The sequence below is a fragment of the Anguilla rostrata genome, chromosome 9 (assembly GCF_018555375.3).
Source record: "Anguilla rostrata isolate EN2019 chromosome 9, ASM1855537v3, whole genome shotgun sequence".
NCBI classification, from domain to species: domain Eukaryota; kingdom Metazoa; phylum Chordata; class Actinopteri; order Anguilliformes; family Anguillidae; genus Anguilla; species Anguilla rostrata.
In genome coordinates, this window is record NC_057941.1 from 19,043,403 (window position 1) to 19,114,623 (window position 71,221).

Here is a 71,221-nt window from a genome sequence, read left to right on the forward strand (position 1 = left end):
AGTACTCTATATACAGTACTGTGCAAAAGTCTAAGGCACCCTAGATTTTTAAATATAATATATAGTATATATTTGGTCTTCGATGTTTATTTTTTGTTTTCTGCATTAGTGTGTCAGTAGAAAAGAGCTAATTTGAGATTTCCAAACATGAATTCTCTAAAAAAGGAAATTTTACAGATACATTTTTGTATTTTGTTAAATAAAGTAATATTTTAAGTAATAGACTACTTTTCAGATCAAAAACCTGATCAAGGGTCTATGGGATTACCTGGAGAGCCAGAAGCAAGCGACGCAGCCAAAATATGCAGAAGAATTGTGGCAAGTTCTCCAAAATGTTTGGAACAACCTATCAGTTGATTTTCTTATAAAACTGCCGGACAGTGTACCTAAGAGAATTGATGTAGTTTTAAAGGCAAAGGGTGGTCACACCAAACATTGATTTCATTTAATTTTTAACTATTTACTGCTATTTATATTATTTTTTCGATATTTATAACCTTTCATTTTATTATTCTTGAAAGCATCTTAGCTGTACAGCATTTTTTTTTACAGGTGCCTAAGACTTTTGCACAGTACTGTATATATATATATATATATGTGCGTATGTGTGTGTGTATTTGTGCATGCATGTGTGTGTGTGCCATACCTGGGTCAAATAATAATTTCAAATGTTACATGACCATTCAAATACATTTATTTCCTTTTGTAAATGTAGGAAATACATGTGCAATTTGAATTTTAAATATTTGGTGGTGCAGTGGGTGCTGTTACCTCGACATGGGTTTGAATCTTGGCTTGGGGCCTTTCTGTGTGGAGTTTGCATGCAGGTAGGCTAATTGAAGACTCTAAATTGCCCATAGGTATGGGTATGTGAGTGAATGGTGTGTGTGCCCTGCGATAGATTGGTGGCCTGTCCAGGGTGTATTCCTGCCTCTTGCCCATTGCACGCTGGGATAGGCTCCAGCACCCCCCGTGACCCTGCTCAGGATAAGCGGGTATAGATAATGGATGGATATTTTGTCTAGTTCAGTAATTTGAAAATAAATGCAAGAAGACCAATTCCTTTTATTTTATTTATTTGTAAATACTTAGTGAAGAGAACAAATACGTACATTTCAAATAACAGAATTAATTCAAATGATTGAATCAAATACTATTTTAAAGAAATTATTACAAAAATGAAATATCAATTTGTTCTGTATAATTTAAATACTGTTTTTAAATAATATTTCAAATGAAATTCCAGTTAACTCCCCACTTTTGTTTGTGTATTGACCATCTGACTCCAAGTCCATTCCTAATAATCTGCCACTTTGTGGGCTCCACACTCTGTCAGTGGAGGGAATAGCATGCCTGGTAATTGAGCACAATATTCTACATAAAGGGCCTGCTTGAGTGCACCAGTGTGAATGTTTGGAACTGTGTTCTTGGAAAGTCCTATTTTATAATATGTATTAGCCTGCCTTAATTTTATGATATTTCATTAATTATGATACAACAATAAGATTCTAAAAACAAACAGACTAATGACTGTTCAATGACTCTGTGGATATATCTACGATGGTTATAATTAATAAAAGAGCATACAGTAACAGCATAACGTAGGTATTGATGTAACAGATACACAAGGAATTCAGAAAAATATACCACCATTAAGCATGAAACAAGTCAAGTTTGTTGTGTGTTTTCTATCAAATGATCTGCAACACAGTATTTCAAAATAAACAAAATTAATTAAATTAGTTTATTTACATTACATTTATTTGGCAGATGCTTATATTCAAAGTGACGTACAATAAGTGCATACCAAAGGTCATTGGAACAACTACAAAACACAGGTCACATGAGGTACAATACTCATTTTGTACAGTTATTCATAGCCATAAGCACATTAAGTCCAGCACACACAGTGAACATTACTCTAACCAAACCTATGCTAAGTCAAACTAGGAGTCATTTCAAGCTACAACATCAAGACAATGATACAAGGCACAATAAGTGCCGGTTGGAGGTACATGTAAGATAAGTGGCACAGGAGGTACATGTGTAGCATGAAAAAGGGGAATTTTAAATGCTATAAATAATCAGCAAAGTGGTGATAGTAAGTTAATCGTGGTATAGTCTGAAAAGATCCGTCTTCAGACCATGGCGGAAGATGGGCAATGAGGGAGTGGTTCGTGGAGGGACATGGAGTTTGTTCCACCAATGGGGAGCTAGGGGTGGTAGGGACGAGTGAGAACCCTTTACCCGGATGGCAGGGGGTGCAAGGCACCCTGCTGCCGCAGAGCAAATTGGTTGAGCAGGCATATAAGATTGAATCATGTCCTGTAGGCCCAAATGTATTCAGTGTATTGCAAAAACAAAGGAATTGGCCTTACTGTTCCAATACGTATTTCTGAGATCTGTTGATGCATCTAGTAGGGGTGGAGGGAGATGCCACTGTTTGTATATGTAAGTGTATTTGTTCAACCAACAAAATTATTTGTATTTGTATTTGGATAAAAATTCCTGATTTTACCATTATAATCACTGGCACTGCCACTGTTGCGATATTAAAGCATTAAAGTAATGGTTTTGCAATTACATCAAAAATAGCAAACAGGTCATTTGCTTTTTAAAGAAGTTTTTAACAAACAATTATCAATATGTTGAATAGTTGTAACAGGCTATTTATAACACTAAGGAAAACAAGCAGTCAAATCAAGCTTGAAACATAAGCAAAATGCTTTTATAAAGCTTGATACATAAGCAAAATGTTTTACTGAACTGCATAGTATGAACTGCATGAACCTCACCACCACCCCTACCCAAGGAACACTGAAGTCAGTTATAAACTGAAAAAAAAGCTTTTATAATTAAAAAAAAATTGTTCCTCATCTTCATTATGAACTAAGCCATGAATTCCTAATGAAATAAAAAAAAACTACAGATTGCAAGGCTAGTATGTTTTGTTGTTTTTTGTTTATTACTTTTTCTTTCCTCTTTGTTGAAGCCTCACTTCACCTGTATGTTTGATTTGCATAAGCTTGGATATATTAAAGAAAAAAATCTAAAATCTTCCCTGGGTGGAATACATCTCCAGCTATTATGAGCTTATTCAAACTCCCCTAAGATGTATTTTGTGGAGACAAGCTCCTGCCCATGAGCTGGGAGCAGTCTAGACTGATATACGGAAAAGTTGCATGGAGTAAACGAAAACCATATATTGCAAAACTATTTTCTTGAAATAAAGGAGACCTACTTCAATGTTCGTATTTCTAAATTATGTTGGTTTTGTTATATAGGTGAAGGGAAAATGTATAAGGGAATATTACAGGAACGCTGAGAAAAGCGTTAAAATGTGTATGACAAAACACAAAATGGAAAAAAAAGTTAAAGAAATACAAAGTGCTATATTCAAATTCAGCACATTAACATGGACTACGCACCATCACTCTCCTCTTACCAATTTCACAGAGAACACGCAGCTTTTATGGTTCTCTGGAACCACACGCACACAAATCAGTTTGTGTCATGTAGCTGCTCTATTCAGTTTATTCAAAGTTTATACAAAAATCCTGTTGGCGGCGTTATCTCCATGGAGTTCTAAGCATATCATTTCCTTAACTACTGCATCCAGAACTATTTATCCCCAACCTAAATGCTTTATCAACTTCAACAACATCATGCAATTGCAGTGAATGCATTTCATGTGATTATATGTGTGAAATTCATTTCAATAGAGTGCAATTGGGAAATATGTATGAAAGCACCAGTCACTCAGTTGAATAGCATGCCGAAGTAGACAGAAACACGTTCACGTCTTAGTAAAACCATCTGTTGTTGTCTGTTGTTTGGGGAGGGGGGTTTGTGAGGAAACAAATGCCTGTATTTCTTTACTGAGTGAATTATTTATAATTTAGAAAAATCTGTTATTTTAAGCCCAAAATTTAGGAAAGTCATGGAACGAGGAGGACATCGCATTTACGGCATTGGAGCAATTCAAATTTCACAGTAAAGTTCCCAAAGCCGGATGATGTTGCTCTAGCCTATAAAGGGTTGAGGGCAACTCTAACTTGCTGTCCTTCCACAGGCTTGTATGTGCGTGTCCAATTGACAAACTTGGTGCTGATGATTGAGCAAATTTCATTAACGAGATGGGAAAAATCTGAATCTGAATCTGAATAATATTGGCCAAATTCTGGGGGAGAAAACATTCGGAGAGAATGAATTCTTCTAGTGTTGCCGAATATAGTATTTGTGTTCAGCGCCATCTCTAGTATCTAGGCAGTATAACCACTAGCTTCCGTTGGCAGTCATTTTGTTGTTACCAATGTATTTTCTGATCAGAAAGCTCCTCAATCTTTTTTATGTAACAAATTATGATGTCATTTCTATCCATGGCAGTTATCAAGATGGACTTCTTCTTTTATAGACAGTTTTCAATGGGTTGAACATCATGCTTGGGCATGTAGTTATGACATTCAAGGCCAGGTTATACTCTCTGGTGGTAGGCAAATGGCATGCCAAATGTGTTGAATGGTCTCATTGGTACACATTCTTTTGTTCTTACTTTTTTAAATGAGAGAAATCTGTTTTTCAGGTTTGGTTTATTTAGAAAGACTTCTGTGAAATTTAAAACATTTATCATACATTTAACATTCATTTTATCCTTCCCCCATTATTTACACAAATATCTGGTAATATTTTACCTGTTATTCCAGTAAATGTCTGAGGGAATGGGTTTACAGAATGTAGGAATATAACGTGACATTTTTCTGGATGGTGGCTTAAAAATTGGTTATAAAATCACATAATTAAAACTATTGACCCTCCTAGTGTGTTATTAAAACAGGTTTGACTGTGCTGTGGTTGCACTGGAAGTACCTGAGAAACAGTGGCCGGATAGCATTGTCCCTCAGGCCATAAATGAGGGGACTCAGACATCGAGGAAGAATAACAAATGTTAAAAAGATGAACAATTGCAGATGCACATACACGGAAGCGTCGGTCCCTGAAATCAGCGCCTCAACCGATGCATGGACAAAAGAGGTGAGACACAGTCCCAGCTGAATCAGGTGGAGCAGCACGGTGTTGCGTGCTCTCTTGGCAGAATCCTTGTTTGTGCGGGCAGATTTAGCCGCTAGCGTAATACCAATGTAAGTGTAGATGATTGTCACAGCCACAACCACAAGGAAAAAAATACTTAACCACTGTTCCAAGGCGATCTGCCATTTGTCAATGAATATCTGCTGCCGTGTACAAATTATAGGTGTAGTGAAAGACAGGGGATCAGTCACAATCATGTAAAACATGTCAATCGTGAAGTTAATTGAGCTAATGAGCCACGTTACTCCGATGGCAATCTTTGTCCTCCTTTTGGTGGCAATCTCTGCGTGATGCAAAGGGAAGCAAATGGCCACATAGCGCTCCAGTGAAATCACTGCCAGGTTCAGTGAGCTGTTGTTGGTGCTGATGACGGTAATCAGTATCAAAATAGCACAGACAGCCCTAGCCAAGTGGATATATGCCAGGGCCAATAAGTATAGCACTAGAATGCTAATAAGAGTAACAGAATCATTGAAGAGCATGTGGGCAAAGAGGATGTAGCGGGAGTTCTCCCTGAAATTTGGTTTGCTCCACAGAATGAAGAACATGATGCCATTCAAGAAGCTAAAGAATAGTGCTGTAGATGTTACCACAATTGCATCTGTCACAGTTATGGCATTCATCTGTGCTTGGTAGATTTGGTGGTACATGAATGTGAGCTGTCCAGATGAAACGTTGCCCTGCTCCATTGATCACTTCCTTCTTATCTACAGCAAAAATCTGTATCACCTTGAATGTTAGCAACAGAGACAATTGATCTCTTTTACTTAAATCAAACTGTACAATTCAGTAAAATATAAAGAAAATCCTCTGCACTCCTGACATAATGTTCTGTCACAGGTGCAAAAGAGAAACATAAACTGCAGTACATTGAAGAGACCCTTGCGATCCTTGCAAAAGACTGAATGCTTCTTCTATTTGACGTTCATATTGCCATTTCAAATTTAAATAATAACCAAAATATAAAGAAACCAATAAACTAAATAACTGAGATCTTTTTAAGAAGTAAAACCGGGAATACCGTTCGGCTCCTTTTGTTGCTGTGCAGCATCTGACAATCTGTGTGCAGGTGACATTTATTTATGTACAAGAATGAAACAGTGATGTCATGCAGTCATCACTAGAGTATATGCAATGACACAACTCCCCTTGAAGGTTTGTGACCTCATATGGTTTGTGTTTGTTACCCTGCGTTCACACAGCGACCAACTCCGTTGATTAGTTGCTCAAGTTTACTAGGCTGAGGGAGGGGCAGGAGCTTCCTGTTGTATACTCTTAGTGGTCTCGTGCAACTACATATTATTGAAGAGAAATGGGTCATTTTATGAAAATGGTGGCTTTCCTGTCCCGGCCTTATTCACCAGGAAAAACACTCAAAAGTATCAGACAATGACACAAAATATACATTTTTTGTTTTACTTTAAGTGTTTTATTGTTAATAAAACATATGTAAGACAGTTATATTGCAAACCATTTTTAAAAATATATTGTAGAGCATGGTCAGTGCCATTGGCTTGTCCCTCGGGTAAGGAGTCATGGTTTAGTGACATGTTTTGAGTTAAAATACATGTTTTTCTCCCCCTTTAAATGTCATAATACAAAGGAAAGTATTATAGTTATTTAGTAGACTACTTGAAAAACTATAATATATCAACTAAATAAAATAATTTACAGGAAATAGCTGTCCCTTGATTTAATGTCACCGGTGTCCACATTTCTAAAAACCACCACTGAAAAAATCCTTGCCAACTTCTTCCTGGGTCAAAGGTTCATTGGAGGCAGGGCTGTTTTGAAAAGCACAAAGTGAGTGTGCACTTTCTTTTCATATGTTAACAATTTTATGCATAAATCACTGGTGTTATACAGTTTATAGTAAGGGGAAAGGTAATTTGATTAAAATAACTGATCAAATTGTATGATTAAGTGATTTATTTACAATTTAGGAAGTGTGGTTTGACCTACAGTGGCCACCATCTTGGATATGCCATCTTGCCTGCAGATTTATCACGGGTGTTATCGTCACTAGTGTTACTGTTCCAGTTAGTAACACCAGTGACATGAGGATAACACCAGTGGCAATCAATAACACCACTAACTTTTTTCCCAAAGTAAGGTTTCATAAAACCCTCAACAATTAAAACAGACTTATTAGCATTTTATTACTGTTTCAATATTGTAACCACATAATATGTCTTTCCTTTTGATAGATATGGCGAAATTAAGTGCTGCTGAAAAGCAAAGACTGTACAGACAGCGCAGGGATGCTGACCCAGACCGCAGAGCAGCCTACCTTAAAAAAACAAAACACCAAACTTACTTAAATGATTTAGAGTCAAAAAAGAAAGAGAGTGAAGGATCTCACAGAAAGGTAAAAAAAAAAAAAACAGGAGCAAAGGAAATGGTGGGTCAGACAGGCAAACACAGAGAGAGATTGAGAGCAGGAACGACAGTGTTGACCCCCCTATCCTCTCCAGACAGTGAACCCACAACTACAAGGTCAGAATTAAGACAATGTGTCTGAAGGAAGACATAAGTACTTATCTACAGAGTTACTTAAAGCAGAGTTTCCCAACCGGTGTGCCGTCAGGCGAGGTCAGGTGTGCCGTGTGAAAAATCCTTTAAAAAATTTTTAATGTTCAAATGAATTTAAAAAACTTAAATGAACAAATCCCATTCACAAACGCCAAAATAAATGTCATTAAAATGCATATTGCTTAATTAAAACCCCAAAAGAACATTTAGGCCTACTGCTGGCACGTCACATCAATGTCAATACGTCGCTCTCGGTTTTTTCTGTTGGCGTGGTGTGCCATGAGATTCTGTAAATTTGGAAAGTGTGCCGTGGAAGGAAAAAGGTTGGGACACGCTGACTTGAAGGGATAGTTTACCCACAGCAAGCCAGGCTTTTGTTTACCTAGCCAATGTTTCAAATGCAATTTTTTTAGCATTTGTGGCACAAAACCAAAACATGGATCACTTTCATACCGTGTCCATAGACTGCTTACACTGTAAGGAAACCAATATGTAATTTTGTAATTTGGATGAACTATCCCTTTAAGAAGGCCTACACAATATTTGTCACATGGCACGAGAATTGATGTATACTGTTTATGTTTATATACTGTATATGTTTTAACAAGCTATGTAGTTTTGTGGATAGGCATGACAGAATAAGATTTCATGTTCATAATATGTTGCAAGTGTCATTTTCAGATGCTTATCCCTGTACTCTTGTTGTATAACACCGGGTGCAATTGTACAATAATAATAAGTTGTTCGTTCATTTTTCCTCACTGAGCGAAGCAATAATATGGAGGTCAAACCTGTTTTGGGGATCTTTCATAAAACATATTTTGACAGTTTATTCTTCATGCATAATGTCATAAATGCTACAGTATAGTCAAATAACAACATATAAATCACTAATTTGCCAGAATATAACTGTTGTTTCCTATAATATGATTTTAAAAATTAACCCCTTTGCTCCGCATGTAATCACTGTAGTTGGAGGGAAACGCATCATCACCTGTGCGACATTGAGGGTGGGGTTATCTGTTTTCCTTTAACAACATGAACCAATATTGTGTGGTATTCGTACAGTAAAACTAATATATTGTACGCTTTTACTGGTATGTATTGTTATGGGGTGCGTTATTTAATGAAAAGTGTACTCTCCAAACGTAATACGCGCCAAAACTCTCACTTTCAAACATGGGCCCCGTGGCTTCAAAATTCCATTCCAGTTGGGGACTGGGATTGACCAGGGTCATGTCCCCATTTTCACCCTAATAAAAAAAAATACCCATTCGTAAAACTAAAATCCTTTATACCATACTGTAGACACGTACTTGTAAAAAACAATATATGTAAAAATATTGTTGTTGAAACAAGTTTTCCTGATGACATAGCCCCCAGAAAACATGTACCCTGGCAACAAAATACTTTGTTGCCAGGGTACATGTTTGTCGGATTCCTGAGGGTTGCGCATGTCACCAGAAAACATGTACACTGGCAACAGGTTATAGCTGGCTATGGAATACTATTCTAACTGCAGGGGATTCAGATTCCAGAGGGTTGTGCATGCCTCCTTTTCACCGTAATTCCAAAAAACACCTATTTGTAAAACTCAAATGCTTCATACCACAATGTAGATAAGACCTTGATGAAGCCGCACATGTAAGGATCGTGCTGTTCAAACAAGTTTTCCCGATGACCTAGCCACCAGAAATCATATACACTGGCAAGCAGGTCATAGCTAGCTGTGGCTATTCGACCTCGTGGGGATTCAAAAGCCAAAGACGGCGCATGTCTCCTTTTCACCGTAATTATAAAAAAAACACATTCGTAAAACTAAAATACTTTATACCACACTGTAGATAAGACCTTGGCAAATATATATGTGTAAGAATCTTGTAGTTCAAACAAGTTTCCCTTGTGACTTGGCCACCAGAAAGAATATACTAGCAGTGTCGCATATTTTGCGGTCTCCCGCAGGGAAAGGAAGGGTAGTTCCCTGTGTGGGAAAACGGGATGCTTAGGGGCCATAGGAGGACGATTAATTGATTGATTGGATGATGAGATGACTGATTAGGTACTTGATTGGGGAATTGACTAATGATTATGGACTGCACGAGGAATGCGTTGGGGCTGAGCTCCCGAGGAGTATAAATGAGCGCACCTGGGGTGAAACAGAAGCCGCTTTTCCACCGCGTGGTACCGGCTCGGCTCGACTCGACTCGACTCGACTCGTTTTGGTACCAGGTACTTCGTTTTCCACTGCAGGTAGTACCCACGTCAATGTAGCTGGTCGTCATAGCGACGCCGCATGAAACTGCCGTTTCTGACCAATCAGTGGTCTGTAGTGTTTTTACGTCACCTTTTGGCATCGCCTCAGCTTGCTGGGAACCTCGACAGAGGTGATACCAAAAAAGTACCAGGTACTATCCACAACTTTTGCCTGATGGAAAACCAAAAAAGGTGGTGAGTGAGTAGAGAGAAGTCAAGTTGAGCCATTACCATGCGGTGGAAAAGCAACTTGAGTGTTTCTTTTTTAATTTTGGACGAGAGGCGAGCTGGGAGAGTGGCTGTCTCCGGGCTCATGAGTGTTTGGACGGTGTGATTTTAGTGTTATTTTCAGTTGGTTTGGTTATTTTCGTTTATTGTGTGAGTGCGATGTTCAGTGTTTTGAGTGCGGCAGAACAAGCGCCTAATTTGTGAGCGGGCGGCTGCGGAGATCGGAACCTGGCAGTGGCTGCGAGCAAGGCGGGAGAGTCGGTATCCCCTTCGGGGCTGACAAACGGAGAGCGGCGGTGACTGCAGAGTGGGTCGGCACGGCTGAGTTGGTGGAGCCGGAGAGTGGTGCAAGGCTTTTGCTTGAGGAGATCACTCCCCCAGACCATAAGGAACGTGTTTCCGGCAATCCTAACAATGTGTGGGTTCAAAGCCAGTGTGAGCCGGGAACTGAGCGGCAGTGGGTGTGTCCATCCCCCCCCCCCCCTGTCCTACAGTCGGTGAGGCCACAGGACACCGACTTGAGAGGAGAGAGTGGTAACTGCAGACTGGTGAGATCCTCTGTCCGATTTGTGTCCCTGTTTTTATGAATTGTAAAGCTCAATAAAACGTGACCTTTGTTCTTTACTTTGTGCCATTGTGCTGTGTGAGTGGTGGGTCCAGCAGAAACCTGGTTAGTGGTAGGGGGCAGGAGTGCGGTTTAACCACCTGCGCATTTCCCCCGTTACAGCAGCACGTTATAGCGGTCTATGGAACACTATTCTATCTGCAGCGGATTCGGATTCCAGAGGGTTGCGCGCGTCTCCTTTTCACTGTAATTACAAAAAAACACCCATTCGTAAAAATCAAATGCTTTGTACCATAATGTAGATAAGACCTTGACAAAGAAATGCATATTAAAAAAAAAAAAAAATCATTGTTCAATAGAGGTTTAGCTGTGTAGACACGCCAGAAAACATTTTATAGGGCTTCTTCATTGGCAAAAATTGGACGAATCGGAATTGAACAGTCAGGATGTCAAGACAGGAATTGGCTACAATTTGAAAAACATTTCATTTCAGCAAAACGCAAGCCTTCTGGGGTTATTTTGAATAAGATAGCGACTGCCGTTTTTTTTTTTTTTTTTTTTTGCCACATCGCTTCTAAAATGGCTGTCCCTCAGGATGCTGGCAGCTGTAACGTTTTTAGGACACCTGAACATATCGGACGTATCAATAACTAATAACCAATTAATATTTTAAACATTTCAGTTTTTCTTGTGGTGAAATGAGTAATAATGCCTTCAATGTGATTAGTTTTTTTATAATGACCCCAAGTTTGCATAAAAATTCCTAATTTATATATAAAGTAAAAAAAATAACATTGCTGAACTATCAGTGCACTTCTGAAACTTTAATTGCTCTATGTACTCCTGTTAAAGTGAGCTCAGATGCCAATTTTGTTTTGTTTCTGCATGGAACTCCCATTGTGATTACATCGCAGGCAGAACATTCAACCTCCCTAGAAATAATTCGCGAAATGGTATCATATCGGTTGGAGAAATAGGAAGCTCGAAACTCTGATTGGTGGTTGACGGGCGATGCTCGCGAAAAGTTAAACTGTGGGCAACATTTTTCATTCAACTTTGGTTGCTCAGTTTCTTGTGTTGCAGGGTGTCGCTCAGCTACATAGAGAATGAACTTTTGGCAACTCGGTTGATGAGTTGCTCGCTGTATGAACGCACTTTTATGTGACAGGTAATTAATTGGTCAGGATGACCCAGAAGATACTAGGAATGAATCTGGATCATTCTGTGTTTCAAAACGACACGTGGCAAAAGATAAATGGTAGTCATTTTACATGAAAGGCGGTTGAATGTTGCAAGCTTTAACATGTCTAAAACTGCAGGGAATATTAGACTTGCAGGGGGTCCATATACTCCCTGTAAAAGTGGTCAGGGAATCATGGAAGGACATTATGTTTTTAGTCAAGCAACACTTAAAATGGAACATTTCAGTTAATGACTGAATTTTAAGAGATTGAAGACATAATTAACACCATGGACAGGAGCCTGGAGCTGGAGGTTATCATTTTTTCTGAATATATATTACTACTGAAATGTAAAAGTATTTAATTTAATTGACTTTTTCCATTTCCTTATAAGTAATGTAAGATTTTTACCTTGAAAATATTAGAAAATAGCCATGATAAGGCATATCTGAGAGGCACTGGTAATCTCTGTCTTTATGCACTGTGCACTTTTGCTGAATTTATGCGTATTTACCTGTATTTGTTGTTCTAAAATGTGTTTGAGTTGTTTCTGGGTGTGGTGCTCTTCTCTGGATTTTCAGGACTTTTATAGACACTAGGGCAGCACAGTGGTGCAGTGGGTAGCACTGTTGCCTCAGCAAGAAGGTTGTGGATTTGAATCTCGGCTTGGGCCTTTCTGTGTGGAGTTTGTATGTTCTCCTTGTGTCCGTGTGAGTTTCCTCTGGGTACTCCGATTTTCTCCCACAGTCCAAAGACATGCAGTAAGACTAATCAGAGACTCTAAATTGCCCATAGGTAAGAGAGTGTGAGTGAATGGTGTGTGTGCCCTGCAATAGATTGGTGGCCTGTCCAGGGTGTAATCCTGCCTCTCACTCAATACAAGCTGGGATAGGCTCCAGCACCCCCGCAACCCTGCCTAGGAATACACGGGTGTAGATAATGGATGGTTAGCTGAACACACAGAAGGTTTAAATGTCAGATTTAATGGGTGAACCAAAACAAGTTGATTGACAGATTGGGCTCATCAAGAAAAGCAAAAATAAATAGGAAAATATCTATCGAAATAAATGAATAAATAAATGTGAAAGTAAATCAATGTCAAGTAATATTTTACTCAATAAATTGCACATACATATATATCTCTATATTGTTTTCCAGATTTATTTATATATTTTTGATTATTGCATTTATTAATGTTTATATTTGCACATTTATTTATTTATCATTGTGGCATTCTCTGTTGTATAATTATTGTGCTAGAAGGCCTATAGACACAGGCCCATCAGTTCTGTGTTGTGTGTTTGAGCAGGAGATGTAACAGGAGCAGGAACTTTGCAGAGTAAACTGCTCCCTGCTTTGTGGATGGCCTCATGTCATGTGTGGAGTGAGGTACCGTGACAGAGAAAGCTCGAGAGTGCCATTAAAATGTTTTGGCTCTGCATTGCTCCCCTGCCCCATCATTAATGCTCTCATTCATTATTAACGTCCACTCGTAGCTGTGGGAGCAGTTGGGTACATGTTTTGTCCTGTGTTTCTCTGTGGATGTGTTATGCAGGGTGTTTGGCGAGATGTCGCAAGCTTCAGCCAAGATTCAGTGAGTGTGAGAGCCATATTATACACACACAGAAGAAATGAATGCAGTTACTGGCAGAAGTATAGTACGATGGTTAGGAAACTGTCCATATAACCTAATGGCTGTCAGTTGGATTCACAGATAGGGCATTGCTGTTGTACCCTTAAGCAAGGTTCTTCAGTTTATATGTACCTGTTAGCAATGGATTCTACATTAAAATGAGAGCATTTTCACTGTTTTGCTTAAAGTCACGTATGAACCTTAAATTAATATGTTGTCCAGCAGTAGCGGCGGCATGAACATTTGAATTAGACTGCACTGCAAAATTACCACAATTTTAGTTAAAATTCAGAACATACACTTTATTTGTGTAGTGTGTTTGGGCCACTGAGCATTCACACTGAGGGTTCATGGGCTTTGCGAGTAATGAGGCATTAAACAGTAGTTTTTCCTACATTTTCACTGAACAACTTCTGAAGCACTGACGGGCAATACACAGCCAGTGAAAGATACCATTATATAATGTGTCATAAAAATTACTGTTTGTGTTTGTGATGTGTCGAAGGCAGTGAAGAATCCATGAGAAAATAATGGCACAAGATAAGAAAGGAACTGTCAAGCTGATACAAGAGATGGAAGTGAGACAGAAGCATGGCTTCATGTTTTCATGTTTTTTCAGTCTGTCTCTGTATTAATCCTAATTTATAAACCCAGATGCCTCATCCAGTTAAAAGGTTTTAGTGTAATGACATGCTACATATTGGTATTGAATGCTGATTGTAGGGTAGCACTTATCCTTCTTGTTGTTTTCATTTTATGCATGCACCCCATATCCACATGGCCAAGAATGACCCAACCTTCGCCAGACCCAACATGTTAAAGCGTCTTCATTGAATTTTAAATCCTAAATTAAGATTTTTAATTTAGAAACATCACTAATCAATAAATCGGTGAATAACTCTTTTCCTACATCACAGTCCAGAGAGCCTGTATGTCTTCAGGCTATATCATTCAGTTTTAATTCAAAACACACATCGCAATTTATTTTTTGCTGTAATAAATGTGTGGTGCTTAACTTTGATCATAACTTCTGGGTCTCTATTTTCTGATATGGCCTGTTGCAGAGCTTCATGTAACCACATACCACACTAAAACAGGAACAGTGAAACAACAAAGGATTATGCCCCTTTTTTGTTACCATAGCAAAAAAGACTAGAAATACCGCCTTGCGGTTGTATGCCTCCGCCTTTGACCACCAAAATCTAATCAATTCATCCTTGAGTCCAAGTGGATGTTTATGCCAAATTTGAAGAAATTGCCTCAAGGCGTTCCTGAAATATCATGTTCATGAGAGAATGGGACAGACGTGAGGTCACAGTGACCTTGACCTTTCACCACCAAAATCTAATCAGTTCATCCTTGAGTCTAAGTGGATGTTTGTGCTAAATTTGAAGAAATTCCCTCAAGGCGTTCCTGAGATATTGCATTCACGAGAGAATGGGACGGATGTGAGGTCACAGTGACATTGACCTTTGACCACCAAAATCGAATCAGTTCATCCTTGAGTCCAAGTGGACGTGTGTGCCAAATGTGAAGAAATTCCCTCAAGGCAAAAATGTGTTTTGTATTCCCTCAAGGCAAAAACGTGATTTGTGAGGTCACAGTGACCTTGACCTTTGACCGTTGACCACCAAAATCTAATCGGTTCATCCTTGAGTCCAAGTGGACGTTTGTGCCAAATTTGAAGAAATTCCCTCAAGACGTTCTTGAGATATCACATTCACGAGAATCGGGACTGACGGACAGATGGACAACCCGAAAACATAATGCCTCTGGCCACGGCTATGCCGTTGCAGAGGCATAAAAATTGGCAAAAAAAAGTTGTTGCCTGTAATTGGAAAAATGTATTAAAAGTAGGTGGTTGCCGGTTCATATTATGGTGAGATGTAAAACAGCAAGCTATTAGATATATAGACTTAACTTATGTTCATTGACATGGATATGAGCATCTGTTATACTGCTTGGAACTTTACTTCTTCATTACATGAGAACAGAACTTGTAGGAACCATTCCTCAACCTTTTCCCTGGATATGGGTATCTGTGTTTCAAATCAGCCATACAAACATTTAAAGGATAATTATTTTTATTGAAACCATAAAGCATATCTTGAAGTGAACATTTACTGTATCATGAAAACAGGTTTAACTGTGTTGAGCTTGCACCTCAAGTATTTATGGTAGTAATTTCTGGAATCTATTGTCCCTCAGCTTTCAATGAGGGGACTCAAACATCTGAGAAGAATGATGAGTGTAAGAAGGTTCCAGATTCGGGTACAAGAACAGAGTAGTGCCAGCCATGGCCGTCAGAAATTGAAAGATTCTGTACAGAAAAGAGGTGAGACAGTTCCAGATGGAGCAGCACAGTTCTCTTTGTATCTACATTAACAAATACAGCAAGCATTACAAATGTACCAAAGTTAATTTCCTACAGTACATGCACTCAACAGTGGTCCGGTAGTCTGAGAAAAACGAGCCCTTAATCTTTGGCCAAAAAACCCTTTGGTGTAAAGTTCGGAACAAATCCTACAGATTCACAAAATGTGTCAGATGTAAAAAATATTTGTTTTGAGGGTCATCTTGGATGTAAAAATTTAAATGATATTTGTATATAAATATAAATGAAATGTAATTATAATGTAATATTAATCACATTTGGTGTATTATGATGCCTATTTGTTTTTACCATTTTATAGATAAGACTGGAGACTTGGGTGTGACTTCCAAAATTATGGCTAGGGGCTCTATTTTCCAGCTGGCTCATGGTGTGTGGGCTAGCTGTTGCACTGGTGAAGTGGCATTTTCATCATGGTGATTGTCGCGCCTGAGCCCATTTGGTAATTTGAAGTAGGACGAGAGGGGCAATTGGGGATGGGTCTGCAATTATGGTGACAGAGTAGTCTGTGACTCGTGCCTGCGCAACCCAACTGCTCAGACCAGGTCTGTGGTGCAAGTAGCAGCCCAGCATACAGCGAGTTGCTAATATTGTATTCCGTTCTTTTTCTTACACATATCTGTAATGAGAAGAATGACAATACACGCAACTTCAGCTTGAACAATCTTTTCATTTATTTTGCAACTGTAGTTATGATAGCTATATGCAAGTTACATTCAAGTTAAATTAACTGCATTAATTACCGCCTTCCAAGCTAATTTAACATAATCTGGTAGTGCTCAATATGAAAGGGGCTGATAAACAACAAACCATGTTTGTCTGTATCGTATACCGTTAGGTAGCCTAAAAATAAAGTTCATGTGTAGGTCATGCTCTCCGCGGGGCATGTAGGTTATGCATTCCAAATGGAGAAACAAAGAAAAAAAACCCACCGCACCTCAGGAGTGCCATTTGGAAATATTACAAGTTGCATATGTCAATAAGAGGCAAAATAATAAACAAGGAGAAAGTTGTCTGCAAGCGATAACTGACATCCAACCCCCCAAAGGCATACACATTTTCACCTCTAAAGGAGTTTGATCAGTTCAGTTTAATATAAGCAATCAATGCCATTGTTACGAAATAATTCTGGACTTCTGCATTATAATTGTTTCTTTTGTTTGAGCAATAGTTGATACCAAGTCATTTTATTGCTATTAATGGCATCATTGTTCATTTTTTTTGGGTTATCTATACCTGGTTGTATTTTGTTAAATAAAACTTCAAGATACTGCTGTCATTATTTCTTATAGCATAGCACATTAAGCTATTTAGCTACAGCTTTAATGGGAATTTAAAACAGGGCCATATTAATTATAATAGGCTATGTTTAATTTTAATTTTTACCATAATAAATGTATCTTATTGATGAGAATACTTTGAGCTCAATCCTCTAAAAATATGACAGTCCAACTCTGCAGCTCCTGCTTAAGAATATCTTGGGAGAAAGAATTTCTCATGAGTATATTCTTTTTTCCTGCAGTGGTAATTGGCAGTGCACCAGTACACAAAGCACACGGTTGATGAAAATCAGGTCCAGTGAGCTCACTGATAATATATTAAGCCTTATTCAGCCCATTTTCCATCTGAGCCACGTGATTTGAGTTGTGTGCTCCTTGCCTTAGGCCACAAAACTACCAAAATTCAGCAGCCACGCCCAGTGCACCCATGCAGACTTTACCCATGCAACATTGATTCCGGAAAATAGAGCTCTTGGCCCTAAATCTGAAAAAGGGAATATGTCATGTCAAATCATATTTTAAGGCATTACCTCGCTCAGTCAATAATAAAGCTCTTTTAAAAAGTTATTTCATGCAATAAATCTTTTTTTATTGTGTTATGACAACAGGTTTGACTGCACTGGGGTTGCACCTGAAGTACCCCAGGAACAGTGGCCTGAAGGCATTGTCCCTCAGGCCGTAAATGAGGGGACTCAGACATCGAGGACGAATGATGAGGTAAAAAAAGTTCAAGAATTGCAGGTGCAACAACAATGAGTCAGCCGTAAGTAAACCTATCGATCTCTCTAACGTACTATACAAAAAAAGACAAGACACATAATCCCAGCTGAATCAGATGGAGCAGCACAGTTCTGTGTGCCTTTGTGACAGATTCCTTGTTTGTGGAAACAGATCTAGCTGCAACCAGAATCCCAATGTAGGTATAGATGAGAATCAGAGCTACAATTGCAAAGTAAAGACCATTAAATAATTGGGACAATTTTATTTGCCATGTGGCAATGTACAGCATCTGTCGTCTGCAAATTGTGTGTGGTATCAGAAAGTGTGAATCCACCACAGTTTTGTACATTATGTCAACAATAAAATTTAAGGAACTAAGCAACCAGACAACAAAGATGGAAAAATATGTCCTTTTTTGGTGACAAACTCTGTGCCGTAAAGGAAAGCAAATGGTCACATAACGCTCCATTGACATCACTGCCAGGTTTAAGGGGGAGATTGAAAATGTAACAGTAGGTATCAGTACCAGTAGGCTGCAGAGTGCACTGATTACGTGTACACTTCCCACAGCAAGGGAGTACAACACTGCCATGCCCAGCAGATGGACAGAATCACCGATGAGAATGTTAGAAAAGAGGATGTAGCGGGAGGACTCGCTGAAGGTCTGCTTGCTCCTCAGAGTGAAGAACATGACACTTTTGACATAGAAGAAGAATAGGGAAGAAGACAACACCACAACAACTCTTGTTGGAACCACAGCACCCTGTTTTAAATAGAGGGCTTGTACAATCATGAAATCTTCAGAGGAAACATTGGTCTTGGCCATGGATCACTTCCCACTGAAATAAAATGGAAAATCTGCTTGAATGTTAATATCAAGCAATTAAATTAACAAATATTTTTCATATGGCGCATTTTACAAGTAATTTGTCACAATACGCTTTACAGTTTGCCCTGGCCTAAACCTCCATAGAGCAAGCCAGCGGCAACAGTGGAAAAACTCCCTGGAACACATGTAGGAAGAAATCTCGGTAGGAGTCAATGTTCCACAGTACAACAATACAACAGTATACCAGTACATTTCCTGAAATAAATCAGGTCCTCAACCATTTGAAAATAAGCCTTAAGATAATTTGAAATAACAATGGTTTGCCAGCTAATGATTATTTATTCTGCTAGGAGAAAATGCATGGCTGTCCTGTTTAATCATTTTAAAACATGGAAAAGTCAATTGGCAAACTGATACATCAGAATCTAAGCTGGATATTGTATGGTAACTTTGTGAAGTCTGGCACTTCATTCTTCTGCATGGAAAAAGGAATAAAGAAAAACTATTTTATTTATTTTTTTAAGAAAGCGTGTTTTGAGGACCAATGAATAGTGTGAGTTGGAATCTTGCAATTCCAATACTGTTAGAAAATCTTTTAAAGGATGAAAAACATAGTAATAAATTAGACATGAAATAGTTTCTTAAAACCATTTTAATTGGAATAATATTTACTTTTATAATGTTTCATTGTCCAAGTACATCAGGTCTGATTTTTCTGAAGTTGCACCTGAAATACCTGAGGAACAGTGGCCGGAAGGCATTGTCCCTCAGGCCGTAAATGAGGGGACTCAGACATCGAGGAAGAAGGATGAGTGAGATAAAGTTCACGATTTGCAGATAGTACATGGAAGAACCAGTTGTCACAGTCATACTCTCAAAAATTCCATACAGAAGAGAGGTGAGACACAGTCCCAGCTGAATCAGATGGAGCAGCACAGTTCTGTGGGCCTTGCGGGCTGAAACCTTATCTGTAGATACAGACCGAGCAGCTACTATAATACCAATGTAGGTGTAAATGATAGTTAAAACCACAACAACAAAGTAAAAGCTGTTTAATCCCTGGCCCAATTGTATATGCCATTTAGCAGGGAATAGGCCTGGCCGTGTGCAGGGTATGACTGCAGTGAGAGAGTGTGGTTGTTTTATGGTAATATAAAACATGTCGATAATGAAATTTAGGGAGCCGAAAAACCAGACTAATCCAATGGCAATGTTTGTCCTTCTCTGTGTGGTGATCTCTGTGTGCCTCAGGGGGAAGCAGATTGCTACATATCGTTCCAGAGACATCACTGCCAGGTTCAAGGGGGTGGTAGTGTATGTGGTGGCAGGCATCAGTGTCAGCAGGGCACAGACAGTCTTGATCAGGTGAAAGCCTGCTGCACCAATTGCATACAACAATGTGGTACCCACGAGGTGGACAGAATCAATTAATAGCATGTTGGCAAAGAGGATGTAGCGGGATGTCTCACTAAAGGTGGCCTTGCTCCTTAGGGTGAGGAACATGATGCTGTTCACATAAATGAAGAATATGGAAGTTGTAATCACAACAACCACTCTTGTCAAGGTCCCTGTATCCAAATGTAGATGGAAGGCTTCCTGCTGTATGAAAGTGAACTCTTCAGACGAATTTGCCTCCTCCATGGATCACTTGTACCTGAATTGCTGAAAACATATTCATTATAAATATAATTAATCTATTTCACCTATGAAGAAACAGCTCAAAATACATGTTAAGTGTATAACAAAAGGTATATATACATAAACGCATTGGTCATAATATATGCCTTACTGCTACAGTTCAATAAGATATAAAAACATATGTTACAAAGCTGCAAGCAGCCTAGACAATCCTTTGTAAGAAGTAAAATTTGCAATACCTTCAAACATCACCAAAGTTATCATGTCAGCATCAGACAGTGCATGTGCTGGTGACTGATTTATATAAATGGATTAGATGTCTGTTACGTCATGCAATCACATCCAGGGTGTTTAGAATGGCACGCCTCTGAGCTGGACCTTTGTGTGTGTGTGTGTGTATGTGTGTGTGTGACAGGTAATGAACAATTAATTACCTACTAGGTCCTGTTTCCTGTAGAGGTGCATGGAGTGATTCAGCTATTGACATGGCTATTACAATGACACATATTTTTTCACTGTTACTTGTAATTCTAATCGAAAAGTCCAGAAGAGATGAAAATGTACTTTAACGGAGCAAAATGTACTCTATCAGTGTTGATTTGACTAAATATGTTGCTATATAAATATGTGTCAGCAAGGATAAGTAGCTTAAAAAGTAGTGTTTTCTGTGTTTGTCTGTTTATTATCAACAAAGACATCAGGTTCTGGGATTACATGAATGTAAAGATTTCTCTAAGGAATAATGTCTGATATGGATGAGTGTGGTGGAACACAATTTACAGGGGTACTTTTCAGGGCTCTGGACACAGTCCACGTGGGCACACTGGGCGTGGATACTGAATTATGGCATTTTCATGGCTAGAGGCGAGGATGCAAAGCTCAAAGTGTGCAGCACAGGTAGAAAATGGGTTGGATTAGGCTGAATATATTATCAGTGGCTGTGTTGCAGCTGGATTCAATCATATGAAATGAAATGACCACTTTTCATTCCCTTTATGTCATGGTTTTGGCTGATGCCACCATTTCTTTTCCTTCCTGCGCCTTTTCTTCAGTTATTACGGCCATTGGTTTTTTTATGCGCCTTTTCTTTAGTTATTACGGCCATTGAGTTGATTGAATTATACATGTGCAAATTTTCTTTTTACAATTTGCACCTGTTGGCGTTCTATTTAAACCCCAAGCAAGCTGATAAGCTTTGCTTCAGTGTCACTTATGTTGCATGAGAGCTGGTATTCTGTCAAGCGAGGTAAAGGTAAAGGTAAAGGTAAAGGTAAAGGTAAAGGTAAAGGTAAAGGTAAAGGTAAAGGTAAAGGTAAAGGTAAAGGTAAAGGTAAAGGTAAAGGTAAAGGTAAAGGTAAAGGTAAAGGTAAAGGTAAAGGTAAAGGTAAAGGATTGAGTTGCGATATTGGATTGTTGTGGCTATAAAATTAGCACAACAGTCTTTAGCTTTTTTAGATTGTTGGCAACAAGTTGGTGCCACAATCTAAGCTCCGTATTCTTTCTTTAGGGTGTTACTTTTTCAGCCTCGGTTCGAGGTCTGTTTTCTTTGAGTTGCCCCGTTTTCTGCTCTGGCAGTTGTTTTATTTTCATACTCCTTAAGCTTTAGTTTTTTTTTTTTTAACCCAGTTCGTGGGTTGTGTAGAGCTTTTCTTTGGGATACTCTCCCTAAGGAGTATTGTTTTCCTTTCCCTTATTTTTCCGCTGTCCTTGTCTCTTGAGACTTTGTGGCTATTTTACCTCTGGTGAATAGCTTAAAGAACCCCCTGTTCAGTCGCGGTTGGTCTCCCAAAACCCCCACTCCCTCACACTTTAAGAGCTGTGCGCTTTGTGCACGGTCCTGCAAATTTCTATGATCTACCACTGCAATGGAAGACGAGGATATACTCATGAGAAGGTTCTCCCAAGACATTCTTGTGTGAGGGGTGCAGAGTAGGGCTGTCTCTCTTTCCAAAAATTGAGTTTGAACGAATCTCATAAATGAGAGAAATTTGTTTGGATTTGTTCTAATTGTGTTCCATCAAGATTTCATTAAGTCTTTACCTAAATGTTCAATTATTATGGGCCAGTTTTAATTTTCCATTAAACCAGTACCTAAATAGCTTAAACGTGCTATGCTGTAACTAAAAATACTGGCAAAAGTATTTGAAATTCTATTAAACAAAATAAAACCAGGGAAGATTATAACAATGCAAATGAAGCGATTTGCAGCAATACAACTATTTGGTACATGGAACTGTTGCTCAAATGAAAGAAAAAATTATAATGCATGAGTCTATCATTACAACAATGGCATGGCTTACTTAAACTAAACTGGACTGACCGATCTCCTTTAGAGGGGAAATAAGTGTAATCCTTCGGGGGGTTGGAGGGCAGTTACCACTTGCATGTGGCAGGCGAATTTCTCTTTGGTTATATTTAATCTCAAATGGCATAGAACTGGTAATGTTTCCAAATGGCACTCCTGAGGTGTGGTGAATGTGTAGTCTACATGCTATGTGGATAGCGTGACCCACACATGAACTTTATTATCAGGTTGCCTAAAGGTGTACCCTCCAGACAAAACAATAACATGGCTTTTAGTTCATCGGTCTCTTGATATTGAGCACTACCAGATGATATTAAATTAGCTTTGGAGGTGATAACTATTACAAGTAGCTAGCATAATATCTATTTGACTGCAGTCTTTAATTAAAATATAAAGATTGTTCAATCAAGCAGAAGTTGCATGTCTTGTCATTCTTCTCATTGCAGATAGAAAAAGAATGCAATATAGTACAGGAATTAATATTATGAAAAAGACAATGAACAATAAATGCAAAGTATGCATTTTTTCTGCTTGGGGGATTTTATCAAAGTCATATTGGACAGCATATGATCAACGAATATGGTCTATTACCTTTTGAATAGGTTATGATCATGTGCAAATTGAATGGGAAAGTCCTACATTAGTCACTTGCTGTATGCTGGGCTATGACTTGCGCCATAGTCCGGGTCTGACCAGGCACGCAGGCCCAAATTGCAGACTATTCTGTAATCCTTTGGGCAGCATTTGTTAGAGCAAGAATCCTGTGAGCAGCAGCAGTGGAGCTTACAAAGCGCAGCACAGGCAAAAAGCAGCATGAGAGAGGACTGTTTGTCAATTTAGGCACTCCAGTAGTGATGCGTGCATGTCATAGGCTGAGTATGAGAACATGCAGTGATGTGTGTATGTGATTGGTTGAGTATGAGAACATGTAGTATTGTGTGTATGTGATTGGTTGAGTATGAGAACATGTGGTTGCTGAGGCCGATCATGAGTTTTGTGACTGAACTTACTATGTGCATTTCATACATGACCCTTATTTCGACCTGGTGATGGCTCGCACTACACACCATGCACCAGCTGGAAAATAGAGACCTCATTCTGCTTTATTACTGTAGTGAGTAAAGTTGTTTAGCGTGTTTAGACCAATATTATAATAGTTTGTTAATCAGTTGCTTCATTGGTGAAATCAAGTCAAAATCACAGAATCAACTCAAGACCTTTTGTTAGCCTTTTTGCCCATAAACTAATGATGCAACTACACACAGCCTGCCAAGAAACAGCTGAGCAGCCAATTTTCCCTTAAAATGGGGGAACTATGTATAAAAAGGGCTGTAATAATATTACATTACAGGCATTTAGCAGAGCTACTTACTTATCCTGAGCTACTTTCACAACTTTTACATAGCATTTACATTGCACCCATTTTCCCCATCCAAATACCCTCAAATTAAAGCTGCCAGTCTGCACTTTAACCTCATATTAATTGTTTAATTTCAGGTGAGTTTAACATGTCCTAATTCATCAGTGCAATGTGTTATGAGTGACATGTTCATTTTATTTAGTTTCGTTTAGTGTGTATTTTAATTCATTTTAAATTGTGCTCCACTGCATTCAGTTGCATTACACTGCATTCAGTTCTATGAAATGTGTATTATAGATAAATTTGAAATGATTGGTGGTTGATTGAAGGCAAATTCAGCTTGGCATAACTACAACTTTCCAATTTGAAAACTTAAAATTCATATGAATTTGTGCATTGTCATCGCTTTAATAAAGGGCCTAGAGGCAAAGGGCTTTTGTCAGCCCATTAAATGGAGGATTTCAGTGTTGTGCATTTGAGCAGGTGATGTAACAGGAGCAGGAACATTGCGGCAGAGTAAACTGGTCCCTACTCTGTGGATGGTCGCATGTCATATGAGGAGTAAGGTGGCCCCACTGAAAAAGCTCGAGAGTGCCATTAAAATGTTTTGGTTCTGCATCGCTCCCCAGCCCCATCATTAACCCTCTCATTAAATATTAATGGGCCACTCACAGGGAATGGAGTTCTGGATTTAATTGTCCCCCTGCTTGTTTCCAGTTTCTTGTGCTTCGGGGTGTTCGGGTTAGAGGTTACAGGCTTATAGGCTGCAGGCTTCTGCTAGGATTCAGTGATGTGCTGAAGACAGTGTTTTCATGGGCAAGGTTTCATGACAGCTCATGTCTGAGTATATCTATACATTACCCACACCCTCCTCTTTTTATGATTAAGACAAACACTTAGCAAAATTTGTATAATGCCTAGAACACAGATTATGTTTTTTGGAAATTTGACAAGTAAAAGCTCAAATTTGCATTAGAACACCACCTAACACCATGGATTGTGTCTGTTTCAGCTGGAAATTAGTTGTTCTGCAAGGTTCTTGTTCAGAGGTTTGGTTTCACTCATGGTTTGGAACAGCCAACTGTCAGTATGCCAGATAATCAAATGCCAATCATGACTGAATTTGAAAATCCTTTCAAATAAATGAAATATGATATACTTAAAGTGATTTCCAGTGCAAAGGTTAGCTATATCAACTGCAGGTCTCTGGTCTCTGGGTCTCTGGACCTGGAACCGCAGGTCTCTGGCATTTGTCAACATGAGAACCAGAGTTGTGCCACTGAAAGTCAAGGAAGCCATTATGAGGCTGAGAAATAAGAAAAAAAATCAGAGACATAGGCTAACCAAAATCAACTGTTTGGGATAGTGTTGGGAAGTTTCCATCCATCCATCGATTATCTATACCCTCTTATTCTGGGCAGGGTCACAAGGGGTGCTGGAGCCTATCCCATTGTGCATTGGGCAAGTGGCAGGAATACACATCAACCTATGGCAATTTAGAGTCTCCAATTAGCCTATCTACATGTCTTTGGACTGTGGGAGGAAACTGGAGTACCTAGAGGAAACCCACACAGATGTGGGGAGAACAACCAAACTTCACCCGAAAAGGCCCAAGCCAAAATTCAAACCTACAACCTTCTTGCTGTGAGGCGACAGTGCTACCCACTGTACCACCACTTGTGTTGGGAAGTTTGATCATTTAAAATGAATCCATATATTTGAGTCAATACAACAAAATTAATCAAACTTGCCAGTTTAACAGTCATTCAAGTTATTTGCTCATACTTAACCATTAATAAAACGCTCACTTTTATACCGAATATACTATTTATTTTTTATTCCTGCCTCTCTGGCTCTTGCTGGGATTATTCACTTGTAGCTCCAAGCAAAATATAGGTCCTTGCGACAATGTATCAAAATAGTTTGGAGACTTCTCCAATGCTGCCCCAAGGCTCTGGAATAGTCTACCATTCTCTATTAGGTCTTCCCCTCCATTGACTCTTTTCAGTCCCGTATAAAGACACACCTGTTTATTTTGGCGTATGAAACTTAATGCTTGGCATGTGTCGTGTTTTTGTGTATTGTATTTATTTATTTATTTATGCATCTTTAAAATTTTCATTGTACAGTACTTTGGTCAACTTCTGTTGTTTTTAAATGTGCTTTATAAATAAACTTGACTTGACTTGGCTTTCTTTCTCCTGCTTAGATACCACTAGTTTGAGCTTTATATTTAGAAAGACGGGTGCTCTTTTACCAGTGATGTAAATACCTCCAATCAGTGTAATGGAACAATGTCTTTTACACACACACATACACACACACACACACAGCCAACTCTTGCATGGTGTGAATTCACCCTTAGATCAATAACTACTCTATATGGCTAAAAGTATATGGACACCCAAACATCGCACCCATATGTGCTTGCTAAACATCTCATTCCAAAACCTTGGACATTAATATGGAGTTGTCCCCCTCCCACAGTTCTGGGAAGGCTTTCCACTAGATTTTGGATCATGGCTGCAGGGATTCGCTTCCATTCAGCCAAAAGAGCATTAGTAAGGTCGGGGACTGATGTTGGCGATAAGGCCTGGCTCGCAGTCCCAAGGTGTTCAATGTGAGGTCAGGGTTCCGTGATAGTTCTTCCACACCAAACTCGGCAAACCATTTATGGACGTCACTTTGCACATTGTCATGCTGAAAAAGGGCCTTCCCAAGCTATTGTCACAATGTTAGAAGCACACTTCTCTAGAATGTCATTGTATTCTATAGCATTAAGATTTTCCTTCACTGGAACTAAGGGGCCTAGCCAAAACTATGCAGTGGTTTTCCACTGCTCCAGAGTGCAATGGTGATGTGCTTTACACCACTCAGCCAACGCTTGGCATTGCACATGGTGATCTTAGGCTTGTGTGTGGCTGCTCGGCCATGGAACCTACTAAGGAAAAAATTGAACACATCTGAATAATCAGAAACACCTGTGACACCATTGGTCCCAAACAAGATGATGTCCTGAAATGCAATGACTATGAGTGCTGTAATTTCTACATAGTGAAACCAAAATGTATAAAAATACCGTTATATAAAAGCTGAGAATGCCTACTTCAATCACACGCAAATTGTTTGATTCAAAATCTATAATTGTAGAGTCCAAAGCCAAATCAAGAAAAAAACATTGGTAGTATGAATACAGTTAAGCAAAGCTTTTAATGGATAAACAGTATGCTAATTTGAAGTAGCTAAAATTACAATATTATTGTGAAAAATGTGAAACAGCTGCATCTGCTGTTGACACATGGCATGTAGGAGATCCCCGAACCTTGCATAATAATCTTGCAGCTGCAATCTTGCAATAATCTTGCAGCTGCTTATTTTGTCATATTAGGAGCTACAATCGAATCACTAACACAAAGATCTAGCTACAATAAAAAAAATAAATAAAAAATAAATCTGCCTACCTCGCTGTAAGTTACTTCACAGCGAACCAATCCTATCCAGTAAAACAATCTGGATAGTGTAAACAACATTCCCAGGCTGGAGGCAAGTAACACAACAGGGCAGGTTAGCTACGGTAACCAAGAACCAAAGTACAAATTCTAAAAACATATGCACATAACATATTGATAACAATAATAATAACAACTACCTAGTTTGCATTGACGGATTGGTATAGATGTGACAGTATGTTTTATCACTGCTTTTATAGGGCTCGTTTTTTAGCACAGTACAGTGTCTGATTTCCTCCATTATTGAATATTTGTCTCACTGAATGGTTTCAGATCTTTAAACAAAATGTAATATTTGACAAAGCGAAACACATTTTAAAAATTCTTATTTAATTTATTAAATGAAAGAAGTATCAAACAGTCATATCACGCAAGTAATTGCCCCCTTGTATATAATACACACTGAAGCATACAAAGGATGAAAAAAACCTGCAAACTGTATGGCACACACTGTGCCCTGAATAAAACGTCCCCCTTCCCGCCAAATCTGTGACTACCTCCCTAATCACAGCATTCTAGAACTGGGATTGGTCCAAAACAGTATAATTTGGCCAGGGTTAACTTTTAGTTTTGAATGGGCTTCATAGAGTAGTTTTCCTTTTGGCACCAGTAGCTTACTAAACTGCAATACCTTGGGTAACCACTGGAGTATGAGAGCTTCACAGAGAATGCCATTTCCCGGTCTCCTGCTTACATCAGATTCAGTTCTGTGCATCATCCATGTTATTTGCTCGGTAATGTTTTAACTTTGGCACCCGAACCAGTGACCACCCTCTCTGCACTCTCTCTCCATGGTTGCAGTTGTAGTTGCTCTTTGAGTGGAGCCAAAACATAGGACTGAAAAATTGAATTTATCAACATTTTCAAACTTCAATAAAACTTTATTTGTATAAAGTTTATTTGCATAAGTTTTTTATTTCTATTTTTAAATAAAATGTACTTTTGTAAAATGTAATTTTATTTCTGTTTAAGATAACTAACAAACAAACAAACAAAAACACATTCTTTATTGCAAATGATACATGCAGTTTTGGCTCAAATATATCCCCACAAAAATATATACTGTAATATATATTCATAGAAGAATAGTAAAAAGAGTTCATTTTTTAATTTTTGTACATTTTTATTTATACAGAGAGCTCCTATTTACACCAAGGTGAATTTTTCAGAGGTGCCCTGCAACAGACAAGCAAACATTAGTAGACGCAATATCGAAATGGTGCAAATAAACATTACAGTAAGTTATGAAAATGGAAAACAAAAGAAAGAAAACAAATGGACAACACATCAGCTTTATATAAAACAAGTAACAGTTTTTAATGAATGGATTAGCTATTTTAAATTATGCTTAGATGTGGACCTGTTAAAATCTCCGAAGATAGAGCAGAAGCTTATCAATAAGGCCTTTGTAAGCAAAGATGTGCCAGTGAGACCATCTACAATGGCTCAGGAAATGAACTCATAAATGTTACAGTGGGGGGTAAGATGTTTATCATTAGATAGAATGGAGTGTACTTTGAAAAACAGTATCCAGTCTATGCAATGTTTTAGATGATGCTTGCATACACAGAACATTACCATAATCAATCACTTATAAGTGGCTACAAGCAGTTTCCTTTTTGCTTTGTTTCTAAAATAACCTCTCTTTTAATTTTTAATAAATAAGCTTGACTTTTTTTCACTGAAGAATCAACATGACTCTCAAAGGACAATTTTTTCATCCAACCAGAGATATTTGTATGGGGTACTATTAACATTTAAAATGGGATCAGAAGTTTGACATTTGGAGTCTGACCTTGAAAAATACATGACTTTGGTTTCACCAGCAGTTAAAACCAGTTTAAGATCATACAGTTCAGTTTGCAATTAAATGACTCATAAAAGTCCTTAATGACTTGAGAGAAGGAGGCAGCATAGGTTAACAGAATAGTGTCATCAGTGTAACAATCAACTTGGATTGAAGAATTCATCTTTGGCAACTACTTGTTTGTTATAATGCATGTGAGAACTGTGATTTTTATGTTCCTATACATGTGTGTGCTGGGGACAACTTGCACTAATTATGTCTAATTCAATGTACCACAAGGGTGCATCAGTCAACATATAATGTCATATAAATATATAGAAAAGCATGCATAAGCATTTGAGGGAATGCTGGTGCTGATGTTTTATTATATTATAGTATGCAAAATGAAAAGCATTGGAAGAAATGTCATTGAGTCAGTACATAGTCAACCAGTCAGTCAATCAATCCATCAACTGCTTGTTATTTACACTGTATTTCAAATATGCACTGTAAAAAAATATTGACAAGACATTATCTTACATTATTTTGGAAATTTTGTACCTATGCACTCATAACTGGCTTGACTGTGCCTCTGAAGCTGAATGTGAAATTATATAGGAAAATGGGACTGAAAATCTGATCTCTTAGCCCATAGATAAGAGGACTGAGGCATCTTGGGAAGATGAGCAGTGTCACGAACAGGACATATTGTACGTTTAAGAAAGAGATCCTGTCCATGTACATAAATGCAACGATAAGTAACGGCTCATGTAATAAGGATGCAAGATATATCCCTAACTGAAACAGGTGCAGCAGCACTGTCTTATTAGCCTTTGTGGCAGAAATTTTGTCTGAAGTGGCAGACTTGGCTACCATGGTGATGCTGATGTATGTGTAAATAATGATTACCCCCACCATTAGGAAATAAATGACTGAGAAGGCCGTATTTATTTGATTGTACACTTTCAGCGGAAACACCAGGTTTCTTGAACAGAAGCCCCATGTGGAGCCGAAATTGGATCCGGCCATCACAAAAGTTAAAAGATCAGCAAAAGAATTCAGTGAGCCCACCACCCACATAACAATAATGGCCCCGCCCGTCCTCCAGCATGTGATAACCTCAACATGCCTCAAAGGAAAGCAGATGGCAACATACCGCTCCAGAGACATCATAGCCAGGTTGAGTGGGGAGATACGCATGAGGGCGCCTGCAGAAACCACCACAACCAGGCATGCAATGCCACTGAAGTACAATCTTCCCACAGCTAGGATGTACAGAAATACACAGATAAGGAGGCTCAGAGTGTCCACAAAGAGCATGTTGGCGAACAAGATGTAGCGGGAGGTCTCTCGGAAGATGACCTTACACCTCAGGGTAAACAGCATGACAATGTTGACGTACAGGAAGAAGAAAGTTGGTGTCATGGAAAGTACTGCTTTAACAGGCACCCCCCTGTTCTCTGTAGTGATGTTAGTATACAAATAAGTAGAGCTTGACATGTTGCGTCTGGGGGAAAGAATAAAAGAAACATGATACTTCCTAGTACCAAATTTCTTGTTTTTCTTTAATATGATATCTATATAGACAAACACTGTGATTTACTGTGTTCCCAGACAAATATAAAAAAAACTGCTTGAACACTATGGACAGTTTAGCATGATAAAAATGTCAAAATATACATAAAAGTATATTTAAAAGCCAGTATATATAAAAGGTCAATATAAGGTAATTACAGAACCTATACCATTGTTTGGTGATGAATGACTAGAGATTCCATCCCTTCATGAAAAAGCAATTTGACGTCCTGAAATGAAATGTGCTTTATAAAGGCTATCCTATTATAATAATAATAATAATAATAATAATTATTATTATTATTATTATTGTACTACTATTACCAATAACCGTTGACAAAACTCTTGACTTCTTTTTTACTTTATTTACCGTATACCTTGGATCAAAAATCACAAATAAAAACATCACATAAAACCACATAAAGCACTTATTGAAACTTACTTCTTTTTTTTTAAGCAAAACTTCATTGACTGAATTTGTATGGAAAAATACTCACTGTGAACTAAAGGTTCATGGTCATTGAAACAACCTGTAAGGGAAGAAAGGGAATCCTTTAGCTGGAGAGAATAAAGGAAGAAATAAGTTTGTGAGAGGTGATAGCCATCGTCCTCTTATCAACCATGCAGATGACCATGTGACATCAGGCCACCGTGTCACGTCACCACTCCAAAAATAGTTGAGCCTTACTCTGTGACAGGTGATTAATAATGAATCTACAGAACCTTAGAAGGAGCAGAATGGAGCCAGAGGGGCAAACAATTGATACTAGGAGACAAGGGGTGAAGGGGGAACACTAGAAACTAAATTGAAGATCTGTCTTCTGTGAGCTGCTTCACTTTTAGGACAACAGCCTGTAGTTGATTGTTTTCACAAAGAATAGTTTAACATTCACACATAAAAAGGTGGGCAAAACATTTAAGATGATTTTATTTAAAACAATGATTTAATCTATACAGCAGTGTAATGTAATGTACAAGCCTATTGCAATGTACAAGACAATTGCATTTGATGACTTCTACTGTAAAAAAATCTGTGATGAATTTAACATTCTTAACTGAAGGTTAAAAAAAACATAGGATGCTATGGCAGGCAATATAACACACAGGAGCAATTGTCACACGTTGATCAGCATAAACACAAGGCAAAAGTCACGATCTAGATAGCCATCTATTGTACTAAAGTAGATGGTGACATGTAACTGCACAGTGAGCAACGTTACACATCACATAAAAGAAACAATGTTAGCTAGCAAGGTAACCTTATGATAACTTGGCTGCTTTTAACTAACATTATTATGCTATCATAATAAAGTTAGATAATGTAAGCAGCTTAGTTAAAAGCTGCTAAGTTAATGTTAGTTTAAAGCAGTTATCATTATAACATTAGTTTAAAACAGCTTAGTTGAAATCAGCTACGTTATAATATCTTTTCAGACTAGCACTCCTTGGGAACACCGATGGTACCGCACTGTCCTTCAGTTTCTTACCAGACTAACCGTACGGGTTCTTGTAATATTGTAGTGCCCGTGGGCTCCAGAAATAAAACCATTTCTTGTAGGTCCCTTAGTTTTTGGGAAAATTAAAAAGCGTATTGCTTTCTCTGCAACCAGTGAAGGGGCAATGCTTAGGCATGTTCAACTTAGCATGCCTTACCCACATAAAAGTGGCAAGAGCGTCATTTACATTATTACATAGAAGTAGAAAAGATTTCACTGAACTTTAGGATTTGTTACATAACAAATACCCAGTTAACCCTGTCCACTGAAAACCTGGCGTTTGGCCTAGGGGGAAAGCAAGCCAGTTTTGGCACAGGCTTATATACATTTTTTTTTTTTTTTTTTTGCAAGAATCATTTAAAAATATTTCTCAGCTGTTTGTGAATGCAAAAAAGTATTAAAACAACACAACACCAAATAATTCAGATTTCTGTTTCCTGAACATTTAAGAACATGAAATTCTGTACCTTCTGACCTCATGTAAACAGACAGAATTCACACACATCTCAATTTCACACATTCTCAAAATCAAGCCCCAAACTGTATAGTTTGTGAGCTAAGATACCCAGTATTATTGGTTGTAACTTGGCCTCACCATTGACATCAATATTTCTAATGACAGGCCTAGATTTTGCAAGCTTTAATTAATGGCTTATTGTAGACTGTTCTTTGTATGCGCAAGTAACTTGGCATCTTTGTACATTGAAAATGTGTTTTTGTTGAGGTACAGCATGTAATTATTAGACTATAAATTCTTGTTAGTCTGCACTAGTCTGCTCATTTAGTCATTGTCTAAATTTAAATACACTAAGTGTACTTAGTTCTGTTTCTCCAGTGTTTCCCACTGAGTCATTGTGTGACCTTTCCCAGCCCTTCGTATTTCTTGCCTCTTGTGCCTTATTCCTGTGTTTCCTTGTGTTTCTCGGTTTATTACACACACACACACACACACTAATCCAGAGCAATTTCTTGCGCCTTCACTAATGAGCTCTGTTTTTAGCATGTGATACCATGTGGTATGATGTGTTGACATAATCATGCCAGAGGCCACATGGTCCATACAGGGTAATATAAGGACGTTAGCAGATCCTAGCAGCCTTCTGTCTCTACTCAAGCTCAGGAAGATAACTGGACAGAGTTCAACGCAGAATTTTTATGCACAGTGAGTAATTCTGTGTTGTAAATATACTTCTTTTTTCATGCAGTGTATTTATTTGGTAAAAGATGTTTCAGTGAATTACTAATCTTCTAATGTAACTGTAAATGCAGGTGTTACTGTACAGATTGTTTCATTAAAGTTTCTGACACTGACTGACAATTATTTAGCTGACTATACCCAGTGATACCTAAAACTTCTCTTCTATTTTTCACTTGTATCTGAACAGCTAAGATGGATTCTCACTATCTGTTTTATAGTGATTCTAAAACCAAGTTAAAATTTCCTTTTGTCCTTGGTAAGCATACCATTTGAGATATCAGGGTGAAGGCAACCTCCAAAGTTTCAAAATTTTTTTGTTATTATCTCTCATCAGGTTCAGCTCAAATATGGCAAATATCACAATCATCACCAGCAACATCACAGTTTCCAACGAGGGGCTACCAGCTAAAGCCGTCCTATCCATGACACCGTCTTTTTTCTTCCTCTACATAAATGTTGTCATGCTAATCACCCTGAGGAGTAAGGCCATCTTCCGAGAGACCTCCCGGTACATCCTGTTCACCAACATGCTGTTAGCAGACTCCCTGAACCTGGCCTTCTGTATGTTGATGTATAGCTTTGCTATCTTCAGAGTATACTTCACTGGTTTAGTGTGTCTCATTTTGGTGCTTGCTGGAGGTGTCATCTCTCTTATCTCCCCACTCAGCTTGGCCGTGATGGCTTTGGAGCGGTACATCGCCATCTGCTTCCCGCTGAGGCATGCTGAGATCACCACATGCAGAAGGACAGGCATGGCCATCGCCATTGTATGGGCTCTGGGCTCAGTGCAGTCTTTCACCAGCTTGATATGGTTTTTGATCTCAGGACCGCTTGTCTCCACATGGGGTTTCTGCTCCAGATTATTCATGCCTGGCCTGGGGGTGTACTCAGACATAAATAATACATTCACAATCATCTACTTCCTGTCAGTGGGGATCACCATTGTCTACACATACATTGGCATTGTTGTGGCTGCGAGATCTGTTTCCTCAAACAAACTTTCAGCTGCTAAGGCCCACAGGACTGTATTACTGCACCTGATTCAGCTGGGGCTTTGTCTTTCATCCATGCTCTTTGGCCCTATTATTGCAGTAGCGCGTGCACACTTGGACCTATTTGCTGCTGTAAACGTGCAGTATGTCATGTTCCTGGGACTGATTATCCTCCCCAGGTGTCTGAGCCCGCTCATATATGGGTTGAGAGATCAGACATTCAAGCCTCTTTTTATATACTACGTCACTTTTGGTTTCAGTACCACCTGTAAATAGTTAAAGATATCAGTAGTGTTTAAAAGTAGTTTAAAAAAATACCTGCAAGTGTTTCAAAATGGGTACCATTACTTTATTGAGCAATATTTAACTGGAATATTTGTGTAATATTTTGTATATTAATTTGCTTATTTATATTGCAGATGCTGTTATCCATTTCTTTTGTGAAAAGAAGATATTTTATTCTGCAGTAGATCTAAAATACTGAATTTGGTCCTGTGTTTTTATTTTAACATGTCTTTTGCTGTACACTGCTCTGTGTCTCTACACTGTGACTGTGGCTGCTTTTTAAAATGAATTGTGCCGAAACCTTCTGTTTTCCTCTCTGGGACAATAACATTTTACTTCATGAGTTGAAATGTAAAATAAAAAAAAATTTAAAAAAAATTTCATTGGTTGTAAATCCTGGGATGGATCTGTCCTTCATCAGCATGCCCTTGAATGGTCAGTGTGCAGGCACTTACCTTAGATTACCTCACCTGTTGTGAACAGCACTTTCCTCCAGTCTGAGAAATTTAATTTAAATATTGACAGTAACATTAACATTGAGATTAAATGTTTTGACAGCATAATTTCTGTGTGTGCATGTACGTGAAGTGAAATGCTATTCTGGCAGCACATTATAATTGGAACGTACTAGTCAGTATGTACAGTTGGAATCACCTTTATCAATCAATGTCAATCAATTTTATTTGTATAGCGCTTTTAACAAAGGAGCTTTGTCACAAAGCAGCTTTACGGAGAACCGGCCCCCAAAGAGTAAGCCTAGGGCAACAGTGGCAAGGAAAAACTCCCTGACTGATAACAGGAAGAAACCTTGAGCAGAAACGGACACAGAGGGGGAACCCATCTGCCGCGGGCAGGCACTGGTTTGTTATGGAAATGGCTTACAATACATAAACAGCCAATCTAGTATTAATTAAGTCCAAGCAAAGGTGATTCCGGTCACGTAGAGAGATGGGCAGGAACACCAATGGGTGGCAGGATCAGACAGGGGGAGAGGCTGGGTGCTACAGCTGAATCAACAGTGGCAGGAGGTGGGGGTACCCAGCTGGCCTAGCTGATCTAGGGCTGGAGCTCCGGGCCGGGGGGGGGTGCTCAGCAAACTTGTCTAGAGCTCCGGGCAGGTGTCCAGAGTTGAGGAAGATGAAAAAAAAGAAAAAAACATTGTTAGGGGGTTCAAATGGTGGATTAGCAAGCAGAGCAGAAGAGACAGAGGTGCCTGCGTGCGATAAGGAAAATCCCGGCATTATTGAGACATTAGGACCATTTGAATACAGTACTCACAGCAGAGCAATGCATTTGACCACTGCTATTAGTCTTAGGGGTTATTAGTGCATGTGGATATGTGTGTGGTTTCTTCCCAAAGATGGACACAAGGAACACACCGTGATAAGGAACACAGGTTAATGCAGCTAAGAACAGCAGCAAACTGCTGGGAAGCACATTTTTAGCAACATGAATGATTCCATATAGATGGTAACAGTAAATTGACAGTAATTTCTTTCCATCTGTGTGATCTAGAAAATGACAAATGCACTTTAAATTTAATTATAGCATCATTTATTACCGGTAGTGATATGTGGCCTGTAGCCTACAGGTGGCTATGCATAATGTGTGTATGGTAGATTTGACCCCCTTCACCTAGTATGGGAGATATCTCCAAATTCAAATTACCTGCCCCATTGTAGTTCTTGAAAACTGAGAAAGGGTGGAGGCGTACATCATTTGCACCTTTCGCTTCTGCTATTTCTGCACTGAGATCATGTTAGCCAGCCACAAAGAGACACCTTGATCTGTTAAATGAGGCGCAGTGATATCCACATCAAAGTGGGATTTCATGCAGCACTACTTAGCCATGGCTTTCTGCCATACAATTGTATCATAAGACCATTTTATGAATGAGACCCCAGGGCAGGTTTAAGCAATAAGTCATAACATTTTATTATCTAGAATTTTGGGAAGATAAGAAAATAAATATGCCCTTTATCGCTTATAAATTAAATTCCTATTGAACTTTCCATTACTTTTCTCCATATATCATCATTTAAAGTACTTATCATTTACCCCACACACATGCACACACATGTGGACGCACACAGACACACACACACACACACACACACACACACATCCAGAGCATTTTTTTTGCCCTTCACTAATGAGCCTGTTTTTAGCTTTAATGTCATGTATTATGATGTGCTGATGTAATGATGCCAGAGGCCACGTGGTCCATACAGGGTAATATAAGGACGTTAGCTGATCCTAACAGCCTTCTGTCTCTATTCAAGCTCAGGAAAATACCTAGACAGAGTTCTACACAGAATTGTTCTGCACAGTGAGTAATTCTGTGGTGTAAATGAATTTTTCATCCATTTTGAAATCCAATCCTTTTTTTCATGCAGTGTATTTGCTTGGTAAGAGATGTTTCAGTGAATGACTAATCTTCTGGTGTAATCGTAAATGCAAGTGTTACAGATTGTTTCATGAAAGTTTCCTTCTTACAGGCCTATAACTTATCTTCTAAATTCAGTTCTTTTTTCACTTGTATCTGAAAACAGCTAAATGGCTTCTCATTTTTGGTTTTATTGTGATTTTAAAACCAAATGTTAGAATTTCCTTTTTTCCTTGGTAAGCATGCCATTTGAGATATCAAGATGAAGGCAATATTATTTGCAAAGTTTCAACAATTTCTGTCATTATCTCTCATCAGGCTCTGCTCAGATATGGCAGACATATTCACAGCCATCACCAGCAACATCACAGTTTCAAATATCAACAAGGGAGTGCCAGCTAAAGCCGTCCTATCCATGACACCGTCTTTTTTCTTCCTCTACATAAATGTTGTCATGCTAATCACCCTGAGGAGTAAGGCCATCTTCCGAGAGACCTCCCGGTACATCCTGTTCACCAACATGCTGTTAGCAGACTCCCTGAACCTGGCCTTCTGTATGTTGATGTATAGCTTTGCTATCTTCAGAGTGTACTTCACTGGTTTAGTGTGTCTCATTTTGGTGCTTGCTGGAGGTGTCATCTCTCTTATCTCCCCACTCAGCTTGGCCGTGATGGCTTTGGAGCGGTACATCGCCATCTGCTTCCCGCTGAGGCATGCTGAGATCACCACATGCAGAAGGACAGGCATGGCCATCGCCATTGTATGGGCTCTGGGCTCAGTGCAGTCTTTCACCAGCTTGATATGGTTTTTGATCTCAGGACCGCTTGTCTCCACATCGGGTTTCTGCTCCAGATTACTCATGCCTGCCCTGGAGGTGTACTCAGACATAAATAATACATTCACAATCATCTACTTCCTGTCAGTGGGGATCACCATCGTCTACACATACATTGGCATTGTTGTGGCTGCGAGATCTGTTTCCTCAAACAAACTTTCAGCTGCTAAGGCCCACAGGACTGTATTACTGCACTTGATTCAGCTGGGGCTTTGTCTTTCGTCTATTCTGTTTGACACCATTGTTGAAGTAGTGCGTGCACGCTTGGACCTATTTGCTGTTTTACATTTGCAGTATATCCTGTTCCTGGGACTGATCATCCTCCCCAGATGCCTGAGCCCGCTCATATATGGTTTGAGAGATCAGACATTCAGGCCTCTTTTTATATACTATGTCACTTTTGGTTTGAGTACCACCTGTAAAGAGTTGAAGATATCAGTAGTGTTTAAAAGTAGTTAAAAAGAATACCTGCAAGTGTTTCAGAATGGGTAGCATTACCTTATTGTGTAATATGTAACCATATTGCTATTTTGTATATTCATTTGCTTATTTATTTTGCAGATGCAGCTATCCATTTCTTATATAAAAAAGAAGAATGTACTTTATTCTATGGTCGATTTAAATACTGCACTTGGTTTTGTCTTTTTTTTTTTTTCTTTTTAATCAGTCTCTGTGTCACTTGTTGTGCACTATTCTGTGTCTCTGCACTGTTGCAGTGGCTGGTTTTTAAATGAATTCTGCTGGCTAGAGCACACTGGCACATGAAGCCCAAACCAGGGTGACACCATTGTTATTTTTGCAACCCGTTTGCAACCAACGCAGGCGCAGTGGTGCGAAAGCGACTACTGGAAAATCCTTACTGACTGCCTAGCATGGTAATAAGACACGCCCATGTCTGGAAAAATGGTGTGTCATCTTTTTTTCTTCTCTCACATCGGCTCCTGATTTTTTTTTTTTTCAGATTGGGACCAAATCGTAAGAAAAACAATAGGTTGTAACATCGCAACTCGTAAGGAATGAGATAACATTCCGAACTGATCCGATTGGTCTACGGACTCCTGATTGTTTTTTGACAAAAAATTCAGGGTCAGTTAGCTTGAATTCGTCAGGTGTGAGGCGTCATGCCAGCCGATTCAGTGTTTTAATTCCCGTGGCTCTGTGTCGGACATTATGCTCGCTACACTTTGCTGACTGTAATGTCATCTGATCTGGTCAGGAGCTATAGTCTAGGCCTACACGTTGTCATTTGATCGGTTGTCACAGCCTGAACCTCGTTACGTGTGAGAGGGCATCCAAACTCCAAACGTCGTAACCTGTGAGAATATCGTATAATATTACACCTTATACGAACTTAGTCATTTTCTATAGCACTGAAAACTTGCTAACAATGATGACATAAACATAAACTAACTATGTTATGTACTGTACACGTTAGTTAAGCTAACGTTACCAGGGAAAACAAACCCTCACTCGGCATTAAAATGTGCAGGCGCCAGTACCAGTCTGTACGTAAGCGAATCTAAATGCAGTCGATATGACACACAGTCACAAAGAAAATAAACAATCTGATACACATTGGGTTATAATCTCCAATTAAGTTACTATGAACAAAAATATGTTTACTTAACATTAATTTATGGTAGCTTGTGAAGTTTGCTTGCAGTGCAGTATAGCTAGCTAGCAAAAGAGAGTCTAGGTACATGGATATAATGAGATGGACAGAGAGATGGGTGGATCGCTAGCTAGCTAGCGAGAGAAGGAGACGATGATGGGAGAGAAAAAGGTTGCAGCAGACGACATGTTTGGACTGAACAAAATGCTGAGATAGAATTATTGACTTTATATTTCCACAGAAAACATGGGCCTCTTTTTGGGCTTACAATGGGTGAGCAGGGTTACAAGTTATTTTTGCAAGCAGGCATTGCAGTTCACTCTTTAGCCAGAGGGAAAGAAGGCTTCAAAATTAAGGCGGGCTGTTGCGGCTTGGCTGCAACCTAGTTTTTCTCTTTTGGACAGTAAAATTTTAGTACATTGAAATGTAAAATGTGATTTTTTTTTTTAATTGGATGGAAATCCTGGGATGGCTCTATCCTTCATCAGCATGCCCTTGAATGGTCTGTGTGCAGGCACTTATCTTAGATTACCTCTTTGGTGTTAACAGCACTTTCCTCCAGTCTGAGAAATGTAATTGAAATATTGACAGTAATATTAACATTGAGATGAAAAGTCTTGACAGCAGAATTTCTTTGTGCTGTGGTGTGTGAATGTGTGTGAAGTTAAATGCCACAAATAAATGAAGAAATGCAAGTGCTGTGTAACAATCACCCTTCTGATTATGGAGAACCGACATGGGATTAAGCTACTCCGCAGGTCATGAACTCATGGGTTCATGGTTTGTATACACAAAGTTCAATTCTATATTAGTTTTTGCACATTTGGTAAATGTTAGTTTAGGATAGGAAGGGGACAGGTGCTTCATTTATATTAATACTCGCCCCGGGGCATCCGTCAGAACGTAGGAGTCAGGATGTACAAATGAAATCACCTTTACTGAGATATTAGGATAATTTGAATACAGTACTCACAGCAGAGCAATGCATTAGACCACTGACATTAGTCTTGGGGGGTATTAGTGCATGTGGATATGTGTGTTGTTTCTTCCCAAAGATGTACACAAGGAACACACCATAACAAGGAACACAGGTTAATGCAGCTGAGAACAGCAGCAAACTGCTGGGAAGTGGCATTGAATTTCTGTTCACTCATGTGCATGTGCATGTACACGTGCACACACACTGCAGCTTACAATGGTATGATTTAAGGAAAACAATTTCTTGAGTAGTCCAGTATTCTAACACTGGAATAATTCATATAATTTATGCATGCCTAACTTTCATTTATTTACTTTTTTGGGGCAGGGCAGTTCACCCAAAAATGAAATTAAGGTGTGTTTCTACTTATCCAGAGTACTAATTATCCATCAAGATAGTGCACTAAGATTTGACAAAGTTTCTATTGTCAGCATGGTGAGGATTAAGTGAAATATGTTAAATTTTCCAAAACCAGCAGTTTTAACCATTAACACCTTTGTTTGACTGCTGACACTTTGGATACTGAACACAAGAGCATCAACAGTTAAAACACCTAATTTGGTAAATTTGGTAATGATTATCAAATATATAAATTATTAATTAAATCGCCCATGATTGGCAGAGCAAACTGTTAATTTTTACATTACAGCAAATTTTTGTGTTTAATCTAAAGACAAGTTTCAACTACCTTGAAACAATTAATACGGGTTACATACAAGGACAGTCACACAAGAAATGAATAAAAGAAGATACCAAACCACAGTTTGTTTGTTTAAAAGTAATCTAAGGATGTGCCAAGACCAAAATTAGAAAACTAAAAGCCAGCAGAATATTGCAAAATACCAGAGATTAAATGTAAAATGCCAGACCAAGGTGTTGGACTCAGATGCCCACTTCTAACTAATAGTTACAAACTTCTTCTCAAGTTGCCCAAACTGACTTAACTAAAAGAAAGCTGTATAATTCATCTAGTGAAAAGAGAAGAGGAGGGAAAGGGAAATGGCACACACACACAGACATGCACTCACACAGACAAACATTCACACCTCAAAATGGCTACCCCCCCCCCGTCACCCGTCCCACCCCACCCCGACCCCCGCACCAGTTCCTGCTACTCATCACCTGTCTTTGAAGTTTCCCAGGGCCCTCAATGGCAAATGATGAATCTGACACTATATTGAGCCAACAAGGTCATTCCACTAGTCAAGTTACATACTAGTGTAATTTTGCTCGGATATATACAGTTCCCGATGAAACTGTGCACAAAGTAAGCTCTGTGGGTGTTTGTGAGTTACCGACATATTTGGAACGACGCTGCTGTTGAGTTTTTGGAATGTAAATTGTCAGTTCATTGAGCCCCATAAAAATATGGGTCTGTTGAGGTCTGATTATTCACTCTTTTATTTGTTTATATGCTGTTTGTTTTAATGTTTTTCTGTTCTGTAAGCTCGACATCATTGTAAATGAGGGCCATTCTCAATGATCTTCCAAGATTAAAATCAACAAAAGTGAATAAAGTGAGACGCAGTTTCTTTTTTTTCTAAAGCATTTTTTATGTCATTCGTTATGAATTATGCTGCAGAGACAATGCAATGACAAAGCTCTGAAACAAAGAGAGCTTTGAGATTGGCTGATAATAAGTTGCATGTTAAGTTGCATGTGTTGCATGTATTGCCCTTATTAAGCGAAAGCATGTGGGCTTCCATACTTTTGGTATTATTCTGGAACGAAATGTCAAATTCAAAATATACATCAAGGGTTCAGCTTCAAGGGGTGCAAGCAAGTTTTATAAGACTTAGTTATGTCAAGCTGATCACCCCCAACTGAATAAAAAAAAATCTATACCTTGTAGGGCATTGAGAAAATCATTTGAGGCTATCTGGTCAAAAGAAAAGGAAAGGGAAAAGGGAGACAAGGAGAAAGACTTTATTTTTCTGGAAAAATCCAAAAACACTAATAAAATACACCTTTTTGGTAGTCAGACCAAGATAAATGTAAACCCATGTAGCTTAATACAAGTGCAAGTTACTGTATTAAAAGGCCTATTGACAAAGGCCCATCAGTTCAGTGTTGTGTGTTTGAGCGGGTGATGTAACAAGAGCAGGAACCTTGCAGCAGAGTAAACTGGTCCCTGCTTTGTGGATGCCCTCATGTCATTTGAGGTGTAAGGTGCCCCCAACAAAGAAGGCTCCAGAGTGTCGTTAAACTGTTTTGGCTCTGCACAGCTCCATCATTAACTCTCTCATTAATTATTAATTGCCCACTCCAGAATCCTGTGACTAATTATACCTTCTTGTTTTGTTCCTGTGTTTCTCTGTGAGGTGTGCTGCACTGTGACTTACAGTAGAGCTGGATGTCACAGACATCTGTCAGATTTAATGATGTAAGCAGAAAGGCTCTGAACTGCGACCAGTTTTTACTGGGGTCACCACACAGACACCCAGTTGGACAGTTTCTGCTTTCTTTCTTGCAGTCCACCTTTCTTTATTTTAAAGTAATCTACAAAGTTCCCACCTTTAAAAAAAATGAAAGTTAAAAAAAAGAAGTTTTTTAACAAAATCAGGATACAGATAATAGATTAGAAATTATGTATAATTAGAGATATAGATGAGAAAGGTAATACGTCAAAACATTTTAACCTTTAGCTTCATCTATAAAGAAAATCATTGTGTGCTGAACCTTTACTATGTAGTTTCAGAGCACTGAAAAGTATAGCAGTTGCCTCCTATTTTAAAGGCTAGATAAAGATGTTTATTAAATAAATTACATCCATGAATGCCATTAACATAAGATTTTCTTCAACTAGTACCTATTAGATATGATTATGGCAAAACATGAAACTCTCACAACATTATTTTAGCTTCATATTGTTAAAGGTTTGGGTTAAAAGAAAAACACAAACACGAAGGCCTCTATGATACCTAGTCCACAGAGAGACTGAATGGTCCTGTAGGTAAGACCTAAACTCACACTACTTACTCTAGTCATTTTCCCAGAGGTTTAAATTTATTTGAGGGCCTACATTCAATTAAGACAATTAAAACAAATACTATAGCAACAGCAAGTGTTTATTGTCGCCATGTTAATAATTAAGCAGGAACCCACAGAACAATGTTTTCTTATTTAAAAATCCCAAATGTCTTTACCTTTTTAATGAATTTAGCAATTTCCCACCAGAGAGATACACTGGATCTGTAATTCTGTACTTAAATTACGACCATTGATCGGACTACATTCACAGTGCCATGAAGAAGTATTTTCACCCTTTCTGATTTCTTCTATTATTGCATATATGTCACACTTCAGATCTATAGACAAAGTGTAATATTAGACAAAGGAAAACGGAGTAAACACAAAGCACATTTTTATTCAATGAAATAAGTCATCAAACACCCATATCAGCCATGTGAAAAAGTAATTGCCCCTTAGTTACTCAACCAGCAAATTAACCTGAATATAGCCAGGCTTGATTGCAGCCAGCCCTGTTGTATCTAAACCTCATTCATATTGAACTTTACCATCAGAGTGAAGTAGTAACCACAAAGTTTCTACAAGCCCACTATATCTCCACCGTGGCGGCTCAATTCGGAACTTCTGTTATCACAGGTCGATCAGTTTCTGATCTTTCTTTCAGTCCAAAGCAGCAGTCATGCCTATTCTGGTGCTGGCCTAGAAAATCTCAATTACTTCAGACCCAGTTCAAATCTTCCCATCCTGGCTAAAGTGCTTGGACTTGTGGTTGCCTATCAAGCCTTACTTAAAGTCACCAATGATCTCCTCCGTGCAACCAACTTAAACTTACTTGACCTAAGCGCTGCCTTTGACTCAATCTCCTACTTTCTAGGTTCACATGGCAAGAGAAAAAGATCTAAGTGACTTTTAAAGTTGGTTCATTGTTGGGGAACGGATGGCAGGAGCTTCAGTCACAAAGACTGCTCAACTGGCTAGTTTCAATAGGAACAGTGGCTAAAGTGTAATCTGCATTTAGATCATGTGTACAAACACACTGCATTTCAGTAACAATTCAGTGAATTCTATTTTGAGGAGGCTCAGGAAAATTGTTCCACAGAATTCCACAGATTTGTATTTTTATCTGAAATTTTTTCTTTATCAAGAAACCCTGTTATTATAGGGTTACTTAGCACGTTGCTTGCATTTTTACATACAAATTAAAGCTAGACATCATTGGTGGATCTGTGGATAAAAAAACATTTGAGTCACGAGTTGAGCGTCTACTATTTTTTGTTTTGTATTCAGCACATTTAACCTGGTAGTTGTTCGTAAATATACAGGTGTGGATTTATGCTGGATAATTATATAATTTGAATATTGTTTACTTGTTGAAAGTCAAGACTAATAATCAGGGGAAGTTTTCTGGCTCCGCGATTTTCAGCTCAGCAGTCTCTCTCTCTCTCCCTCTCCCTCCTTCCCTCCCTCCCTCTTTCTATACCTGTATCTGTGTGCATGTGCAATGCAGGGGGAATTCTACCACCTTTTAAGCCCTATTCAGATATCTATCACCATCTAGTGGACATGATCTGAAAAAAGAAGAAGAAATAATAACAAGCCAGGCTGCATTAATCAGAAATAAATCTTTGAAGTTCAGCTACAACAGTACAAGAGGAGTGTTAAGTATGAGTTCAATCCCAATTCAATATAGATTTTTTTTACACTTCACACTGCTGCTCAATATGTATTTTGCTTACCCATTTATTTGTGATGCATTTTCAAAAAACATATACAACATGAAACTACGTATTTTTTCAAAAAATGTAAAACTCCCCAGTGAACAAAATATTTCCAAACAATCTGAATTTGAGGATTTTGTTTTGGCAAGGACTAATGCAGTTATGCAGTGGCTACCATGTAGTCAATATGACTATGCCGGTGCCAATATGAATGAAATCACTGGCAAGTGCAAACTTATTGTTTTTTTTTTCTCTTGAGATGAGTTTTTTACTTCTTACAATTTTCAAGAATTTATATTTTGCAGGATACATAATGTATCTTTTAATAATTTTTTGCAGGCTTCAAATAAAATGTGTTTGGGAAGGAAACATGTACACTACCGAGTAGGTAATATATCATACAATATGGCACCAAATTAAATAAAAAGGAATCATTAAATAAAAAAAGATTTGTTGAGAATAGGATTCCAGAGTAAAATCCCAGACCATAATTAAATGATGATTCAATTTAGTTTTCCAGGGGAAAGTTTTTAATTGAAGGCAAATCTTAATGCTACAGTATATAATCACATTCTAGACAATTCTGTGCTTCCCCAACAGGGGAAGGCCCTTTTCTATTTCAGCATGACAATGCCTCCACACAGACAGTCCTGACCTCAAACCCATCCAACACTTTTGGAATCAATTGGAAAGCCAACTAGGAGCCAGGCCAAATCGCCCAATCATTGCCCGACTTCACTAATGCTCTTCTGGCTGAATGGAAGAAAATCCCTGCAGCAATGCCCCATCATCTACTATAAAGCCTTCCCAGAAGGGTGCAGGTTGTTATAGCAGCAAAGGGTGGACCAAACCTATATTAATGCCCAGAATTTTGGATGAGATGTTGGATGTCAGGCGTCCACATACATTTGGCCATGTAGTGTACAGTTATTCTATTCCAGTCTGAATCCCTGCTGGCATGAAGGGTGACGTTGAAGCATTTATTATTTAAACTGGACACTAATATGATACCAAAAAGGTTGTATGTTGTGCCTAATTCTTTCCAGACATATATGTTGTGGATTGATGGAAAAATACAAAAATGTGATTTTTGGATAACCACCATTGAAATGCAGGAATCCCAATGTGATTTGGCAAACTGTCTTTTTATGAATTTATACATACACATTAACATAATGGGAGATAATGGACTACAATTTGGCATAATAGAGTAACTAGGTGTTAGGGGTATATTTTTAGTAGCTGACTGAAACAAAGGCATTTGGTTGAATGCCAGTACATTAATGTAGATCAACAGCCATTAAAGATGCACCCCTGTACACACAGCACAGATGAAAAAGCCATGTCCAAAACGGCTTACATGCCTACTATTGAGTATATAAGTTCAGTACACTGGGTGAGAAAGTAGTTAAGGAGGCAAATATTTCTCTAAATGTAGTGTATTTAAAATCCCCGGATGATTATTTCTGGGCTTTTGCTGAGTGTATTCGAGAGCACACTTTGCAGGACGTAAACCATACTTTTTAGGAGGTCACACAGAGAGGAAGAGGTGGAGCCATTTTTGGGTCCCCTGAATCAGAGAGGAAGAAGCAGCCTTTTTATTACAAGGGCAGAGTATCTTATGACACTTCTGCAGTGTCACTGGAAAATGGTATGGAGGATATTTTTTACACACTGCCCATTATGTACTAAAAAAACATCATAACAACAAAAATGTAGCAATTATGAAAAGGGAACCCAATTAAATGTATATATTTTTATTTCACATTTATTTCACATTTCACACCCATCTTTTTTATTGTTTTGCTCCAGTGGAGGTTTTTTTTAAACCTAGCCTTGCAAGCCAGTCTTATAACTCTCCACATTAAACCTGGTGAAAGCAGTGCAGTTCAGACCAATAAACCCGCCCACTTCTTGGGTCTTAAGTGTCACATGCATGACTTCCAGCACTTCACAGGTCACATGGTCTACAGCAGATTAGACATTCAAGACTGTAAAAGCAATGAGCACAATACATTTTAAACTATGAGAAGAGTATTCACTAAGAACGACAGAGTTCATGTCCGTGGCTCATGGATCATTGTCTCCACTGATCAGAGTGATGTGGCTGGTTTAGGGTCCCACTTCGCAGCCAGAGTCATTCATCACCTACAACGTAAGCACAACATGGCTATCATTACATAACTGCGGTAAAAATTCACTTTGAAAATTCCCTTCCCATACAAGGCGGCTTCCATTTTTATGGAGAAAGAGTAACACCACATAGAAGTCTACAATGGAAATTAAGGCAGGGAAGCCCTGTGTAAGAGTGGTGGAGTCACCCAATTAAGTGACTTTATGTGAGTTTCTAAATTATTTTCAATCACTACATGTAGTTAATAAAGTAGTCGTGCAAATATTGAGGCACTATATGATGTCACTATATGATAGCACTTTTGAGTAAATCAAAATTGTTGCCGAAATTGTTTAACTCATTCTGGGCTGGCAGGGTCAAGGAAAGTTAGCCAGGCAGTGCAGTACTTACATCATACAAGGGCATGTGTATGTAGTCACCGCCTTGTCACCTGACAGCCAAAAAAAAAAAGTTTCATTAGAAGAGAGATCTGCCTTTTCCACTTGGTCACAAAATCAAAACATTTATCTGCATCAAACATTGTCAGCATGGTCATTGCACATTGTCAGCACGGTCATTGCTTGCTACTGCAAATTCCTGTTTGAATTTGAATGGAATCTCAAGGCACTAAAGTGTGGAGGGGGTGTAAGCTCCTACTGATTGACTATTGGGTCATCATAGGATAAACCGAATGAGATTTTTAAAAATTGATGTGCACCAGAAGGTATTATACAAGCATCCTACAGTAACTTCTGTTTACCAATATCTTCATCCAGGAATGTAATTAAGTTGTAGAGGTTTAGAGATAGACATTGGTGGTATCTTACGATTGTTGTAGTAGTCATATATTTTCAACACAGCAGGCATCAAGTTGTGCATTCGTATGTCTTCATTTATTTTCAGAGAGAACAGCATGGGCTTCTTCTTCTCCATCTGTGAGGATAGCAAACATTTGGCATGAAGACATTACAACATTTACGTCATGTTTATCCCAGCATCTAAAAACCTGCAGTCTTAATATCATACATTTAGACAACTGGATACACTATTGTGTGGCCATTAATCCCAGTAGACCATATTGCCTCTCATTCTCTTAGGTGGTGTTACCTCATCCAGATAGATGATCACATGATCTCTGTCCTGGTCAACACGCCTCACATTGAGATTATTTTTTAGCTGCAGTAATGGGACAAAGAAACAGTTATTACTCATTTGCACGTGAGAGGACTTAATATAATACTTGACTGAGACTTCACTAAGGAATAAATGTCCAGGTAGAAATCAAAAACAGCAACAAAACTGCATCAGTGAGGGTTTCCGGTGGTTATGTAATGACATGCAACACATTTTCCTGCCAGGCCTCAGGTCACTCAAGGACTGATACCCTGAGAAGGCAAAGTTGATGTCAATCATTACTTAATTACTTAATGGTGATCATATTCACATAAAGCTTTTCTTTCCTAAAGAGGGGTGTTTCTTTCAAGGGGACAGCATAAGCTTATTTATAATAATTAAAAAACAATTACAGTAGGGTTCCAGCAGCTTTACTGCTTTGACCTCTAAAAATGATCTTTTTATGAACAAGGTAATACTGACTTGAAACTTGATATGTTGGGCCATTGCAGTAGGCTTTAGACTCCAAAGGAAAAGTTATGATGGCTAAGTAATAACCAGTCATCCCAGTATGAACTGTACATTGCTAATTACCATACATTTTTCTTGCTATATCATAAAAGACATGGCCTCACTGAGGGAACACTGAAAGTGACCCGACATTTTAGATTTTAGATGGATCCAGCATGCTGATATATAGAGGGAGAGTTAGACTTCCATTTTTTAAATGGATGACTCATTTCTTTGTAATGCTCACTTTTTAAAATCAGTGATAAGAAAGAAAAGAATCTAAGTAATGTATAATCTGGAGCTTGAAAAGGTGTATTAGTTTATGAAACGTCTGGGCTCATATCATCCTGTTTTGTTGAGCAGTTGGTCTGTAACTCTATCTCTGAAGTTCTAGTGGATATGGACACACATAATATTATAGGATTAAAGAGTGACAAAACATTTCTGGAGGTATACAGACCTGCATGAGTGATCTTTCATCCACAATGAACCCAGACAGGAGGCGGATGTCGATGATCACCATGTTGCTGTTCTCCCACATACCGTCGTATCTACCGCAAAAGTAAAATCTGTTAATTCTCTCTCTCTCTCTCTCTCTCTCTCTCTCAGATTAGTACATACTATGTTGGTAGCAGGCCCTCTTTCTTTTTTCTCTCTTGCTATCGCTCTCTCTCTCTCTCTCTCTCTCTACTCCTTCTCCTCTTTCTGAAAAAAACAGAAGCGAACCTCACCTGGCATGCACAAAAACTGTCAGCGATGTCTTGTTTGCACTGTTGCAGACCCCTGTTGCATTGGCACTGATGGTAAAAGAGGAGAAGTCTGGAGGAGGTGGGATGCTGAACTGTAGCGCGATCTGAAAGAAAGAGAAAGACATTTGAGAAAGACAGAAATGATTGGAACATCTTTGTGTCACAGCAGTTACAGAAATAAACCGACCACATATAAACAGTTTCCTGATTTTCAATCATGAGTTTGATGTATAGCAATAGTGATCTGGACCCAAAAGCCATTTACAGTAGCTGAGATCAGGATTTCCAGACCTCTAACTGTTACCCCACACTCCAGTACCACAGGTGGCAGTGGGCACAGTAGTGATAATAGCAGAGTTACCGCTACTACAGAATCCAGTGCTGACCTGCACAAATGCACAAGCCTCGCCGTTGGCCTTAATGTTGTAGACTCCAGGCACCTCCTGCAGCTGCTCCTCCTGGTACAGCAGTCTGTTGTGCTCATCCACATGGAACTGACTTTTATATCCACCAGGAGAGGTCACCGTCACTGTGCTGGCACCTCCCTTACTGAAGGTGGCAGCAGCATACAGCGTCAGAGCCTGCAGAGCCACCACTGTGTCCTAATGAGTGAGAAGGAGAAAAGAGAGGGAGGAGAGGAGAGAGAGAAAAAGAAACAAGAGAGGAAAAGATAAATACAATGACAACCTGAGCAAGAAATTACAAATGAGAACACATTTTCTCAAACAAGGGATGTCATGCAGTGTAATTATGCAGAATTTTGATTCAGAATTGAAATAAAGTGTGAAATAAATAAAGAAAAAAAGATGGAGGACCTGTGTGGAGGAGAACCCGCCATAAGGGTTCTGCTGGTGTGCCAGCCAGCGAACAATGGAGGTGGCGTAGCCCAAGTCAAAGTCAGAAAGGGGAGGCCCAGAGAGGAGGGCTAGGAGCACGTAGGAGGTCATCTCCACTGCTAGAGAGCCTTCTCCAGAAGCCCCAGCATTCTCCCAGTGACGGCCTTGTCCTAAAACAGTGGGGAACGGATCAGAACACATCTGTCTATTTGTCCATTTACCCACAGGTTTTGCCTCTTGAATTCATAGCGGTGTACAGAAACATACTGGCACATGTTATAGAATACTCCAATTACATTACAGCCATTTAGCAGATTCAGATCCAGAGCAACTTACACAACAAATACATAGCATTTATATTGTATGTGTTTATTTATTATACAGCTGGATATGTACTGAAGCAATGCAGGTTAAGTACCTTTCTCAAGGGTACAATGGCTGTGTCCTACTCGGGAATTGAACCTGTGACCTTTAGGTTACAAGACCAGTTCCTAGCTCATTATACTACACTGCCGCACTGCCCATTTTCAATATGATTACAGTTTCTAGATTCATGCTTAGCTTTATAAAGCAATGGAACTGAATCACGGTAAGACTATCCTGTGCAAATTCCGATTTGCCAACTGACATATCATCTAACGAAAATGTTTAAGACATTCCTGGAGAGTCACTGCACTAGACATACCTGAAGACAGCTGTAAGGACTGACAACTCTGAACACTTTAGAAATAAGCACCTGTATCTGACAGAGAAACATTGAAGAGCTTCTAGTCCTAATTAAACCTAATTAAACGCCAACCTGTGGTGCTGGAAACTATCAAACATGAGGGGAAGGGGCAGATACCTGTGATTATGGCCACTTTGTCCAGACGGTCAATGAGATGAGCCCTCGTAACACTGTCTCCAGCCAGGGTGAAGGTGTAGGAGAGCAGGGCAGTGGCGTAGGTGCTGTTGATCTGATCTGAGGCCTGTCTCAGACATGCCAGACTCCTGTGCACCATGGGATCCTTACACACAAAAGAGAGGAGCTCTATATTAAAACATATACATCTATGGAAGAATTTCAAGTTTGATAAAATTGTAAAAAATGTACTGTTATGTACAGCATGTCCATTACCATATTCAATTCTCCCTATATTTCACTGAACATGTTTAATAAAATCTGGGCTTGAAATGAAAACCCACTCAGCAATGAACTGCAGGTTAAACTTGCTTTTGTTGGGTTTTGTTAAATACTCAGCAACATGACACAACAAATCCAGACAATCTCAAGGAGCTAACTGTAGCTCCATATTCCTTCCCTGTTTGACGTTTCAACACAGACTCTGGTAGCCAGATGGTTCCCCAAGATTTTCACAGCTAAGTAGACACACAACACAAGGAGAACAGAAACAAGCACGGAACTGTCCAGGCCCACGGCGCAACTCAATTCCGCAGACACATTTTAGCTGGCACCACCTGTGCATGGGTCCTGCTAAACGAAGCTCCACCTGTGCATGCGTCCAACTAAACGTCCATGAGTGAGTGAGTGAGTGAGTGACCACAATTTGCCACGCATAGCCCACGGTGGCATTCCTGCCTGTGCGCCGTGGGAAAAACAGAAACTGGTTAAAATTGGTTAGGAATGCACAGGGTTAAATTTGTCGCCAACGTTTTTTTAAATTGAACTTTTGATACCTAATGGTCATGCTTGTTTACTAGATTCCTGCTGGTTAATTACTTGTGATCACGCGTGTTTTTTTTTTTTGGTTTTTGACCTTTTACGCATTTAAGTTGTTACATTGTTGTAAATTGATGTCTAGGTTGGTATGGTCATAAGAGAAACTAAAAAGTTTAAAGGTCCTTCTGGGTGAGAGTTGGAGCCGTAGAGACTTGGAAGAAGGATGGAGAAGGTTAGTGATACTTAAGGGTGGGCAAATGCGCAGCCGAATATCTACAATTCAGAGGACAGACAGTACTCGTACCCTGGAGAGACCCTACCAGAAGATCGACTCAGGCGTTTCTCAAAGGATTGTCTCCAATGCTGGAATCTCCAAATTCTTCCTCACCAATTCTCTGGAGAACTGTATGGGCAGCCGTGAGTACGATGACCACAGGTGCTCCAACGCCACGGAGAAGAGCGCCAACGGGTTTTATTTTAATGGACATTTGTGCACACGTTTTATTTTGTGATTATGTTGGGATAACCGTGCATTAGGGAAGTATTTTGTTAATTGGTAACGAAGGCTTCATGAAGTAAAATTTCTTCTAACACCTACTCATGGGTTTTCTGATTTGTGGGTTTTGTGATTTCTATGGGGGCTCGTGTGTGTTGTTTTAATATCACCAGAGTTAACTACATGGTAACGTATTGCTATAGGGCAGCTCATAGTGAATTGAACATCTACATTGCTAGCCCAGGCCTCTAGACATGAGTCATAACCAGAGTTTGGATGTCGCTGTCTCAATTCTATCCAGGGAAAAATTTAAATAGTAGTTAAAAAATTTGTTCTTTACCTCTGCTGGTACAGAGTCCCGCGAGGCAGGTGTTACAACTGTATCATCTCAGATAGGATGTTGTGTAACTGCTCTGAATGTATTCTGTATGCCCACAGCAATTTCTTAAATAATTACGTTGAGAGTTTGGAAAAAGGAAATTTAAATTTGTAGCAGTCAATGATTATGAAGTTTGGAAATGCTTCAAACATGAACCATCACCTTAGTAAAAATCTTCCACGGTGAGAAGACATATCAGATTCTTTAGCTTTGCCATTTTGGACAAGTACGAACACCAAAACAAAACAGAATTTCTTTTCAAATTTCTTCAGCTGGATAAGCAATGTATTTGGCTACATATAAAAATGCCAAATGTATCTATACAGTATTATTACTTTTAAGACATAAGAACCAAAGTTTCTCATTGCTGATTTCTCACCCAGGGGTGTCACGCTGGTGTGTGTGTTTGTCACACACCAGCGTGACACCCCTGGGAGGGAGATGTGGAAGTTCCGGGAATGGACTGTTGTTTTCCGCATGGAGAGAGAGTGCTTACACACAAACATGAAATTAAACAAACAAACACAAGGCAAAAACAATGAACTTGAACAAAAACTAAAATAACAAAAACAAAAGAAAATTAAACTGAGCGGCACCTTTTCAGTTCTCGCTCATAGCTGACCCACTTTTCAGCAGACCAGCTCCTCCAGCTTTTCAGCGGTGGTTCACTTTTGTTTTGTGCTCTGACAAACACGCAATCAAAAACTAAATAATGAAACGCGTTCTCGATGTGAGCTCCCGGCCTGGCCCAAAACATTGGAGAGGAACACACTTTTAAGCACCAGGGCTGATTAGTTAAGGTAACCCAGGTGTGTGCTCTCTCCACTAGCCGGTGCAGCCGAGACCAATCCGCTTCTCTGGCGGACTGAATGCTGAAGTGTTGTTTATTGGTCAAAATTGTTAATACAAATGGGGTACTTCAGAAATAAGCAGTATCAGAGGAGAACAAGAAGAACAGAAAGATATTACATTGAAGATGGCAATCCTGATTGGCTCAGCCAGTGAAAATGCAATGCACTTTGGGAAATAGAGTGTTTCAGGAGGGAAGGGTGTGGCAAGCTGAGTGAGAACAGGTAGGTAGCTCAAATTATTGCAGAGCAGACGGCGGTTTCTCAGCTGGTACAGATTGGTGATAATGTGGACTACCTTTGGTCCACGTTTGCTGGAAGGTACTCACAGTGCTTTCAGTGCCCAGCTCAAGGAGAGCAGCTGTGACATAGGCTGTCAACATCACCTCATCACTGACTCCACCCTGTAAGTGGACACAGAACATACCATTGCAAAGACTGCGGTAATGATATTCTGATCATTGAGTCAGCAAGAGCACATCCTCATGGGGAGAAAGCTAAAATATCAGATTTCTCTCATCTATGTGCTACTGTATTTGTTTGCAGATGTACCAATGAGTCTGTGCACATGTGCGTGATACTGTGCACATGATTGTGTGTGCGTGTGTGTGTACATTTATGTGTATTCACTTTCAGCTCACCTTCATTCCATTGTTAAAGAGTTTCCCCACAGACTTTATGCAGCCATCTTCTTGTTGCTGAACACTGAGCCATACCTTGGCACTGGTGATGTATTTCGGGTCAATAAAGATATATCGCGTTGCACCTCCAAAAGACTTCATCACAAAAGCAGTGAGCCTGGACACACAGATACAGAACAGCAGATGTCAACTCTAAATTATCATACTAGGGTGGGAGATATGTGTGAGTCTGTGCGTTTTCTAGCCAGTCAGAGCTTCTTAACTATGTCATGGATATAGATGGGTGTAAACCTCTCCTCCATCTGGCTTGCTGTTGTTACCGTAACATTGTGTGTGAACGTGTGTGTGTGTGCGTACATGAGTTTTGTTATTTGTTATCTGCATTGATCAATCACTGAAATTATATAATATAATAACCTGGGAAGCAAGCTATCAAAGTTTTCTAGCCGACCTGACAATGGCAAGCAATCTAATAGTAATCTAAAAGTACACAACGTGCACATATAAAAAAACATGCATGCATAAAAAGCATATGTGCATGAACATGCATGATACAGAATGCATGATCTTTTGTCTGTATGCATATGTTTGTGTTGTCTGTGTAGCACTGTGGGCTAAATCTATGTGAATGAGAGCCTCTGAAAATGCAGAGAAAACTCCTGAAAAGGCTAATAAAGTATTCAATTCAACATATACTCACTCACTAATTCAGGCACATAAACTGGCACATGTATTCACATAAAAACATGTTCACGTAAAGTGTTAATTCTTATAATTTTGTAGTGACTGGTGGTCAAAATATTTTATCATACACCAAATCCATTCTAAACTAAGCTACACACCCAAACACTGGCATGGTTTGGTCGGGGGTGTAGCACTAGGGGCAAATCTTACAACAGGGCTGTCCAACCCTTCTCCTGGAGATCTACCATCCTGTAGGTTCAACAGCAAGATATCGTTCAACAGCAAGATATCTTGTTGAAATGCCAATTAGTAAAATCAGGTATGCCAAATTATGGTTGAAATAAAAACCTACAGGATTGCATTTCACATGTACCTGCTGTGCCACTTTCATGATACATGCACCCCCATCCAGCACTTATTGTACTTTGTATCATTATCTTGATGTTGTAGCTTGTCATGCCTCCTAGTTTGACTTAGCATAGGTTAGGTCAGAGTAATGTTTACTGTGTGAACTGGACTTAATGTGGTCACGGCTTTGAATAACTTTTACAAAATGAGTATAGTACCTTATTGGACCTGTGTTTTGTAGCTGCTCCAATGACCTTTGGTATGGACTTATTTACGTCGCTTTGGATAAAAGCTTCTGCCAATTGAATGTAATGTAATTTGAATACTTTGCGGAAATGTTGAACACAACAGCACTAATTGAAAATAGCATGTAGAGGAGCAATTGCAGAATGAAAACACATTGAAAGGATATTGCTGCAAAAATGCCAGCATGAAATGGTACACAATATCACATTTTTTTATGTGATTAAGGATTACAGCTTTATAAACATGTGCGCACACACATGCACACCCATGTGTACACCATGTGCACATATGTGCTTAATCACACACAAAATTGCACATGCATACTTATACTCTAATGGTGGTTGCTGTGTCTATGCACAGGTGAACTGCAGTGATGGGACTCCCTCCTCAGTGTGAGGCTGAGGAGGGAAACAGAGTGAACACTCAGACTGACCAGGTGTTCCCTGAAGAGTCCCTCTGTCCAAAGGCGCTATAGGAGCCGTCATTGTGCTTGTACTTCAGCTCTCGCTGATATCCTGCAGGAAACAGTGATTACAGAGAAGCTGGAACCCCTCTTTTCTATACAACTGCTACAGAGAACATAAACCATCAAGCTTCATCTTTGTGTATTTGCAATTTGGGCAAATTTTTAAGTTGGATACCGTGGTGATCGCTCCCCCATCTACTGGTCAGCCAATGAGATATCTGCTCTACTGCCCAACCCTGCCCCTCTCACCACTCTCCAGGAAGGTAATGGCCTTGCTCTTGATCTCTGGTGTCAGCTGCTCTGTGGTCTCCAGGTACCTGAGGATATAGATGTTGGGAGCAAAACGCAGCATGTTCTGCTCTCCACAGCCAAATGGCATAGCCAACAGGCTGTCCAGATTCCTCATGGCACGCCCCATCAAGTCACCTGTCAGAGGGGGTAGACACCTGATCAACACATATACCCAAATCAAGCCCAACAAACAATCCTGCTTCAACCTCAACACACACACACAGTTACATAACTGTATAACCAACAAGCTAACAGTAATTTAAAAAAATCAAAATGGCCATTAAAAGGCAACAAAAAAGTTATTCTCAGAGAATAAATGTGAAAAGTATGAGATTTAAAATGCCATTTGGGAACAGAAGGATGGGAGAGTTTGCTCACCCAGGACTGAAATTGAGGCCTTGGCAGAACCGGTCACAAAAACCTCTGGCAGCTCCAGAGCAATGTCCTCCTCCACAGCTCCCCCTGGTGGACAGAGAGACAACAGACAGGGAGGAAGAATATAAAAACCACACCCAGCTTCGCTGTCATCACTGTACTGTAGTCTCCCGAGAAACAATCCCACATAGCAGCCAGGTTATTTTCTTAATTAAGGGGATGATTCCATTGAAGAGTAAAACAGTTTTGCCAAAATATATTTTAAAAAACTATTCAAGGCTCAATTTTTATTTTGGTTTGTAAAAAAATATATATATTTCTAAGAGCAAAAAGTTTAATTTCACACTAAAACACTACTTATATATATAAACCTTGCATGCACCAAACTTTTAATTGATGCTTATTTTCTAATAGTATATATTTATGCAATATGTTTACATGAAAAATGTACAATTTGTTCCATTTGATGCTTTTCTATTTGTAGGAGAGAGGAAAGGGGAGACCTTGAGGACACAGCAGTGCGTTGTGACTGATGGTCTGTTCTGTGCCCTCAGGCTGAAAGAGAGAGAGATCAGGACATTCAGAGAATCAGCCCACATCATAAACATGCCCTGTCTAAAACCTCAACATAATACTGTACTCGTCACACTGCTGTACTTGTCCATACATGGTAAAACATGAAATTGTAAATATGCAGACTACACTTTTCATATCAGAATATATGCAATATTTCCACATATAAATGTATATTCTAGAATAATAATGTAATATGCAATATGACGCATGTACGAAGAATGAAGAAAAAATGGTAGTACCGAAAGGAAACCCACACAGACATGAAGAAAACATGTAAACTCCACACAGAGGGGCCCAGGCCTGGATTCAAAGCCAGAACCTTTGTTCCTCCAACAACAAGCGAACTAATCATGGTTCCCTATGTATGGTATGCTTCATTTGACTTATCTAACCTGGTAGTTCAATTATTTAAAGAAATGCAATTTCTAAACTTTTGTGGTTGCAAAACCTCCTGCCTTTTTGGAGGTAATGTTGTTCATTTTATCATGCACACGACCATGGTTTGTCAGTTCATTATAATAGATAGATGGCTGTGTGGTTTCTCACCTCCACAAGCAGTGTACGGACAACGGTGTCGATTTGTCCCCTCTCAGGCACGGTGACCACCTCATTTCCACACAGCTCCTCAGTGCTCAGGGCTTCTGCACTCACTGTAATGTTCACCCGACCTTAGAGTGCAAAGGCAGAACCTCACTTAAAAACACATTTTTTGTCACCTCTCAATCAACTTAAACCACAGAGGCAAACTGTGCAGAGAATTTATGGCAGAAATAGTCTTAAAATATAAAAGTCTCAAATCAAAGAGCAAAAATCTGTTAAATACTGTGACAAATATAACTCTGACTGTACATTCACAGAGTGTATATGGTTCCACAATATGCCATGCTCGGGTGGGGGGGGGGGGGGTGGCTTGTGGCTGTGCAAGTGGGTTACTCTGACTCACCCAAAGTGGTTGCCGTGACGACCCAGGTGAAGGTCTCACTCTCCTCGCCACAGAGACATCGCCTGTACTGGCAGCCATCGCTCGGCTGGCCTGTGAACTGTGCCGACTCTCTCAGGCTGACATGCACCTGATGAACAGAAAACAAACATACTGTAAGAACAGAAGACCTGATGATGAAAATGGCCTGTCCTGTCTAGAGTATCAAGCACCATGGCTCATTTTGAATAACTAAAGTGTCTCTGCTGCCCAAAGGTCACCTACAATGCCCCTTAGTCTGCAGACAAAATTCAAGACACTATGAAAGTAGCAGGTCACAGAATTTTATGTTTTACATATTCACTTTCATTATTCTGGTGCCCCTTGTGTGCCAGGATTACCTACTTCTGAATCCTATTCAAAAGTTTCAGAATACTATTTGCTGCATCATCATTTAGTAGCTACTAGTAAAGCTACATTCTGCCAGAATGATTGATACTGTTCTGTTGGCTGTAGATTTCTTGCTAAACCACTAATGAAAAAAATAAGTCATGATGGGGTATTTTCATCAACTCATTCATATATGAAGAATATATCAGACAATTAGCTAGAATATACCAGAAAATCTGGCTTGTAATCTACCTGCCTAATTAACCACAATTACTAGCCAATAAGTGTCTTAGAGGCATATAGAGTGGTTGGTTTATTAATGTTTTACATAAAATATGATATAACACAGTGCAATTTTCAATTATCCACACAATAGCTTTCTTGGTGGTCACATTCAGTCCCCAGGCCCTCACCTACGGTTTTCAGTTTTCTTTTCTTCTTTATTGGTCCCAATACTTATGCTGACTTTGAATAAGGGTATTTGACTCATTGAATGGCATTGTTGTAATATAGCTAAATGTGTTTTAAAAAACACATAAATGCAGACATTGTGAATTTTGTCTGATAGTCTTTGTTTGTTTTGAAATTCCAGTATGATTGGCACAGAAAAAAACAACCAATTTGACACAGCTGTCCCAATACTTAACCACTCAATGTTTACATTCTTTACTGATTTTTGGTTGGGACCACAGCAGACCGTGGTATAACCATGGCTGTGCAGCGAGCAGTGCCTCACCATGATGCACTTGGAGAGGTAGTTGAAGACCGTGGCCTTCAGTGGGAACACCTCTTCACGGATGACGGAGTACGGTAGTGTCAGGCTCACAAAGAAGGGCTGGAAGGCTGTGAGGCTTGTGCTGGTGGCCAGGCCGAATCCTGCTGGAGAGGTGCAGAACCCGCTTGCTGCCCATTTGGTAATAGTGTCTGGGACGGTCTGCTCCACTGTTACTCTGCCTGAATCTCTGCAAGAAGGGGGAAGAAGAAGGGGGCACAGGAAATTCAGACTACAGTCTACAGTGTAACCAGAGCCCAAAAAGCCATTCTCTCTTAAGGTATACCTGAAGGATTGATTCAGTTAGATGGAAAATGTACAATTCACCCATAATTATAGATACCTATAATGTGATAACACTACTCATCAAATGAAGTACTTAATAGGACGGAATACATAAGCATAAGAGTGGCTCAGAGTTGAAAGCACAAGACACTATTTGGATATATTGTATATCTTGGGGTCAATCTGGCTAAATGCTCTTCAGGAGGGCTCCTTTGTTTACACACCCTATTGATACCAGGTCCCAAATCCAGGTCTCAGGGAAGAATGTGCGAATGATTTCTTTGGGTGTCTGCTGGTCTTCTTCAGGTGGTGATATATACGAAGGCACTGGTTCTGTGGACAAATTTCCACAAAGGGACAAAAAATTGTTAAAGACACTTTCTTAGCTACAAATGAATTGAATGCAATGAAGCAATGTTTTTAGAATGTTTAATAAAAATAAAAAAACTTTTTTTTTTTTTTTTTTAGATCTGCACATATAGGGAACTAAAAAAAATCATACCGCCTCTGCAGGGTCTAGGCTCTTGCATGTCTAAGTTGGTCACAAGCTTAATTCCAACTGCCTGAAACCCAAAGATAAAAGAAATCAGCCATCACCACTCCATCCACACTGAGATAACCATGTCTCCATGGCAGAACATAGGAAATGAGGCTTATCGTTGTAACCCAATGTTTTCCAGTGACAGTTCACTGAGTAAATCTACACTGTAGTTTATGAATGCACATACACTGTAGTTTATGTATTATATATTGTTTAAGTTACTTGCTGTGATTTGGAGCTCCACCTTGACAAACTGCTAATTGCCTGATTGCCTCCACCTGCCTGACCCCCTGTAATCCTGAGCAGACTTTTGTGGCTAGGGCCACTAAAGTAAAACAACTCTGTAACAACTTTGTAACTAGCAAGATGTAGGGTCCAGCCACAAAAATCTGCTCAGCATCAGACTTGTGGTTTTACAACAAACAGTTGAAAGTTCTCATCTGACTATGTGTACTGTCAGAGTTCTGTATCTCAAATAAAGATAAAAGCAATTAATTAATTAAGGTTAGGAATCACTACACAGCTAGATTGGCAGTATCACCTTTAACACTAGGTTCTTACCTGAAACATACTTTTGGCATCAGTTTTAATATAGAAATATGGGGGAATACTTCGTTTTCTTCGTTGTATGGTTGATGGTGGAATCATTGTAAGAGTGCAGGGAGGCTCTGGATCCATAACCTCATATGGATATTCAGTCAGTCTTGAGATGGGTAGTTCATCGTACACCTGGGGGGGTGGGGGGGGGGGGGCAAGACAGACAGACAAAGATGTTCCTGTCCTCATGTCTCCAGTATTGGCTCAGAGGCTCTGTCATTAGCTACCTGGGACCCAACAGGCCTTGTTTCACTCAGGGTTTGTTTCTTGGTCAGATTTCTGTGGTTTTACCTCCTCCCCATAACAAACCTGGCACACGTTGTCATCAACAGGATATACATCATACCTCCGATCAGCACTCGCTCTTCTGCAGTGCTACTGTATATGCCCTGTTATGTGGAAAACTGCCACTAATTTGTGGAAAAGCAGTAAATGTTGCACCCGGAGTGCTGTTTTGTGGGTGCAGTTGGAAAAGGGTTGACGCATGATTCTTCAATTAAAAGTTTCAGCAAAACAAGGGGAGTATTTTTACATAAATAAAAATCCCAAATTATGGGAAATGTACCAGGCCATGGCTGTGATTGGGCAGGGCTGCTCAGGGTCTCAGCTAACCTTCTGTGCATTCAGCTCCTTGTCTGGTCTCATCAGGAGGACGCTCTGGTCGATGGCCCTCAGGGAGCAAAGCGACCCCGGCTTGGCCTGCACCTGCAGGAACGCCTTTTCCCCAGGGAGCTCCTGGGAGGAGGAGAACTGGAGGGACACCTGAAACAAAAGCATTTGACCATGCACATTTAAACTCTTAAATGGTGTTGACCTCTTCATTAGAATCTACATTTCCTTCAGCTCTAAAACAGAAGAAATGGGAAACTACCTTACTTTCATTGAAATGGTATGTTAGAGAAGTTTCTGTTTAGTTTCTATCCTGGATTTTTCACTGAGGCTGCTTTGATAAGGGTTAACATTGACAAGTTGATAATCATACAGCTAATTTAGCACAAAAATACAGATGGCAGTGACTGTACTACCTCTCAGTGAAATCTAGGCACGGTGACAACAAACTTCCTGAAACTAAATTCCCAAAATTTATCAGTTTATATTTATATGTTATGGTCTTTTACTGAAGTAGTAAAAAATGTAATACTAAATAAATACATTTGTGTAAATGGACTGCATTTATACAGCACATTTTCCAGCAACAACTGCACAAAGTATTTTACAATGAGTGCCTCTCATTCACCCATTCACACACCAATGGCAATCAAGGCAGCCATGCAAGGTGCAAACCAGCTTGTTGGGAGCAATAGGGGATTAGGTGTCTTGCTCAAGGATACTTTGACACACTCAGAAGACCAGGAATTGAACCAACAACCTTCCAGTTGTCCGTCAATCACTCCACATCCTGAGCTAATGTCACAAAAGTATGCTGAAGTATGCTGAATTTACTAGGAAAGTAGCAGCAGGGCTACTTAACTACACATTGCCATAGCTGCGACCATTGTGTTGGCTCCCTGTTAAATCCAGCAATTGAATGTAAGGTGTTGCTTACAACATGTAGCCTAAATGGCTTAATGGACCTGAACCTTCTTACTCACAGAATGTGAATGGATCTTATGTTCCCAGTCACACTCTGTGTGACCTGATTTCTTTATGGTCCCCACTTATCCTACAGACCAGGCGCAATTTACCTTGTTCTTGAAGCATAACTGGATGGGAAAGTTGAAGCTGTCAGCCACAACCTCTCCATTAGGCAGCACTGTGTACACCACCACCTGGGCATAAGGGGCCAGATCCTCAGTCTGGTGCAGGGAGAAAGACAACTCCCCTCTCTTCACTGGAACAAAAATGAACAAAACATCACAATCTCAACATCTCAGCTTGGCACTGTGAGATGTTTGTCACTGGCGGCATGATGTGAGAATGTGAGAATGTTTTACAATTTCCTGCTTTGAGTATCTCAGAAATTAACCTGTGAAATTTGATTGTTCTCCGTAGGGTATACAATCTTCACCATGCAGCCTCACTGGCAAATGCCCATGCTGCACAATGCTCCCTTTGGATGACACCTGGGTGACAGGAGAAGGGTCATCTGAAGTTAGTTAAACAAAGGAATGAAAATGACAAAATAAATTTAAATGTGAATTCCAAAATATTCATCTGAAATGGGCATTCAGCCTTGTTGTGGTCCTTGTATTATTGCTTACAATACAATGCTAATGAGGAATAAGAAAAGCAAAGTATTGTCCATTTTTGGCAGAAATCAGCTTTCGTACTTTGAATCTTTTTCTCTCCATTCTAGGGTGCTTGCCCAGGAACAGTGCTTTCCAAAATGTTTCACACTTCTGATAAATATGAGCAAAGAATGTGGTATAAAATAAACAATACAGGTAATGAGCTATACTGGACATTCTAAAATAGAAATATAACATTCTTATAAACTAATGCAATTGCTGAGAGAAAAGATTTTCCCCCAATAAGATACAGTAGGTGTCACAATTCATAGCCGTTTTCAGTTCTTGGACGCTCCCTTTGAAAGGATACAACTACACTGAATTGAAGAGGGCTGTCTATAAGTGCAGACCAAAGGATCTGAGGAATCTTGAAAAAATTCTGGATGGAGAAATGGTCAGGGATTCCCCCAAGTATATGCACCACATAAGTCACTGTTCCTTCTAAACATCTCCCCGTTGAAGAGATCAGTTCAAATAGACTAACAAAATTGGATACTATGAAATATAACCTACAGAAGACTGGATATACAGAAGATATTGACGGTTCATTGGTTTCCCTGACTCAACTGCCTAAACTCGATTCACACCATTATTAATCGCATCTTCATGGCCATTTTGGCTTACTAATGTTCTGTAGCTCATGAACATGTTCTTGATCATGCACAGCAGCCATCTGAAAAGAATATGGGTTCAACAACATCCTGCTTGATGGGAGATGAGAACTTACCAGGAAGAAAAAGTCCAGAAATTTCTTTTCACAAAGCCCTGCCTCCTCTGCATGGATAATGCAATTTGCCTGGACCTGGATGTCCTTATCACAGGGAATTGGTCCTTTGTCCTGTTTTATCTGCAGGAAGCTCTTGCTTTTTGAGTGGAATGCATAGGCTGTATGGAAAGCAGTCATATATTTGGGTTTGCTGTCATCTGGTCTGAGTGGGTCATACTCATCATCCCACACATCAAAACAATGTGCCTGTGTTCAGCAAAGGAGGAGAAGACAATTCATTTACAATTCATTTACAAACGGCTGTTTTACAACAAACCACCTGGACATAGTTTCTTGTAACCTGGAATGCAATGGAAGATAAGGCTACCACTGAATGATATGCCATTTTGAAATCCAGTTATATATACATATACCTGTGCACACACACACACACACACGCACACACACACACAAACACACACACATATATATATGTGTGTGTGTGTGAGTGTCTATATGAAGTGGAAATTTGTAAGAGCAAGCAAGCTGAGAGAGAGAGAGAGAGAATAACCTGACCTCAAGAAGGATGTAATTTGTGTCCACTTCACTGGTGTCCAACGAGAAGTTGGCCACACCCTCAATGTCAAGAGTCAATATCCAATTTTTAGTTGTTGATCCATATCGCATGTTGAGGTAGATAAGCTTATTGGCCACTAGGAAGGAGTCTGCCGCTTTCATGATGATCTGAAACAAGCAACAGGTGTGTGACTCCCAGTGATGTGAGTCTCTGTTCTCCTTGGATACATCACTCCAACCACAAAGGCTGCATGGCTCTCCTCTCATTTAACAGATCTGACTTCATGCCTCACCATATAGAAATGCTACACACATTCTTTTGAAGGGGAAAATGTTATCTGATCAAAATCTAGAATTAAATGTGCAAAAGCTATGACTAGCCAACCATCCTGCAATGTACTTGCATTCAATCTATACTTTAGCCCACACAGTTCTACAGGAGCACTTGTGCAGAATGGTGATCCATCTTGCACTGACAACCGTTGGTAGCCTGTGGGCACCTATAGGCATTGTGAAGAACAATTCTTGCAGCAGTGTCTTTAATTCATTCCTAACAGAGGTAAGCTGAAGCCAGATCTGACTCCATCGTTGGCTAAAGTCGGAGTCCATTTTCAAGTCAGCTATGTCTAGACTACGTGACATGACCTGTTTTCATAGTATCATAGTCTTTAACATTAACTTTAATGACTGAGCCATATACAGTTTGATTGTTTTAAATCAGGTGTGCAATGCCTCTGATTCCACACATACTGGTCTGTGATTTACCTTTCCTGTGAAGTCTATTTTTTGTTTGAAAGTTGATGAAACATCTTCAAACTCAATCGAAATGATGGTTGTGGTGAACTTCATTCTCCCGTTGCCCTTCGAAATGACACCTAAAAACAATCACAAGTGTCACAACAGTCGAGAGGACAAGATTATGTCTTTTGGGTTTTTCATTGTTTTGCTAATATGGTTTGGCAAACTGCTTAGATGTCTGCCATAGTAATGGGGACCCAGTGAAGTTAATTAAGGCATAGAATACAGGATAGATTTTGTTTGATTTTCTATTTTGTCCAGTCACTTTTTTGCTGTGGCGGGACTTTGACATTCTATAAGATTTAACTTGCACAAAACAGTTACATTTTTTTTTTTTTCATGATTCAACTAATGTGTATCTGCAAAAAAGCCCTTGCTATGTGCTGTTAACAAGGTGAAATGACTCCAGTGGGCCAAGCACCATCAACACTGGGCAGGAAAAGACAGATACATATCCTTTTAGACCAGCTGCTTGTAGTTTCCATTTCACTGTTGTCAGGGAGATTAGTTTCCCCGTGGAGGTCAGAACAGCTGAGACACTGACCCACTTCAAGCGACAACTGAAGACTCACCTCTTCAGGCTGCACCTCTCCCCATCCCTCCCTACCTCCCTGTAATCTCTAATTTAGCTTAGGGTTGTAACTAGGTAGCTGTTTCATAGGTGACTTAGTTAATGCACTCGTCTTTACTGCTTGTATTTTTACATAGACTGCGTTGTTGCTGTTCTCGTTTGTGTTAGTGTCTATCAGTTTAACCTACAGGGTCCAAGTTGAACTTTGCGGCTGTTCCCTGCACTTGGAACGGTACTTCTCTCTAGGGTTTTCAACACACTTGTTCCTGGTTATGGTTATACACTTTGTTGTACGTCGCTCTGGATAAGAGTGTCTGCCAAATGCCTGTAATGTAATGTAATGTGTCTCCCTAGTTGCAGGTACTTCCTGAGTTCTTCCTGTAGTTGTGGTGCAGTTTTACAATAGTTTCTTTTGCTGGACACCACTGAAGATATTTGTCATCTGCCCCTGGGGTCATTTTGCCATTTTGCCAACAGTATTTGTTTTTGTGTTGCCCTGAAGACGAAAACATTTTATTTACTTTCAAAGATGGAGGTTATGCAGAGGTTTTGTGCAGGACAGAGTATAAGAAACCTAAGGAAAAGCAATCAGATTAACAAAATTACTCACCTGTTCCATCTTCCTCCATGGCACTCTCCACAATAAAGTGGCCACCATGATCAAGCAAAGTCAGATTAAAGGTACTCATGTCGATATTCTTTGCAGCACATCCAAACAAGTCAGTCTGTTTCAAACAACCACAAAATGGCAGAGGTCAGAGAAGAAGGGGTGGGGTTTACACATTCTTTAGACCTTCAGGAACTTACATTTTATTTAAAGTGACAATCTCAAAGATTTCAGTTTCGTTCTCTATGGCGGTGCCAATGGCGAGAAGCGGTAATTGCAGGTGTGTTTTTGGACCTCACTTCCCATAGATCCAACCGGATCCAACCAGTGTCGCCTGTGTGACGTCAGTCAGTTGGAACGCCAACTATAACACTTACTATTTACTGAATAAAAAATGGTTGTTATAAAAGTAACGTTATGTACATACTCATTCGTTGTCTAACATTAGGCTAACTCAAGATGTCTTTACACTGCCGAGCCGGGTTAAAATGGCGTAGCAAACCTGGGGTAGAATTAGTGATGATCAATTTCTGCAAACGTTCTTTATCCACCTTTTGCCCGGTATGAACATCTTTACACTGCAGAGAAGAATTTGCGGGATTCGCTGTGGCTCGTGCAATTATGTATCTCGTGCACAATAAGCAGTCTTTTTTGTGAATGATTGTTGTGTGGTATTTTTGAAACAACTGCCTTGCAAAATGTTACCCCTGGTGTTTCTGGTTTTGCTAGCTAAGCTGTTCGAGAATAAAGCTGAGCTGGGTGTTAAATTAGCAATCAGAACAAGAAGAATAAAACAAAAACAAAGGAGATTTCAAAAAGGGCATAAAGGCTGAAGGAACATATGAGGAAGTGTAATAAAATAACAATGCTAATCCATACTGCCATATTCTTTTATTTAGTTTTCTCCTGCATGAAGTCTTCAGAAATCAGACCCGGCTCTGCTCCACATACCCCGGCTTTATTCTGATCATTATAATATATTGATGAACTCAATGGCGATGTAAATAACGGTAACGTTAAGGCCAGTTCAGATCAATGATTCGCAACGAGGCAAAACGGTTTTAGATGTTTAGAATGTTGCAGAGAAAATTGCAGCGGAGTGAACTGGCTAGTAGCAGAGCCATTGCCTGCCCTTAAAAGACCGTCCTTGTCAAATCGCCAAGTGCAGTTTTAGAACGTTTACAATCAGACGTCTTGGAATTTTGCAAGTTGCACCCAGTCTCGTTGCGAATCATTGATCTGAACTGGCCTTAAGTTAGCTACACTGCAACGTTGCAACAAGGTAGCATTGCATTCGAGAGACGGTTTGCGAGGCCGGTACCGGGCGGTAGCGTTAGCTAGCGTTTTTTTTCTAATTGTTAGCCGACATTAGATTGTATTAATTACATTAGCTAGCTTGCTAACGCAACGTTACCTGATATGAGAGATGGATACTGTGCGCAACATTGTCTAAACTAATGTTGTCTTTCTTGACATGGTCCGGTAGCTAGCGTTAGCTGCGCAAATAGCTATGTAATTTAGTAAAGTTACATTGTCATTAAATGTAATACGAAATCTACATCAACAAATAATATGATCTCTCATGTTACACAAAAACTTTTTAGGGTTCCATAACTCCCCCAACCCCCCCCTTTCTCTGTTATTGTAACGCATGCAGACACCGGAAAAAACAGTACGCCGCTCACACACAATTGAGTTGAAGAGCGACCCTGTTGTGTTAGTTCCGCCTACCCTGTCTGGTGGACAAACCACTGATGGGTGATGAAAAATGCGTCACTAACTGTGCGCCGCTTGTGATTTTTTCCCGGGAATGTCGCCACAGACACCAAGTTTTTTAATCATGAATTATGATAATAATAATAGTATAAATTAATATAAAAATAGGCTCAGTCACCATTGTGTTACCCAAAGCAGCGATAGATAGTGACTTAAAAGACATTTATTTTAATGAAAATCTTTGAGATTATTACTTTAAGGTACCTCAACTTTATTTTTCACTTAATATACACTATTTCTGCTGTCAAAGCAGCCTTCACAGGGCATTATGCTTTGAAACACCTGACCTCTAGGTTATTACAGTTGTGTTGTTTTTACTACAGATAACAAATGACTGAAATACAAAATAAATGTGTAGATTGCGAAGAATGGGAAAACCCCTCTCAAAAGGTAAAGAGATGTGAGAGATCAGAAGCAGTCAATAAAAGTTGCCCCCCTACCCTACCCGAATCAACATTTCTGTCTGGTCAACAATTCTCTTTGGTCAGTTCTGTTTGGATTAATTTTTGGGAAATTTTATTAAATTCCAGCCAGTACTGACATTATGTTGGGCTTTAAATAGCCTCCAGACGTATTTCAAAACCTAAAAAAAATTCTATATCAAATAATAATTTATTTTAATAATATGGTTTCTCGACTAAACAATGTTCAATAAAATACTGAAAATGGCTCAACAGCATCTCTACACCTATGGAATGGGCTCCTTTGGTAATAAGTGGAATGAAGTTCCGACCTCAGGACTGCATCCTAAAACTGCACAGTCTGCCATGTTTACCACATAGCTTCTACTGTAATTTGCATATCTTTTCATAGTGGACCATGATAGGTCGGACATATTTGTTATATCACAAATTTGCTTATATGTGCATGTTTCCAACTCAGGGAAGTATAAAAAGCTCTCTGTCTACAGTGGAAGAATGTGAAAAAGGCACTCTGTTGACAAGTACCATACAAAAATCAATCTATACAGTGGAAGTCATGCTTCCAAGAGGAGTGAACTATTTTAAAAAACACATTTGAGTGGAGGGGGTCTTTAAATTGCAATATATATATATATATATGTATATATATATATATATATATATATATATATACATATATATACACATACATACATACATGTGTGTGTGTGTGTGTGATAAATGACAACTTGATAATTGATAATTACATTTTTCTGACATTGTGTCAATATACACAGTTGAGAAGTGCGTTTGAGTGGAGGACTATTGGCAGTTTGAGTGGAGGACTATTGAAGCACTAATATCTATATCGAAGATATTGTTTTCTCCAAAGATTTGGCATCCTTTTATGATCTCGAACCAATGTGTGACGCTGTCCTCACCTTCATTGTGTACATCATGCATACACTTGGACCCTGTGCAATTGGAAGTGGATCCCTGAAGTAGCTCTCAGGCTTAACGCACACCTTCGTGCTCACTGAGCCCTGGACACGTTTCCCATAGGTGTACCTGAGCAGAAACATGTAGCCAGTGACTTCAGACTCAACAGAAACAGTTAATACAGATCGACAAACCTGTTAAAAGGCACGTTGTGTAGTTGTGTGAGGAACCACATTCCAGGGAAAGCATCCGTTTTATGTGTGGCACCAAGAATTTACAAAAGCTTATTTATAAGAGCATTGGACTGGCGTGGTTGTTGCATCCACCTAAACACATTCCTTTTGGGGATATTTTCAAACACACGTGACAACTCGTGCTCTGGAGTCAATAATAAAATAATCTAACAAAGAGCTGCTGAAGTACTGTTCAAAAAAGCCCTTATTAAAAACAAATCCTACATGATGCATACATTAAATTTCCTACAGGTGCAGGATGTCTTCAGATATCCTGCAGGAAACTCCTACAGGAATTAAATCCCTGCAAATTTCCTACAGAAATACCTACAGCTGATAGGAATGCTGTGGGAACATACTGTAATGATGAGAAGTCATGCAGGTAACTCCTGCACGAATTAAAAGAGATATACGTGATTTTAGGAAATCCTACAGGAAAGATCACAGTCCTGGGGACTTATGAATCCCCACCTATAGGAATTTTACACTCCTGCATAATTCCTGCAACACACCTCCACAATTCCTTCACAAATGGCTATAATTCTTGAAAGAATTTTTAGGGAAGAGGCTATATGGCAACCTCCCAATCCAACTGAACTGGTTTTTAGAGGATTGGATGTTGGCTTGCTTACACACCCTTTTTAATACTCACATCTGTTTTATTGAAACAAGCATCTGAACCTCACTGCATACAACTTCACTTACTTCCCACAAATCTTTACTTCTGCTTCATTGTCCAGAGTGGATATAACATCAGGGAGTTGTACTGTAACTTCAAACTTTGGCAGCACTGCAGTAAAACAAACATACAAAAACAGCCATCAGGGATTACAAATTATTTATATAACAGGGACTGTTTATATATTATTTATATTTATATTACTTCTTTCAATATTTTGAGCAGAGTAGACGGTAGTACAGCAAATCCCTGGACTTAAAACTCTATAAATGGTACAAGACTGTCTGGATGCTGGGACTGCATTAGGATTGTTTTGGGATGCTGGCCACACATTAGACATCATGGTCACTCTTTGTGAATATATCAGTGAATATATCAACATGAACACAAAAGCTCAGGGGCTGTGCAAAAAATGTGTTATGACCATATTCCCTGATCTCGAAGGTCTGGAAGCTTTCTTGGCTCCTTTGATTCCAGGTTGTGATCTTATATACACCCAGTGTCGCTTCAAGAGTCGTGGGGAAGGA

General features: G+C 39.3%; 6 protein-coding genes, 1 long non-coding RNA gene and 1 pseudogene across 9 annotated transcripts in view; 3 read left to right on the top strand and 5 right to left on the bottom strand.

Moving 5' to 3' along the window:
* Positions 1-4,593: 4,593 nt before the first annotated feature.
* On the bottom strand, positions 4,594-5,662 carry LOC135262393 (odorant receptor 131-2-like). The gene has a single exon (XM_064349428.1). The coding sequence runs from the start codon at positions 5,634-5,636 to the stop codon at positions 4,815-4,817; it is 822 nt and encodes a 273-aa protein (XP_064205498.1). The 5' UTR covers positions 5,637-5,662; the 3' UTR covers positions 4,594-4,814.
* Positions 5,663-9,800: 4,138 nt separating this feature from the next.
* LOC135262394 (uncharacterized) lies at positions 9,801-10,725 on the top strand. Of its 3 annotated transcripts, none has more exons than XR_010332211.1 (3): positions 9,801-10,201; positions 10,286-10,564; positions 10,611-10,725. It is a non-coding gene; the product is annotated as an uncharacterized LOC135262394 (long non-coding RNA). The 3 variants fall into 3 exon arrangements; XR_010332210.1 differs by having other exon boundaries at positions 10,286-10,558; positions 10,604-10,725; XR_010332209.1 differs by having other exon boundaries at positions 10,286-10,725.
* Positions 10,726-17,740: 7,015 nt separating this feature from the next.
* Positions 17,741-18,698, bottom strand: LOC135262553 (odorant receptor 131-2-like; annotated as a pseudogene).
* Positions 18,699-19,363: 665 nt separating this feature from the next.
* Positions 19,364-20,343, bottom strand: LOC135262395 (odorant receptor 131-2-like). The gene has a single exon (XM_064349430.1). The coding sequence runs from the start codon at positions 20,340-20,342 to the stop codon at positions 19,386-19,388; it is 957 nt and encodes a 318-aa protein (XP_064205500.1). The 5' UTR covers position 20,343; the 3' UTR covers positions 19,364-19,385.
* An 8,950-nt stretch (positions 20,344-29,293) lies between these two features.
* Positions 29,294-31,512, bottom strand: LOC135262396 (odorant receptor 131-2-like). Its single transcript, XM_064349431.1, has 2 exons — positions 31,372-31,512; positions 29,294-30,806 (listed from the first exon to the last, which is right to left on the bottom strand). Exon 2 carries the CDS (start codon positions 30,797-30,799, stop codon positions 29,861-29,863), a length of 939 nt encoding a protein of 312 aa, XP_064205501.1. The 5' UTR covers positions 30,800-30,806; positions 31,372-31,512; the 3' UTR covers positions 29,294-29,860.
* Positions 31,513-33,908: 2,396 nt separating this feature from the next.
* LOC135262397 (odorant receptor 131-2-like) lies at positions 33,909-35,228 on the top strand. The gene has a single exon (XM_064349432.1). The coding sequence runs from the start codon at positions 33,916-33,918 to the stop codon at positions 34,834-34,836; it is 921 nt and encodes a 306-aa protein (XP_064205502.1). The 5' UTR covers positions 33,909-33,915; the 3' UTR covers positions 34,837-35,228.
* Positions 35,229-37,562: 2,334 nt separating this feature from the next.
* Positions 37,563-38,542, top strand: LOC135262554 (odorant receptor 131-2-like). The gene has a single exon (XM_064349566.1). It carries the CDS (start codon positions 37,563-37,565, stop codon positions 38,523-38,525), a length of 963 nt encoding a protein of 320 aa, XP_064205636.1. The 3' UTR covers positions 38,526-38,542.
* Positions 38,543-47,086: 8,544 nt separating this feature from the next.
* Positions 47,087-71,221, bottom strand: part of LOC135263185 (alpha-2-macroglobulin-like) — a 27,913-nt gene continuing 3,778 nt past the window's right edge. The window contains exons 6-36 of the mRNA XM_064350882.1: positions 71,119-71,221; positions 70,721-70,805; positions 69,785-69,911; positions 66,670-66,784; positions 65,456-65,565; positions 64,691-64,858; positions 64,136-64,381; positions 63,147-63,243; positions 62,866-63,011; positions 61,793-61,942; positions 61,145-61,312; positions 60,545-60,605; positions 60,267-60,375; positions 59,722-59,947; positions 58,620-58,746; positions 58,223-58,344; positions 57,604-57,655; positions 57,104-57,187; positions 56,684-56,860; positions 56,402-56,483; positions 54,691-54,847; positions 54,379-54,453; positions 51,511-51,673; positions 50,646-50,836; positions 50,217-50,432; positions 49,813-49,934; positions 49,542-49,632; positions 48,566-48,634; positions 48,286-48,391; positions 47,870-47,909; positions 47,087-47,493 (exon numbers count right to left, since the gene is read on the bottom strand). The exon at positions 71,119-71,221 is cut by the window's right edge and continues 66 nt beyond it. Of these exons, the coding sequence (XP_064206952.1) occupies positions 47,490-47,493; positions 47,870-47,909; positions 48,286-48,391; positions 48,566-48,634; positions 49,542-49,632; positions 49,813-49,934; positions 50,217-50,432; positions 50,646-50,836; positions 51,511-51,673; positions 54,379-54,453; positions 54,691-54,847; positions 56,402-56,483; positions 56,684-56,860; positions 57,104-57,187; positions 57,604-57,655; positions 58,223-58,344; positions 58,620-58,746; positions 59,722-59,947; positions 60,267-60,375; positions 60,545-60,605; positions 61,145-61,312; positions 61,793-61,942; positions 62,866-63,011; positions 63,147-63,243; positions 64,136-64,381; positions 64,691-64,858; positions 65,456-65,565; positions 66,670-66,784; positions 69,785-69,911; positions 70,721-70,805; positions 71,119-71,221 (3,789 nt within the window). The 3' untranslated portion in view covers positions 47,087-47,489. The remainder of the gene's footprint in view (positions 47,494-47,869; positions 47,910-48,285; positions 48,392-48,565; positions 48,635-49,541; positions 49,633-49,812; positions 49,935-50,216; positions 50,433-50,645; positions 50,837-51,510; positions 51,674-54,378; positions 54,454-54,690; positions 54,848-56,401; positions 56,484-56,683; positions 56,861-57,103; positions 57,188-57,603; positions 57,656-58,222; positions 58,345-58,619; positions 58,747-59,721; positions 59,948-60,266; positions 60,376-60,544; positions 60,606-61,144; positions 61,313-61,792; positions 61,943-62,865; positions 63,012-63,146; positions 63,244-64,135; positions 64,382-64,690; positions 64,859-65,455; positions 65,566-66,669; positions 66,785-69,784; positions 69,912-70,720; positions 70,806-71,118) is intronic.

Bases quoted from the DNA above. Each gene is read 5' to 3' on its own strand.
- LOC135262393 (XM_064349428.1), bottom strand. From the start codon at position 5,636: ATGTTCTTCATTCTGTGGAGCAAACCAAATTTCAGGGAGAACTCCCGC.
- LOC135262395 (XM_064349430.1), bottom strand. From the start codon at position 20,342: ATGGAGGAGGCAAATTCGTCTGAAGAGTTCACTTTCATACAGCAGGAA.
- LOC135262396 (XM_064349431.1), bottom strand. From the start codon at position 30,799: ATGTCAAGCTCTACTTATTTGTATACTAACATCACTACAGAGAACAGG.
- LOC135262397 (XM_064349432.1), top strand. From the start codon at position 33,916: ATGGCAAATATCACAATCATCACCAGCAACATCACAGTTTCCAACGAG.
- LOC135262554 (XM_064349566.1), top strand. From the start codon at position 37,563: ATGGCAGACATATTCACAGCCATCACCAGCAACATCACAGTTTCAAAT.